The sequence below is a fragment of the Gouania willdenowi genome, chromosome 12 (assembly GCF_900634775.1).
Source record: "Gouania willdenowi chromosome 12, fGouWil2.1, whole genome shotgun sequence".
NCBI lineage: Eukaryota > Metazoa > Chordata > Actinopteri > Blenniiformes > Gobiesocidae > Gouania > Gouania willdenowi.
The window spans coordinates 22,187,560-22,259,648 of record NC_041055.1 but is presented as its reverse complement, the minus strand read 5'-3'; the positions used below and the strand labels follow the sequence as shown (position 1 = coordinate 22,259,648).

At 37.2% G+C, this 72,089-nt stretch overlaps 2 protein-coding genes across 3 annotated transcripts in view; both read right to left on the bottom strand.

The window, feature by feature from the left end:
* Window positions 1-17,719, bottom strand: part of rfx3 (regulatory factor X, 3 (influences HLA class II expression)) — a 32,982-nt gene extending 15,263 nt beyond the window's left edge. The window contains exons 1-9 of the mRNA XM_028462890.1: window positions 17,565-17,719; window positions 7,995-8,089; window positions 7,794-7,882; window positions 6,406-6,664; window positions 1,989-2,063; window positions 1,549-1,730; window positions 426-545; window positions 220-344; window positions 38-153 (exon numbers count right to left, since the gene is read on the bottom strand). Of these exons, the coding sequence (XP_028318691.1) occupies window positions 38-153; window positions 220-344; window positions 426-545; window positions 1,549-1,730; window positions 1,989-2,063; window positions 6,406-6,664; window positions 7,794-7,882; window positions 7,995-8,084 (1,056 nt within the window). The 5' untranslated portion in view covers window positions 8,085-8,089; window positions 17,565-17,719. The remainder of the gene's footprint in view (window positions 1-37; window positions 154-219; window positions 345-425; window positions 546-1,548; window positions 1,731-1,988; window positions 2,064-6,405; window positions 6,665-7,793; window positions 7,883-7,994; window positions 8,090-17,564) is intronic.
* A 5,120-nt stretch (window positions 17,720-22,839) lies between these two features.
* glis3 (GLIS family zinc finger 3) lies at window positions 22,840-40,727 on the bottom strand. 2 transcript variants are annotated; one of them, XM_028463086.1, is made up of 9 exons: window positions 40,618-40,727; window positions 39,169-39,606; window positions 38,245-38,401; window positions 37,015-38,158; window positions 30,059-30,220; window positions 29,785-29,895; window positions 26,814-27,009; window positions 26,657-26,729; window positions 22,840-23,313 (listed from the first exon to the last, which is right to left on the bottom strand). In XM_028463086.1, exons 2-9 carry the CDS (start codon window positions 39,530-39,532, stop codon window positions 23,190-23,192), a joined length of 2,331 nt encoding a protein of 776 aa, XP_028318887.1. In that variant the 5' UTR covers window positions 39,533-39,606; window positions 40,618-40,727; the 3' UTR covers window positions 22,840-23,189. The 2 variants fall into 2 exon arrangements, with proteins under 2 accessions (XP_028318887.1, XP_028318888.1); XM_028463087.1 differs by having other exon boundaries at window positions 26,871-27,009.
* Between the last annotated feature and the right edge of the window lie 31,362 nt (window positions 40,728-72,089).

Genomic DNA, 72,089 nt, shown 5'->3' with positions numbered 1-72,089 from the left:
TCTGATTGGAAAGAGAAAGCAATGATGTTAGTCTGACCTCACAGTGCTCTCTGTACAGGGCCTGCAGAGCTTTGACATCCTCAGGGCTGATGTTCTCTGTATTGCTCTGTCCCAGGTCCAGCTCTACAAAGTCAGGGAGAGCTCGAGATGCATCTGTTGGGGAAAGATTCACGTTATACACAGTTTGAATCCAAACATATCATCTCCATCTCCACTGACCCAGGAACTGCTGGTGGTGCTGACTCTGTGCGATCACTGTCTGTTCTGCTGCACCTGCGAGCTGCTGGCCTCCTCCTGAGTAATTATCCCCAGAGTTGCCATCAAACTTTTGTACTGGTTTAAACCTGAAACCAAAAAACTCACCTTGGCATCTTTTTTTTATTAAGTGTCATTTTTGGGAATGTTTGCAGGACTTTCTGACTGACCTTTGTTTCTGTTGAACAGGTTGCTGCCTGAGAGCCATGTACTGCATGTCTTCTTGAAGTCTATTGAGTGGAGAATCTGGCTTCACACGTATACCATAGTAATGGTATTTAGAGTTTCCTCTGGAAGATAAAAACAAACAGCTGATAGTAAGCAGGTGCAATTAGACAAATGGGTCATTACATGTCATTTTTGTTATCATTTTTTCTGTCTGCACATGCTGTCGAAGGTCAACATTACAAGAAGTGCAATCTTTTATAGATAGCAATGCATGCTTTATTAATACAATAAAATAAATTATTATTTTGTGCACAATTGTGACCATCACCAGCCCTCCCTAAGGAAGGGTATGAAAGGGAGAATATAAAAGGAGAGGGCAGTGTTACATCTAGGTGAGGGGGAAGGAAACAAGAATGAGGGAGTCAGGTTATGGAAGGGGTGGGGGAAGAGTTTACTGTTTTAAAGTGAGAATGATGTTATAGTTGTGCATATTGTGTTGTGTAATACGTTCAGCCAGTCTGGTGACAAGTGTGGAGAAATTGAAGGTAGTGACACAGCACCCAGCTTAAGTATAATGGTGGTGGCCGTGAACAAAAGGAAGGAGTGTATTTGGGATCAACGTGTCTAAGTAGGAGTTTATCCCACAGCCCAAGGCCAGTGCATCCATGACCAATATTTGTGCAAGAACCGCTTCTGCGAACCCAAGCGCCACCCTGGGCCCGAAGATGCAGCCAGGCCAGCAGAAAGAGCGGGGGCCCAAGGATCCCCAGGCCACCCCCCACAATCGAGCAGCCCCCGCAGACGCCCCAGAGATCCCAAGTCGAGAACCAGCCATTGCCCCCCCACACACACAACCCAGAAAGTCCCAAGGAGCCGAGGACCCAGCGCACCCCTAGTAACATAGAAAATTAAAAAAAAACCATTGCATCAGAAACGCATTAATTTTGAAATCTACATTTTCTCTTTTTTTGGGGTGTTTTTTCTAATTCCTACTTTGTGAGATATAGCTTCTCATGACGGAAGTATATGGTAATATTTTGAAGGAAACACAAACACGAATGCAGTGGAAAGTGGCCTGACCAAGAGATAAGGAATAAGGCAGAAAATGACGTTTCTGTGGCTTACCTGGTCCCGAGACGTCTTGTGCGGAGTCCCATGAAGATGGAGCGGATGAGTTTGCCAAAAGAAGCTGCATTGACGGGGTCCAGCTTCTGCTCCTGGCAGTGGCGCAGGTAATGATTGTAGAGGGTGGACCGTGGTAGGCTTACCCCCTCTGCTGTCTCATAATTGTCCAGGAGCCATTGAAGCTATGAGTGAAACACATGCTTTTTAAGTCCATTTATTTCCACAGTACTGAATGCTGAGTCCTTGGACCAGGTCAGCTTCTACACAGCTCTCAAAAGGGCCTCTATAGCAGCCAATACATCACAAGCCAAAGAAGAGTTTAAAAAGCAACATAAACATAGCAAGCACCCTCCCTAACGGAAACATACAGGGATTTTGTGAGAAGCAGAATCAGGAGAGAAGAGGTGAGGCAAGGGCAAGCATTTTTAAAAGCAACTTACATGGCTGTTGAGCAGCGAACTTCTCTGACTGGATAAACCCTCAGATTTTTGGAGCGTCTCAATCGCCATTTCAATCTAATAAACCATGAAGCACAGGACAAAAAAATGTAAGAGGGGTAAAACAAAACCCAAAGCAAAAATAAATAAATAAATAAAGAGTTGATACAAACACACCACTGGCAAATAGCAAAATCAAACAAAGTGTTGAACAAAAACATAGACAGTTCAGGAAGGGATCTTTAAAGCAAGCACCACTAAACCCAAGCAGAGCGACACTATCTGTCAATCCAGGAAATGGTTTGACAAGTGTGAAACACAATCGCCTAAGCACAGTTATTGCTGGCAGACAGACGGCGCTTCAGGACCCTCTCGCACAGATTCACTAATTACAACCAGGATGTATAAAACAGACTGACAGAGAGAAAACACTGAAGCTCTGTGCCAAGATAATCGACAATCTGTGGATTTAAACCTGAATAGTGATATGAAAGTGTGATGTGGTTTGGAGGTATTGGAACTTATCTTGTGTTATGAATGTATGGTAAAAAAACAAAACTAGAGTTATAATTTCAAACTGAACAGATTAAAGCTGCTTGCCACCACTTAGGCTAACAATAACGTGCTTGTTCTTCCTACTTCGTGTTAAACTCTAACCCCTTATCTAATGAGGATGAAAGCCAAACAAAACTGTATTGAGAGCAGAGGTGACAAGTAAAGTACAAATACTTCATTACTGTAGTTTTTTCTAGTATCTGAACTTTACTTAAGTATTTTTTTTTTTTTGCTTTTGCTCTTTACTTTTTTAAACATATATCTGTACTTTCTACTCCTTACATTTTAAAAATGAGCTTGTTACTTTTAAGACCTTCAAAGGTGATGTCACGACATAAAAATACCCAAACCAGCAACTGCAAATGTGGAGGAGAAGCTAGTGCTATTCAATGTGCTAACATGGAGGAGAAGCTAGTGCTAGTCAACATGCTAACATGAGGAGAAGCTCGTGCTAGCAAATGTGCTAACATGAAGGAGAAGCTAGTGCTAGCCAATCTGCTAACATGAGAAACTAGTGCTAGTAAATGTGCTAACATGAGGGGAAGCTAGTGCTAGTCAACATGCTAACATGGAGGAGAAGCTAGTACTAGTCAATGTGCTAACATGGAGGAGAAGCTTGTGCTAGTTAACATGCTAACATGGAGAAGCTAGTGCTAGTGAATGTGCTCACATGGAGGATAGGCTAGTGCTAGTCAACGTGCTCACATGGAAGATAAGCTAGTGCTAGTCAACATGCTAACATGGAAGAAAAGCTAGTGCTCGTCAACGTGTTAACATGGAGGAGAAGCTAGTGCTAGTCAATGTGCTAACATGAAAGAGAAGCTAGTGCTAGTCAACATGCTAACATGGAGGAGAAGCTAGTGCTAGTGCTACATTTTTGTAGTGTCAGCTTTTTCCTGTTAGACAGGTCCCTTAGTTTCATGGTTAACATTTTCAAGTTTTAAAAAATATCCAAATCAAAGCTGATCTGGTTTTAATTGAGCATTTGCATTTTGTTTTGATGAGTGCTAAATTCTCCAGGTGTTCAAAGTTAACAGATTGAACTTGTTTACAGTACCAGTATTCTACAAGTTCTTTAAAAAAAAAAAAAAAAAAAGATATGGAATTTGCTGGTTTATTATTGAAGGGACATTTGTTATTACTTTTTACTTGAGTATATTTAGTATCATGTATTTTTTTTTTAACTTTTACTCAAGCAAGGGAGCAACTTCTACCAGAGTCATTTTTTTATTCAAGCATCTATACTTTTACTTGAGTACTGAAGACAAGTACTTTTACCACCGCTGATTGAGAGTAAAGCAATGGAATACTATGGAATCTCACAATGGAGTTGAAAGGTTAACATTTACTCCAAAAGAAAATAACTTCATAGACAATTGACTTTGTTTTGAAATACCTTTTTTCCCCATTGTTAAAAAAGTTTCCACTGGGTCTCCTAACTCATACAATGTAGACATGTTTTTTACAAACAGAATAATTAATTAAATAGGAACAGGCACATTTTTTGTGTCTAAACCTTCAAGTAAAACACCTTTAGATGCTTGTTTTGTTTATGACATGAAGGGAGAATTTGCCCCAAAAGACATAGGCCGTGTTCGAAATATCATACTAACGTACTATTAATACTAAGTTTGAAGTCAAAATGAGTATGTAGTGCATCCACATTAGATAGTATGGAAAGATTGAGTATGCGAGAAATACCTGGATGTATACTATACTGGCACATTTTTTAAGAATGCACTGTGGGCACCACAGACATACTCAACTGCCCCAAAATGCATTACGAGCGAATCGTAAAATCGTCCTGGGACCAGCTTTGAGCTAAAAATCAAACATCCCCTTTTCAAAACAAACGCATCTTTTCTTTTTTTGTCTTCCATTTGTTTCTTTTTAACGCTTTTGCAAATAGGGCTCTTCTTTGGAAGTTAACCAGAAGTTTTGTCAGTAGCACAATGGCAGGTCTACGAAAATCTCCGAAATGTGGGAGTGAAATGTGTCTACATGAGTTTTATGGATCAAATGATCACATTGGTCACTTTCTCGCTTGAAATGCTTTCTGAACTTTCAAAAGTGAAGAATCATCAGAGATATTTAGGCTCAGTGTGCTTCAGGTTTTTGTAGGTTAGAAATGCATCGTGGGAAACTTGGAAGTATACTTCAGTTGGAACTGTCATTATCCTAATCATACTTATAGTACATAGTAGACATTATATACTCACTGAGTTTGTAGTGTATAGTACGTTAGTGTGTCATTTCAAACACAGCCATACTTTATATCAGTGGTTCCCAAACAGTGGGGCAAGTCCGGTGTCATGTACTGAGTTCACATCGTACTGAGATTGTATACGTGCATGCGCACACATGCGCACTACCAAAAAAATTAATTTTTGCAAAATTAAAAATTGAATTTTTGTTAAAAAAAAAAAAATCATTTTTGCTTATTTTTTTTGGGGTGTTTTTTATGTTATGTTATGGTAGGGTTATAATCTCAGTACGGAGGCAAACTCAGTATGTGACACCGGGTGTATCGTGGGATTTTGTAATAACCATACATTATTATTGCAATATACAATGACACAAAAATCTTTTTTTTTTTTAATTTACTACTTTGTATGCACTCATTTCATAATACATAGGCAAACTCTATACCTAAAAGCTTTTTAAAATATTTCTTTAATAAATATTTCAAGAGTAATTTAGTTGTCTTTGTCACATTTTATTTAGCATTAGTAAATAACTATGCACATTTACAGATATTGTACATGATATGAGTGATAACACGTGTTATAAAGGCTATTTGGCACAATAGGTGTGCCTTCAGATTTTTACTTGTCCTTTGTTGTGCCATGGGCACAAAAAGTGAGGGAACCACTGCTTTATATTTTAGGCCAATATGCTGCTCCACAATAGTGGTAATACAAGGTCAAGCCCAAGCATGTTGAACTCAAGGCCCATGGGGAAAAGCAAGCTCAAGCGTGCATCTAATTTAACCAACGCAAAGACATTTTAAACATACATTTACACCATAATAATAAATTGTCATACTTGTTACTAAATGCTTTGCATCTTAGTTGCTTAGAAATACAATTTTCAAATAGAAGGTTAGATGACTACATAGATCACGGGTGTTAAACTCATTTTAGTTCAGGGGCCAAATACGGAGCAGTTTATCTTAAGTGAGCCACAGATTTTAGGCAGGAAAATTAGTAATTTAAACGTTATTATGCACTTCCACATATAAATAAATTACAAAATATGTATGACACTGATAATATCAAAGCAATATGTGACACATACTGTATTAGTTAGATCCTGCACGATCTTCACTCTAAATTTTTCAGATTTTGTGACAAATTTTTATGTAATTTGGGGAAATTTTGTGGAATACTTTCAAGAAAATTGCAGGATTTTGGAAAAATTGAGAGTTCATCGTGTGATATAAACATGGGGAAAATGTGAGCCCTGCAATTGTTGTGGTTTTATTAAATTTGTGCATTATTTTGGGAGGTATCTAGCCGAAATATCTATGACTGAATTAGTTGGCAATTTACATAATGGTTCATGGTTTCTCTGACTTGCTGTGGGCCAATTTGGATGCTCTAAAGGGCTGGATTGGGCCCCCGGGCACGAATGAAAATTATGATTGTATAAGAATTATTTATTTTTATTATCAGGCCATCTTGTAAATAAATATAACTGTATGTGGCTTCTGGAAAAAAAGGTAAATATTGGCAGAAATACAACACACAGGTCAATAAAGGAGGGAAGGATCTCCAGCTGGTTCCTTTGGATTGTAGACGCATTATACACATTACACATTTGTTTTAATGAATTCAAACAAATTTGATCTTGATAAGGGACTTACAGTGGCTGGGGAGGCTCGTGCAGTCTGGGTGGCAGGATGGGGTCCAGCATTGTCCATGAGGTAGCCCCCAGAGGTGCTGCTGATTACTTGACCGCCCCCCAGGCCCATGTTCATTCCTCCAGTGCTTCCTCCTCCGTTGTTGGTCATGCCATGAGATGTCACTACAGTGGACACTTGTGATGAGCTGCCCTGAGTGTCAAAGTAGCTCCCTCCACTGTTCTGGCTGTACAGCTGTGGCTCTGAATATGAGTAGGTTCTTCTGTTCAAAGAGAAATTAGCAGTTTGTCAACATGGAGATACGTTTCAACTAGTAGCACAAACAGGAGTATGGCTATAATGTATTTACTTTAATAAAGTTATAGAATTTAATTTTTTTCCCCCCGTTGTCGCTAACTCATCCTACACAATTAAGCTATCAAAAAAATTCAGAAAGATCCCAAGATATATGCTTATACTTTTATAATTTGTGACTTTCAGATTTCTTGACTTATTTCATTTTTATTCTTTCCCATTCATTTCTATTAGAAATTACAACCCATTTCAACTTTTTCAATCTTATTGCTAATGTTCAGCTATTGCTAGGTTAATTCTTTGCTAATGCTACATTAGTGCTATTGCTAGGTTAATGCTAGCCTAGCATTAGACTAATACTAATGCTAGGCTAATGCCATTGCTAGGCTAATGCCAGGTTAATGCTAATGCTAGGTTAATGCTATTACTAGCTTAATGCTAAAACTAGGCGAATGCTAACGCAAATGCTACACTAATGCTAACGCAAATGCTACGCTAATGCTAAGCAGCACCTGCATCCTCTCGTATTTTCTTCATGAAATACAAATATTGTAGTTGCTTTTATTTTATTTTATTTTTTGCAGAGTGAAAAAAGTGTTTGTAAAAATATTTAAATTAAATATTAGAAAATAAATAATAGTTCAACTGATTAGTGGCCTATTGTTATCTTTTCATGCTCCTTAACTAGCAGAAGTCAAATGGAGCGTCTGCTTATCTTTGAATATAAAGTCATGTGTTTATCCCAGCAGGACAAACACAGCTGAAGCTTGTAGAGTAGTGTGTATGTGTCATGTGACCCTAATTCTCAGACTCTATGGAGAAGCATCAGCACTTAAAAGACAGGAGGTCTACTTCTGGTCAGGTTCAGGTGACCAAGCACAATCAAACACATGACTGCCCACCTCTCAGGGAAGAAAACACACACACACGCACACGCACACACCCTCCAAACTAATTCACTCCCACCAACATCATGTGCTTGTGACATGAATGATGGCTTCAAGAGCTTCGAGAGGAGAAGGAACAGACTGAGAAGAAGTAAGTGCTAATATTTGTTAAGTGGCATAAGAGGCGAGCTGGGCCGCCGCCTGACTCACATGTTGCCGTTGGTGTAGACGCCACTGTTCTCCTCCACATACTGCACCTGTGCTGGGTAAACGTGCTGAACCTGTTGAACAGTCTGGGCCTGGCAGGATTAATCATAAAGGTTACTAATTAATGATCTCAATCAATACATTTACATGCTGGGGGGGGGGGATTGCAAACATGGAAGATTTGTGAGCTACATTCAAACACACCTGCTGAGTGGAGCCCGTGGGCTGGACAGGCACGGTGGTCTGAAGAGGAACAGTGGAGGTGGAGTCAGCGCCTGCCTCAGGGGTCTGCATGGCGCCTTAATGGGAGAAAGAAATTATTTTTTTAAAACATTATTTGTGAATTTAATGACAGAACATTAAAGAGTAACTAAACCCCCCCAAATTATTTTTTTTTGCTGAAAACAAATGTATTTGGTATAGTGTTCTCACCAGGAATTTTTCACAGCATAGGGGGATTGCGTGGTGCGCGAGCGAGCACCACCAGTGTGGAAAAGTTTTGAAATGTATAACTCTGATGACCAAATTTAGTGAAGTAAAGCTAAAGTTTTTTTTTTAAATCTTTGTTCCAGCCTTACTTTAAAGCCAAAAGTGATTTATTGAATTGGTGAAGGTGATGATGAATGTAGTTAGATATAGGTCCTCCACTAATGAATACTCACACACACTGTATAGACAAGAAATACCATAATTTTATTCAAAAAACTGATTCCAAGACTCACTTTTCAAATTTAAACGAGGTATTATGTGGCACCCACAGTAATATTGGAAATGTTATGGACATACCCTCCCCCTACACACGCTCATTAATTTAATATTTTTCAATAGTTTTATTGAGTCGATTGTTTTTGTTTAGATTATGAAGCATATTATTTTTATTGGATGTGATCATGGGTTGCAAAGCGGAGGATGCACACAATAGAGCTTTAATCGGGTTTAAAAAGAAGACCCGAACCCGTCCGAGCCGAATGAAGCCGATGTCTCTTTAAGCCCGGACACGTTTCAACCCGACAGTTTCCACATCCGTGCGCGCATGTAGAAGGATACGTTGCGAGTTATAAACATGACACGCAGCTTCCTGTGTCGGTACACGCGACATCCGGTTGAAGCACACCGTTTATATTGGATGGTAATTTACGGTTACCAAGCAGAGGAGGTAAAGATGGGAGCATCCAAGCAAATCGCCTGTATTAAATAGACAGTGCAGCTGATGTATGTGTTTCTCTGTTATGCAGATTAAAAAGAGAGTTAAAACAACCTGTGCACGCCTGGAAGTTCCTTTCGTGTCCAAGTGTGCAACAATTATTGCGACAGTACCGATTAGAAAAGGAAAAAAAACAACAGTAAATGCACCGTAGGGTGCGACATTACTCCGTAGGGGATCAAAATTACAATGTCGGGGTACATTGTTCTATGTAAACAGTGAGTCTGACAGAGATTTTTCCCCCATTGGAGCATTGCGGAAATTGTATCAGTCTCCAAGGTAGAAATGCCGAGTTAACTGCTAAAGCTAATGCTGCACATGAGCTAAAAATGCAGGTTTTTCCTGGCTTTTCAACAGTGATCAATCAGCTGAACAGTGCCGTTTCACTTATTGGCCTGTCCCTCTTGTGCACTTCCTTCAAATTTGTAAAATATTAGCTTAATAAAAATAACCATGGACCTGGTTCATGAATGGTAGACATCATAAATGTACCTTTTCAAAGTGAGAACTCATCTCAGTCTTCTTCACACTCAGAAATCCCTCTTTACCATCAATAATAATGATACATTTTATTTATAACCAATTTTCAAAAACTCAAACACCCTTGTTAACAATTGTTAAAACAACAATACAGGTAAATAGAGAAAATACAGGAGTAGAAAGCAGAGGAGGACCGGTTGCTTTAATACTGTTTCTCCCAGCGGAGTCATTGGTTTTACAAAAGTGCTCGGATATGTGCATAATTCTTGGGTAAAGTCCAAATTCCACCCGCTGGAGACCCAGGTAGTCTGTGTTTCTGCCAACTAGGAGTCACCTGTGTGGAAGCGAGAGGACTGCCCTCGCTTCCACACTGCTGCTGAGCTGCTTCCATCGTTTTTTTAAAAGTGCTCAGATCGGCCGTAAGTGACATCAGTGTAAAACCCTGGACACCTCCTGGAGTCTGAATATGTGTAATATTAATAATATGAACACAATTAAAACATTACTGATCTCTGGAATAACATTACAAACGCTGTTAGGTTGGAAATATCAACAGAGCAAACGAGCTTGTGTACGTTTTTATCCCACTGAACCTATGACCCCCCTGAGGTCGCGCATGTGCAGTTACAGAGTGTGAAAAGGCTTATTGAACAGACACAGAGACATACAGTAGGTTACTTCCTCTGGCTACCTGTGTGTGTACTTTAATTGTGACTGTAACTAGAATAAACCTTATTTAAATAGTACTTGGAGCTGTTCAAATAAAAGATCTGGGAAGAAAGTAGACAAAATCTTTACAGTATGAATAATTATTGTTGATTGATTCTTGTCCAACTCTTGACATTTTAATCAAAAATAGAGAAAAACATTACAGAAGTAGTATTGTTGATCAATTCTTGTTTTTCAATTAGGTGTACTTTGCTGTAAAAATACAAGAGTCACTGCCCTCTACAAGTTGAAACCCGGCTATTACTATTTCATTTTGAGAATTGTCATTTGTGATGTTTTGGTGTCTTCTTACTTCACTGTTGGCCCCGCCTCTTTTATGAAAAAAAACTAACACCTGTGGACTCTGCAATCTGTGGCCAGTAGGTTAGATTGAGAGTATTGATTATTGGGTTAGCATAGCATAGATTGTTCTTTGGAGATTTTATAGTATAAACTGGGAGTGTCTTAACTGCTCCTGGAGCCCCGCCCATAATCAAGGCATTTGTTGAATTTCCATCAAACAAAACCTTTGGGTTTAGTTACTCTTCAACAAGAATGCATTCAAACTGGAAAAAAAAGGATTATTAATTAGAACTTTTTTGTTATTATTATCTCAGTGAACTTCAGAAACATCTATTCATTGTCTTGCAAGTCTAACACTGGTAAATTAGTTTTATCGCAATATTCTACCCAGTTAATATCAAAATTAAACGAAGAGATGAAAAATCAAGTTGCTGCTTATGTTCATCAGAAGATTATGATCATTCAGAGGACAAATTGTATTTGCTTCAAAACATCCTATTTATTATTAGTGTTTTTGCACATTTTCTCAGAAAAAAAAAGAAAATGCAGTGTTACACACTGCCATCATAAAATAAAGTGTAACAAGTTTCTTTTCACTGAAACTACTGTGTAGAAGTCTCAAAGTAACCATTACAACATAATGATGTCATTGTCACAACTGTAAGTGAAAAGATTAAGGATAAAGCACCCTGAGTTACTGACAATGCACAAAAATAGGAAAAAATAATTTATCGAATTTTATCAGTTTAAGCACTGATCTGAACAGATTGTATGAAAATAAAATTTCTGTGCATACATAAATATTGCAGGCATTACACACTGCCAAATATCCTCCCTCCAAAAAAAAAAAAAAAAAAAAATCGAACTTTTAAATAAAAAAAAATATATTTAAAATCGGCCCCCAAAAAAATCGCAATATATCGTGAAATCGATTTTTTTCTACACACCTAGCCATAACAGACATATAACAAATCAAAAATAGAAGGGAAATGTAATACTGGTGCATTCATCGACAAAATGCGCTCAGCCCACCTTTGAAATGTCACCGAAGAAGATTGAAACTATGGTAAAAGGACAAACAAAGCCTCATCGCTAAGCCATGTCTGTTTCTTCTAAATCAATGCTCCAGCTGCTGTAAACCTCCTCTACCTAACCACCTGTTTCTGCCTTGTGGTACTCTATGTACTGAGAGCCTCATGCATCACTGACACATGGTCTTGTCTCCATGTCCACAGCCATAAAACTAGTTAATATTTAACAATCTCCAAATAGAAGGTGCTTCTCATTGTTCGCTCTCTTTTTTCCTCATTTACACATTTGACATTACTTGGAATTGAAAGTTGACTTTATTGGATATATTTCTACATGTATTCATTGTGTACCAACTTAAAAACTACACATGTAATCGTCAAAGGGTTGACCCAACAGATCGCTGTAGAACAACAAAAAAAACAAGAAAGCCAATGATGGTGAACTTGTGTTTGTGAGTTAAAAATAGAAAGACTACACTACCAACAGCCATTTCTTCCAGGGAAAGGCCACCTCCTCCCTATCACAGTTTCCATGAACAAGCCTCTCTTGGTTAATTAAGCTGGGTCTCCTAACAGCTTCACATCTCTCTCGGGAGAGCCTTTTTCTTTCTTCCCATTACCTTTCACATGACAGGTTTTTTTTTTTTTTTCATGAGGAAAAGGCTGCCATAAGGTGAATAACCCCAAAACTGTGAAATATTTTTGATTTTTTTTGTAGTTTCTAGAAATGTTGACGGTATTAAAAATCATTTGGGAAATTCAAGAAAAAAAGGAGAAAAAAAAGAAGCATAAATGCAAAATCCAACTTGCGCAATAATCAAACTCGTAACTTATGTGAGAACGCTGTTTAAAAGCTAAAGTACATGGCCCCAACTGGGCCCAACTAATCGAGAGAAAAAAGCACCACAGTGTATGATACACACACACACACACTCTCTCTCTCACACACACACACCCTTGTGGCCCACTTAAATGCTGTGCTCCACTGAACAAGTGCAAGCCCTACAAAGACACGCAGGAACAAAAGCCATCAAGGAGTGCATTTTGCTCCGACTTATTTCCCTTCAATTCCTCATGCTAACGTTACTTTTTAAAAATTGTCACAGGAAAAAAAAAAAAAAAAGGAAAATGTTGCTGACACCAAAGCGTGCATATACAGACAATTTCTGCCTCTAAGAATAACAGTCTTACTCTTAAGTGGATAGATTGAAATTGAAATGTGCACTAGACAAAGCCTCAACATGAAGCTGTATAAATAGGTGCAGAATATTCAAAGAAAGATGTAATTAAAGAGGAGTTTGTTTAGAAGCTCAGTTTTACAATCGAGCCAGAACTAATGATTTAATTTGCAAAATTAATCACGTAAAATACTGTATTGTCAAAAAAAAAAAACCCGAAAAAAACAATTATGTTAATGTTCAGTTGAAATTATATGAAAACAAATGAAAACATTGAAGCCTACAGTTTCTCGCTACTTTATGTTTAAGATTGACCAAAAAGACCTCGACAAACTATCAGCTAAGCCATTAAAATAGCCAACTGATTAACTGAATAATTAAATTAATCAGCCCCCTCTTTAAGTGATTGGAAATGCAACAGGATCCAGGCAGCAGGTGGCATGGTACTATTTCTGCCCTGTTGGACTAAAGGTAAGTGGTAACTTGATCTGATAACTAGTAGCTCCAAATCCCAACATCCCGGTGTATGTGTGTGTTTTGGGTGTGTGTGTGTGTGGGGGGGGGGTACCTCTTTAATTTTGTGTTCATCAAACTATAATTGAATACATTTAAAGTGGAACCTTAGGGAACGTTGACCTGCTAAGTGTCATTTCCTAACAGAAAACAACTAACATTCTTTTTTAATGGTAAATCATAATCTAACAGAAAACCAACAGTTGTTTTTTCCTCAAGAATATTGTTTATGTTGTGACGAATGCTGAATTTATTTTCAGAAAAAGGAGTCTATAAGTGCTGGAAGTGCACCTGTCCTTCTCTTAGCACACACACAGACACAGACGTGCACAAGCACACACCTGCCCTCTTCCCTAATGGGAATCATGAGAGGGTGGAGGTGAACAAGAGACCCCATGGACCAAAGAATAATTGTGATGCAACATCAGAAAGCCTTTCTCAAATCAATGTCAAGAACTACTGATCGGATTGAGAATGAAATCTTTGAATGAGAGTGTCCTCACCGTGAGCTGCTGTGAACAGAATCTAAATGGCAATTAAAAGACATTATTTATTTACTTATGACCTAAAATTGGAGTTATAAACATTGATTTACTGGTTAAAAACAATAAACCATAATATAGAGGTTTGCCACAAATGGAAAAATTCAAACAGCGAAACCAAGGAAAATACAGGTATTATTTATGTGTGCAAATGCAGAGGTGAGTAATGCTTTAATATTAAACTTAATTCGTAAAAAAAAAACAAACAAAAAAAACATAAAGATAAACATAAATGAATTAACTAACTTATTTATTACTAAATCACAGATATCATGTTTGAATTACCGGAACGTCCACACTTTCAGCAAAATCTAAATAGTTGATCCTTACCCACCCCTCCCATTGTCCTACCCTGACTCCCTCTCCCCTGTTCCTTTCCTCCCTCACCTAGGTGCAACACTGCCCTCTCTTTTTATATTCTCCCTTTAATTAAAGTTTTATTACCCTTTGTTAGGGAGGGCTGGTGATATGAAATGCAATGATTGTATTTATTTCATTGCAATAATAAATGCATAGCTGTCGTGAAAAGATTGTAGTGTTAAACTGTGACAGCATGTGCAGACCAGGTGAAAAAAAACAAAAACAAAAAAAAAAAAAAGACTTACCAGAATGCCCAATTTTGCTAAACTTGAATAATAAAATTGCAAGTTGTAATGCATAAATGAATCAATATTCTTTTTTTTTCCTCTCTTGCTAAATTAAAATACAGAACTTCTTCTACATCTCCATGGCAATCTAAAACCTATTACCTATCCATTATAGTTAAATCCACGCCACAAAATCCTCAGTTTCATCTCTGATGGTTAAATATATGAAACAATTAACAATGTTATGTTGCCCCTATGCTTTATGGTCAAAATATAATATAATTTATTCATTTTTTTATCCAAAAAAAAAAATAAAAAAAAAAAAAAAAAAAATACAAGCCTGTAATTTATACATTTTAATTAATAAAGATTTATAGCTTTCAAAACATTAAATGTGTGCTTTAAAAAAACAAAGTACTAACAAAAAGTGTAAGCACATTGGCATGACATGTGCTACATCCTATTCCTTGGAAACATTTTGACGGACAGGACAATTTAGAAATAAAAGAAACACCCAAAATGTATTTATTACAATCACTGTAATAAACAGCGGTCATTTTAACTATCATGACATAAAGTTGCACCACTTTTAGGAAGAGGCAGGCCCAGGAATGAGGTGGATGCTCAAACTAAAATATGATATAAGAAAGAGAAATTTAAAAAGTAAAAAATAAATAAATAAATCTATTGTATACTTGTACTACAGTGAAAATACTTCCAAAATATATAGAATTGTTTGAATGCAGTCAGGTTTCATGTTATAATTAGTGCAATATGAACTGCTTATTAACTATGCCTGTGAGTATTAGGGCTGCACAATTAATCAAATTTTAATCGTGATCACAATTTTGGTTAAAGTAACCAAATTGTCGGCAATATTTACATTTAAAATATGTGTATTTATTCAGTTAGCATTTGGGACATTTTAAATTCTTGGGTTCCATCCATTTTCTGACCTGCTTGTTCCTTTTTTTTCAGGGTCGCGGTGGTTTGCTGGTGCCTATCTCCAGCTCACATTCGGTGTTAGACGGGGGTACACCCTGGACAGGGCGCCAGTCCATCGCAGTGAGTTAATTTTTAACATTTTTTTTAAATTTTAATTCCATTTTAAAGCTTAACATTGCACTGTAAACTGTACACATATAGCTTGTTTAAAAGTAGTGCAATAAAAACACAATTTTTTTCCTCATATGATAAATAATTGTGATTATAATAGTGATTACAATACTGAACAAAATAATTGTGATTAGGGCTGGGCAATATATCGTGATTCCAGATATTTCAAGTTTTCTATTTTGGCGAAACAGAAAATGACAATATTGCCAATATTGAAATATATCTATATATATTTTTTTTAACTTGTTTTTATTTATACAAACAAACGGTACAAATCACATCATACAAGTATTTAATATTATTCATTGAGTGCAGTCAAACAATGTGCTTATTTACAATTTTTCCTTGTTTCTGAGATATACATTTTATAGCTTATTTTGTATAAAAATGCTTGTTACTTCTCAGAACAGCATGAAAAGCACCGTTAGCTGGATCACTGAGTGCATTCTAACCCAGACCTTCCCCTAAACACGCCACACTACAGAACTCACTCACACGTGCTGTCCCTTATAGAAGAAAAATCCAAAGGAGGCACAAATTATGCAGCTGCTAGTTAATAAATGTGCCTGTGTGGCATTTTACATCAGCAAATTTAACCCAGATTGGTCTTTCTCGTCAGACTTTATTGAGTTACAAACATCAAGATAATATTGTATATCACCATTTTAAGAAAAAAATATTGAGATACGAGTTTCGGTCCATATCGCCCAGCCCTAATCGTGATCATCATTTTTGCCATAATCGTGCAGCCCTACCTGTAATATAAAATTAGGCCGTGGCTATTGATACGGAAACATATGAATGAACTGCCAGACTATGCAGACAGTGCACCACGTGACTTACAGTTCTGTCAGTTTTATTTTAGCTTATATTTCTTTTTGGCTACCCCACTAACCGTTATATTTTAACCCTAACCCGGACCCTAACCCAGGAAATACCCTAAAATGTTTATTTTTTTCGTATATGTATTTTTAACCCGAACCCTATTCCTAACCAAACCCTAACCCAGGAAATACCCTAAAATGTTAATTTTTTTTTTGTAAATGTATTTTCAAAAGGTGGAATTTGCCATGTTAAATAAGAAAAAAGTGGGATTCGAAACCACGGCAGCGGAAGGAAATCCGGGGGGCTATAAATACGCAGACACTTCCATAAAATTATTAGGTCACACCTCAAAATATATATGTTACAATAATGTCTTCTCTCTAACATAAAATCACTGTGTTGTCACTCAAGGAGCCAAGTTAAGCCTTTTGTCGGGACAGGTTTGGCCCGCAGGACGTATGTTTGACACCTTTCATAAATAATAGTGTATAAAGCAAACTAAAAAAATAAAATAAAATAAAAATAAAACCAGTAATAGACTTTCGTATTCTGACTGTAGTTTGTAAAACTCCAGACAGTTGATTTCAAAAGGCTGGCACTGCGTTATCAGGCAGCTTATCACAGCCATCTGATGCCACAAAGGGGGCAGATGGAAAGCTAGCGCAGCTATCTTGCTTCATAAGACAAAAGGGAAAGTAATGGCTCAGCTATTGTCAACAGCAGTTAGAGTCTGGAAAGCTACCTCACAACACTTCCTTTTTGCACTTAACGTTAAGGCATTGATATTAAACCCTGTGATTTTTCCCCCCTCAACAACATTTCACGCAAAAACATGGGATACCACCCAACAGGCATTATCAGAAGGCACCGCTGGCGTTAGCAACGTAGCAACAACAGACACCTGCTCCAGCTGACCAGTTAGCATAAAGCGTCCGGGCTCGGACCTGTGCTTCCTTCACAACAGCGCGACTTTCACACGCATAAGTTACATTAGAAATGTAGTTTTCCCCATACAACCTGAAGACGTTAGTGTGAGTTTGACTCTATGTGTGAGTGGAGCAGCTAGCTCCTTCCTGCACCGCTCACAGCAGTGGGTACCCACAGTTAGCAGCCATGCTAACACGTTACAAAGAAACATCATCAGCTAGCAAAACTACCCCAGCCTTTCAGCCAAGCCTTTCAGCCAGCAGCGCGCACAAGCCAAACCCTGCTTATATCCTCAATACAAATGCAACCTGTGCGGAGGGAAAGCGTCTCACAACAAAGGGTAAAGAGCATTTATCAAACCTGCGCTGCGGACTGGTGGATGAAGATGAGGATGGTGGAGGAGGTGGTAATGATGGAGCGAGAGGTTGTTGTTGGTGGGTTACAGTCGCCAGGACTACGGTGACTATGGCGCTGCCTCACCGGGCAACAGTTGCTATAAAACTCACCGGCAGCGCGCAACCTTACCAGGCAGGTGGGAGGAGATTAAAACCCTTGAAACACACACAAATAATGCCTCCAACTTACTGACTTATTATTCATGTGTCATATGTTATTTTATCTATCGGTTATCAACCTGTCCGTGAAATTTGGTGAATTTTGAGTCCTAAAATCTGATTTAAATCCACAAATGCGCGCAAATAATGTAGGCTATATTTGTTTTTGTTTTTTTGCAAAACTATGATGCAATACGTATTCTTCTATTTGAAATGTAAACATGAGACAAAAATAATGTTGTATTACCAGTAGGGATGTCCCGATCCGATGTTGATAACAAATATGTGATTTTATCGGACTGCATTTAAAATCTTTTTTTTTTAATTTATTTCTTCAATATCTTTATTCTTATTCTAAAAGGTTAATTATATGTAATCCATTGGTTTATATTAAATGGGTCTGTTTTTTCTTTTTCTTTTTTTTAATTTCCTTTTTTTAATAATCAAGCCTTTTCTAGCATTCCATATATATAGACGATATTGTACTTTTCTATATCTTGAATATTGATATGTTGCCCAGCGCTAAGTGAAAGTACAAATACACCTTGTCAAAAACTACTCCAATACATGTAAAAGTTATTCAGTCAATATATTACAAGTATTGAAGTAGGGCTGGGCAATATATCGAGATTTATATCATATATTGCCATTTTGAGAAAAAAAATTGAGATATGGGTTTTCGTCCATATTGCCCTGGCCTATAGTTAAGTTATTTGCATTAAAAAAAAAAAAATACTTGAAAGTAATTAAAATATTCAACATAATACTTAGGTTTACATTTAATAGAACCACATCATACCAACCTAATTATCATTATTCACAGAATTAACAAAGAGCTGTTCAATAGGCTCAGCGTAACAAAAAATAAATGTACAAATCAAATATAACTCAGCTACATTCATCAATACAAATGTTTTATTTGCACAAAAAGCACAAATCTAACCAATAATTGTATCATTAACAACAACAACAAATTATGTTAGTAAAATCTCAGCATCAAGGTATATCTAACAAACAATAAATACGTTTGGCCCACCAGACTTTATATTGCTAGCATTAAATTGCTTCGTTTTGGTTTGGTGGGAGTATCTTCGTCCTTCTCAGGGTAAATATCTGTCCAAACGACAACAACAACAACGCTATTAGAAGTGACCTGCCTCTCTCTGATTGGCTGTTGCAAATTGATGAGCCTGACGTATTTTAGCTGTGGTAGAACTGGGGAAAAAAACATAATAATGTAATGTAAACAATATGAATTTTACCTATCCTGTTGAATAATTATATATTACATAATAATTTAATAATATACATAATAATATCTACAATATTTGCATTTCCCAAAGAAAATACAATTGAGGGTGCAGATGCTGGCCCGCATCACACTGCATTAGCTTAGCATTAGCTAGCATTAACGTTATCTGGCATTAGCCTAGCAATAACCTACCATCATCATTAATATTAGCATAGCAATAACATCAACCTAGCACTATCCTAGCATTAATATTGACCTAGGATTAGCTTTAACCTAGCATTATCATTAGCCTAGCAATAACACTAACCTAGCATTACCTTCAACCAAGCATTAGCAATAGCCTAGCATTAGCAATAACCTGGCATTAACATTAACTGCTCTATTTATATTCTAGTTTCCAATGTTGTCAGTGTTTTAAGTTTTTATTCACGTATCCTCTATGACAATTTGCGCACCCCTGGGGGTAACCGTACCCCACTTTGGGAACCTAGGTACTCGTGCATCAGTAGACCAGAGAGACATGTAAACCCATGTAAATTTGCGATGGTAAAACAGGGGACGGGACCCGGATAAGCAAACTGCTTCTCTCGTCTCCTTTTTCGGCATGTACAAAAAAAGAAAAAAAAAAAAAAAAAAAAAAAAGTGAATGTAACCATGTCGGAAATAAACTGAATAAATAAATAAATAAAATAAATAAATGTAGTGGAGTGAAAAGTACAATATTTGTCTTTCAAATGTCGTGTTGTGAAACTAAGAAGTATCCCCCAAAAAATAATACTCAAAAAGTACAGATACTCAAAAATACTACTTATGTATTATTTATCTGTAATTTACTAAGTAATATAAAGTGTTGCTGTTTTGGAAAACATCTTTAAAACTACCTTAAATCTATTCAATTCATTCCAAAAGCGTTTTGTAGTCCTGTATAAAATGTATTTCTATTTTTCTATGTCCAATGAGGCAGATTTTTATGAAATATCATGCCGTGAAAATCCTTATTCTTCATTGACCCAACTACTATGTAATGGACCCAGTATTCTTCCTTTTGATATTCAAACATGAGACAAAATATGATGTATTCTCCTAATTAATGTATTACTCAATGCATTTAACATAAAGTAGAATGTAATAATCTTTCAACCCATGATAACGTTTTGCTCTGTTGTGTCTAATCTGAACTAACACGTGTTGCTTGTGGATCATTTATAGTAGGTGGTGATTTGCTTTTAATGTGAAATGCTTTACAACACAGGCTCATTTTACTTCAAGGGCCACATTAAACCAAAAAAACAGTCAAGCCACAAATAAATTATCTTTTTTTAAATTATTTTTATGCCACATAAAAAGCCAGTTCCCCCTTTCAATAGAAAGAGGAATACCATACATGCATTACATATAGATATTTACATAGATTATCAATTGAAACTTAAATAAAAATCTATATCTAAACATTTTGAACATTCTTTTAAAATCTTTGATTTTAAATACCCTCTTTACTTATTTCTCTATGTTAATAACCGGTACAACCTTTAAGCATAAGATTATTTTAACATTAACTTTACTTGATGTGACAAAGACAAACGTGGCTCTGTTTATATGCTGTTTTGTATGTCACATTGGACATTTGCATACGAGGACTAAATAAATATCAACAAAAGCAAAAACTTTCAATTTGGGAAAAGTGGCCAAACAAAGCCTCCATTGTTCAGAAAGGCTTTTACTTTGTGCACACGTTTACCCAGCCACCTGTGTCCACTGCAATCTTCTGATTATTTGTGCTAAACAGATGCTTTTTGGGAAAGCTGTTATTGTTGTTGCTAAGCAACCACTAATGCCACCTATAGAAAGCGCGATACATCACAAAAAGTATTATTTTCAAGTTCATTTGTTTGTGTTTCCATCCCAAGTGTACAGAAGACACCTATACCAGCTGCACTGTTAGAGGTTTTTTGTATCCAAATGTAGTTGTGTTTGCTTAAAGAAATTTTTAAATAAATAAATATTTTATCTATTTAAAGTGAATTTTTGTTTTTGAGCTTTTCAAATGAGATACATCATCGTATTGAGAGATGGAAACCAAACAACGTGACACATGATTCAATATATATTTCTTTTATTGTGCCCAAAATAAACATTATGAAGCACCATTGGCTGATCATCTTCTATCAAACAAGTTATTAAGATACAAATTTGGCAAACATAAAGCACTTTAAACTTATTTGTTTCTATTTTAACAGCAACAACAACAACAAAATAAAAAGGTTTCATACAAACCAGCACAGCATTGTTCAGGCTAGTCCATCATGGTAACACTGGTTTGTCCGACTAAAACTTTAAGAATTCTGAAGCAGATCTAGATGGTCATGATGATGATTCTTTCAGGTTTTGCAGTTTTTGTGTAATACTCAATCAGTACTAAAATACTAAAATCAGTATTAGACGAGGAAATGTTCCTGTTTTTAGCTGCAAAAATGTCAAAGGCTTTGGTCCTCTCTGTTTTAGCCTCTAAGCCTTTAGCGGTTGACCTTCTTCACCTTTAAGCATTGCATGTATTATTCATGTTACTTTTTTTTTTTTTTTTTTTTTTAATCTTTTTTTTTTTTTAACAGGATTTATAAATTCTGCGATCAGCAGGACATACTTCAGGTCACTCCATTTTCTTCCCCTTTTCCTAAAATGTTGTTACTGAACTTCTGCAGCTCACTTTACCAGGTCTATTTTGTAAAGTCCAGTGAGTCTCCACCATGGGATTTCTCTCTTTATCCATGTGAAGGAACAAAAGCATGGGGTGCTCCTCATATAGTGGGTGGTGAATGTGCATATTTTGTATTTTGCATTGCATTAAAATGCACAATCTGCAGTATTACATTTTTGAAGCAATTAAAACTGAAAACAATTAGCCTTAGTGTTAAATGTGCATTACTTTCATGTTTTAACACCATTTTACTGTAATTGTCCATTAGTCACTTTTTTGTGTGTAGCATGAATGTAAAGGAAATTGTGAAAGAAAAAACATATTGTAAAAAATAATGATACAAAAGTTAAAAAAAAACAAAAAAAACATTGAACATAAAATGACAAATATGGTAAAATAATAATAATAATAATAATAATAATTCTACCTTTTGATCTGTGCACTGGAGCTCTATGTAGCACATTGGTATGAGTTCAAACAACAGGTTGTGCAAATGAACATTAGAGGGAAATGGTAAGGCTGTCTTGTTACTATAGTTACAAAGCCATGGTTCTAAGAAAAACCTCAATAAAAGATCCCTTGCAACGCTTTGAACGCAGTTTTGAGTTGGTTACAAATGCCATTGGAATCCACTGTGTACTTAATACATGTGTGAGAAGCTCTATAAGCTGTTTAACACTGGGAAAGTAAACATTAAAAAAAACACACAGATAATGATGTACATTGATTATTGGGGTGGGAATCGTAGTGCATTTACAAAAAATTGAAGAAGAAAACAATCACTGTCTTTTCTATCTACATGTGATAGATGTAAGTGCTGCTGCTTAGACGTCATTTTCTTAACTTTCATATTTTTTCCCTCCAATTATAAATTGGATTTTAATGAATAAGGGACATCATTTATTGCAAAGTAAACCACAGATGAGGCACCACCGCTCTGTATAAACACAGGAAACTGTGCAGAGGTTTTGCCAGATGGAAAACATCACCTTCATGCAAAAAGTCTTCATGGTTAGCAATCACATCTTCTGCTTGGATGTTGAGTCCACACACACACGCACACGCACACGCACGCACACACACACACACACACACACACACACACACACACACACACACACACACACCACACACACACACAGAGATATACATACATGCTCAGACATTGTCTATCAGAGTGAATTTGCTCTAATCTTGATCCTTTTCCATCTGCCAGGCATCATATGTATATATATATATATATATATACTGCAAGATAAATGTGCATGTGAGAAGATCTGCTCAAGCAGATTGTCAAACCGCCCACTCGTTTGTTAATAAGACTCTTCATATGTGAAACTTGTGCAAATTTCAGTGGAACCGCCCCTTTGGCACATGTGTGTTTACATATGAGGAGTGACAAACAGGGAAAATGCAGTGATTGTGAGGGCTGGGAGTATACCTGGGTTTGTGATATGTCTAATGTGAAGGATGCAGGGGCTGTTTCACATCGTACTTGTTCTGTAAGGCTGTTCCACAGGGAGGGTGGGGGGAGGGGGGGGGTGGAGGGTGGAAGGGCATGGCACAAACTGCTCCCTGAGGAAGAGCTGAGGGGAGGGATCAACCAACCTGAAGAAAATTACACATTCATGTAAATACACAAACAACAAATATTTACCACTCAATGCAATTGCTTGAATACATATATACTTTTAGATATTGAACTTAGATAGCAGCTTTCCATAATTCCATTATTCCTTTCCATATATACGTTTTTTAAAATGTTGTTTTAAATTCAAGAACAAAAAAATAGCCTTTAGATATGTTTGATCCTTTGCTCTTTCCTTTGTGTTTCCTGTAAAGCATCTTTGAGTTTCCTTTAAAAGCGCTATACAAAACTGATTTATTATTATTATTATTATTATTATTATTATTATTATTATTATTATTATTGTATTTTCACATGGTAATAATACTGACTACTATTTTTACTAATATGCTACCCTAGCTAGACTCATTATCTGGCGAGCGGGTTGTTAGTAGAACTAGTACAGTGCCCGTCAGAAGTATGTATTCATATAGTGGGAGGAGCTTAAGTAGAGTTGTCAATTATGGCCAAATGAGTATATTGTTTGATGGTTGGATGTACAAAGAAGTGTACATACTCTGCACTGTTATAAAGGAATGTATTTGCGGGTGCAAAGTAAAATAGCATGTGCAATTTCCCTGGTTTAATTCTACGGGACATTCGCATGATAAATTGAAAAATAAAGTTTGCACCAATGTTCGCTGGACTTAAGCAAATGGATTATAAACACAGTGGGAAAATTAATAATACACAAACATGTCATGTACATTTGTTTATAATGCCGTTTTTGCGGAGAAATGTGAATGTGTCGCTGTTCGCTTAGTGCACAGCCGCTGCCATTGCCCGCCAATAACTTCCCGAAATTATTTGAGTCTATTTGAAACTTCCGCAATAATTCTAAATAAATGAAATATGAACTGAAATAACTTTTAGCAGTACAAAGATGTTTTTAATATTGCGACACAGTGACGTCATATCAATATCCCGAGGGAGTCGTAGTCTAAATTCAAATTAAAATGTACATTTTGCAACACTAAATTACTCCAATATAATGAATGCACACACTTGGGGTATATGGAAGCCGTTGATGAAGTTTCAGGTCGAACAGACGCCGCGTCAGGGAGATATTTGCTCCACACTTACACACACATGCAGAACTTCCTGGCTTTCATAGAGAGATGAATGATGATTGCTGTTGAAATTGTTTTTTTTTAATTTCATGTATGCTTTGGTATTTTGTGTAATTGTATATTTAAATACATTTTATTGCAGGAAGTTACACTCACAACCAGGAAGTAGCAGTCCTTTTAATGAGGTTGACACTTCCTGTTTGGTCCATTTTAAGCAATTAGATTTTTTTCCAGAAAGATTTTTCCACTTCGACCGCTCAAGATATTTAAATAATATTATTTGAAATTACATTAACACCACTTCTTGTCTCATTTTTTTTACATTTTGTATTATTATACCGGCTATTTACTTCTGCTAAGTAATATTTACACCGCCATTTTTCTTATTTGTTTGTTTGTTTGCTTGCATTACATTGAACTACTTTATGGATTTTGACAAAATTTTAACCAAAGACAGACCTTGATCCACAGAAGATTCCATTTTTTTTGGAGGGGATTTCTATCAATATACTGATTCTTGCTCAAATTCAAAAATAATAATAAAAGAATCCCTATCTTTCGTCATTGGCAAAATTTAAAAAAATTACATCTGAAGTTTGTAATTAACCAATCTTCATGGATTTTAGGTTGGTTCCTCAATAACCTAACGGAGTTTCATCCTGATTGAATCTAGAATGGGCATTTCATTGCGATTTTTCATAAAATGGGTGTGTCCACACATTTGGACCTACTGTATCATTATTAATGGGGATAAAACTGTCTCACAAGCTTTTAAATTGTGAATGATGATGGTACCATGATCAGGATCACTGATTCAGATAACTGCCAATATTTTGCAAAAATGATTTTTGGCGCTTTGCGGAATTTCACTCTCTCCGACTGCTCTTTTTTACTGTATTTAAAAAAAATTCACTAGACAGCAAAAGCAACACTCAGGAATGTGCTTACTGGAAGATAATCTCGAAGTGGACTAAAAAAGGCAACGTGACATCAGGGATTTTTACAATTGATTTCACATCTAAAAAGGCAATCACAGCTCTCACTTCCCCCATTGTGCTTTAAATTGTATTTCCTACATTTCGAGATTCACTTATTGAATTCTTTGGCCACTCTTGCTGGTGACTATAGCCACCGTTAATACGAGTGGTTGAGGCCAATGATCCAAAGCAAGGTCTGCTTTCACACGTCAATTGTCTGCTCAGATTCCTGCAGTGCGTTTGGTCTACTGCTGATAGGAGAACATTGAGCGCTGGAGAGGAGCCATCTGACTGCTCAGAGGGAAAGAAAATCCTTTACCGCATGCTATTAAACATAAAGACATATATTAGAGGAAGATGTGAAGTCATTCTTTCAAAAAAGCCTCATTCTTCTCATGAGTGGCATCCTCCACGCAAACATGCCAATGAACAAAAATCGTATTTAATTTCGTCGTTAAAAAAAATGAAGGTTGATCGTAATATTGTTGTTTTATAATTGAAGTTTCGCCAACAAACCTTAAAAGCTGCTGGTTCCATTCCCTCATCAAAGAACAGAATGGGATTTGTCAAGCATTTTATTAAAGGGGTACATGTAGTGAAAACGTATATAAAAAAAAATGTGTTTAATGAGTTGCTAATAAACAAAATACGTACACTTTTGTGATTTGCGATTTGATACTGTCGGGCATCAAGTACGGAGAGTCGCCATTTTGCATGGGATATGGCGTACGTTCACAGTGTTCAGTTGGTCACTTAAAATGTTTCCGTTCAAATTCAATTAATATTCAAGGACTGCTTGAAGCGTAAAATTCCCCAGTTGTAAAACAATGAATATTTTACTACAATAGATGTTAAAACCAGTAGATAACTAGCTAATCCATTGTTTTTCAACCTTGGAGTATCCTTTAAATAAAATGGGGTCCCCTTAAACTGTCTAGTAATGAATGAATGAATTAATTTCATTTTTTACTTATTTTTTCATAGCTATTATTCATTTTCAAATTAAAACACCACACACAACCTCAAACAACTGTATTCTATACTTTCTCAAATACAAATTGAAATAAAATAAAACGCAGTATTATATCTGAACACTTTATGCTCTAATCCTCATGGCTACTCTAGTATAACAAACATGTTCAAAAACTGATTTTAGGGGGAAAAAAGTCTCTCGGCAGTAATTTGTGATATAAAAAATGGGGCCATTGTCGTTTTTTTTTTTTCCAAATAAACAACTACAAAAAAAAGAAACAGTGCAAACAAAAGGTTCCCAGTACCTGTAGTTGTCTTGTAGAGAGAGAAACAGAGTCAGGGGAGCTTTAGTGCAGGATTGGGGTTCCTGTGGAACACCTGACAGATAGGAGACATCAATACTTAATAGACAAACCTACTGTACAGGTTTATAGGCTATATTCATCTTCACAAGATATTTACCCCTTTTTTCAAAAATATCAAACAATCTGCTGCAAAAATCCAATACTCTTGACATACCAGGGTATGACTCATAGGAGGCATGACAGGGATGGTTCACGTTGTTCTCTATGGTCTGAGGAGAAAGGCTGGGCTGTAGAGGGTGGATAGTTAAGCAGTCTGTCAGTGCGTCCTGGTTAAATTCAGCAGCAGATTTCATCTGAGGAAGTAAACATACACAAGTATAAAAAAATAAGCAATTGTGGAAATTATTTTAACATCTGTTACTTCTTCTCCTTACCGTTGTATATGAATATTTATGTCAGCTATGATAGAGAAGGCAATCGACTGCATTTCATTATGGAAAAGCTCATTTTTTTACCTGTTCATTACAGATAAATGACATATTATTACATGTTGCAGAGCTACAGTGCTTTAGTAAAACAATAAAACCAGATTCAAAGTAAACACGCACAACACAAATGGCGTTTTGAACTCACATTTCACAGAACTGGCAAAATAAATCGACAAACTGTACAGTAGTGTTGCCGTGTTTTAAATACGGGCTCGTGATTTTGTATCCATGGCAATTATAAAAAAGTCAATAGATAACACGATATCCCCCTTTGACATTCAACCATTAAAATCTCAGTAACATATATCTGTTGAGTTTTAGATGAAAAAAGTTGAGTATGTGGGAGATGGTAAATTGTCACTTTTTATAGTAACGGTGCACCTTCTTTGTATCTATGGAGACGTAAACCGCTTAGGTAAAGATCACCTCCCCTAAACATGCAATAAAACTGCAACTGATGAAAGCTACTATAAAAAACAACCCAACTGTGGTTCCACCAAGGTTGATCTGTGTGAATGTTTAATTGACTCCCTCCATTCCTGTGTATTTTATCTACATGTACGCCCACGTGTAGCCTAATGAAAGGTAACTATATCCATGCAAACGGGGACTGACAGCACATCCCCCCCCCCCCACCCGTGTGCTCTTTGCTAATTAGAACAAATGAAAACACAGTGAATGAAACTCGTGACATGTTCAGTGTCATTTACTTGCAGTCATTAATTGTGTGGTTCAGTCAACTGTGAAAGCCTTATTTTGACAGCAGATTTATATTCAAAATATTAAAAAACTAAAAAAAAAAACTTGGCTTAAATGTATTAGTCGTAGTTATAATCAAAAAGGTGTTGTTTGTTGAATTTAGGGACAATGTTAATACACTGTGTCTACAAAGAGCCCAGCTGAGCTTTAAAATGTTGAATTCATATCGGCAAGCACAACTTGAAGTGAACTTAAGTTTCCACGGAGTAAAAATAAAATAAAGTTCACAGAGAGAAAAAAAAAGTGGAAAGTTGAGTGTTGCTGTCACTTGCAGCCATGTTTTAATGTTAAAATAAACCAGAGCAAAAGGGGAAACCATGCAAAGGAGGGGTTTTTGAACTAGGTTGCAATTCCACACACACACACACACACACACACACACACACACACACACACACACACACACACACACACACACACACACACACACACACACACACACACACACACACACACACACACACACACACACAAACACAAACACGTAAAGTATGTATGGAATGGACAATATCTGAGGAATAAATCAGTCCCTGCAGTATTTTCACTTAAAAATGTCTTGATTTTGTGCAATTCTTTGAGGAATTATGTTGCATTGTTTGCGGGAAATTGTAGCATTTCGGAAAAATTGAGAGTTCATCCGACAATTTGTGACAGCAGTCATGTGATATAGGCAAAAAGAAATAGCAAGCCCCTGCAAATATTGTGGAAATTGAATGCATGAATTTAGAGGACTTATTTTCTTCCAGGGGGCCAAATTGGATGCTCTAAAGCAGGTGTGGGCAACTGTTCTGACTGCGAGGGGCAAAAAAAAATAAAAGCGACATTATCATCATTCATGTCAGTAATGAGGATAATGATTAGTCTGAGGATGAATACAGGATAAAGCAAAAGGGTTATGTGTGCTTTTGTTGCAATTTTGTATCTCAATGTTTTGTGTTTTATTCTTGTGGTTTTGTGCTTTTTTTGGGGACATTTTGTGTATTGTTCTCTCATTTTGTGCATTTTTGTTGTCATTTGATGTGATCTTAAAGTCATTTTGTGTATTTTCTGTTGTCAATTTGTGATTTTGGAGGCATTTTTGTGTATATTTGTTGTAATTTTTGTGCACATTTGTTGTAATTTTTGTGCACATTTGTTGTACTTTTGGTGTATTTGTTGTAATTTCGTGCTCATTTTGTGTATTTTTCTCTCATTTTGTGCATTTTTGTTGTTGTCTTGTGTATTTTGTTGTTGTTTGATGTGCTTTAAAGTCATTTTATCTATTTTTGTGGTTTTGGAGTCATTTTTATGTATATTTGTTATTATTTTGGAGTCATTTCTGTGTATATTTGTTGTCATTTTGTCAGTTTTTGTTGTGATTTCCTGAATTTCTCTGTAATTTTGATAAATGTTCTTTCATGTGTTTCTATGTTGCTATTTTGGGATTAATTTTGTGTATTTCAGTTGTCTAGTGTATTTTTCTATAATAGTTTTTGTTTTTTAGAGAGGGCTGCTAGTTGCCTATGTCTGCTATTTCTCTCATTTTGTGCATTTTTGTTGTTGTCGAGTGTATTTTTGTTGTCATTTGATGTGATTTTGAAGTCATTTTTTTAATTTTTATTGTCAATTTGTGGTTTTAGAGTCATTTTTGTGTATATTTGTTGCCGTTTTATGCATTTTTGTTATGTTTTCCTAAATTTCTGTCATTTTGACAACTTTTATCTCATGTGTTTCTTTGTTGCTATTTTGTGTTTTGGGAAGTTTCTTTGTGCATTTACTTTGGTTACCGCACAAAACTAGAGCGAGGGCCGCCTGTGTCTGCTCTAAAGTGCCAGATTTAACCGCCAGGCCTCGACTTTGGCTGTAAGGTCAAAATGCTTTACAAAACATAGTAAAACTTGCCTTTTTCCGCATCTGTCGTTCTTTGGTGGAATGACACTTCATGTGTTTCCTCAAGGAGCTGGGATCAGTGTATCGCTTTGCACAGCTGAGGACCTGGCATGCATATGGCTTCTGCACAACCACAGAAAGAAAAAAAACCCATGTAAATGGACACATATGTACAAATACTTGTATATATATATATATATATATATATATATATATATATATATATATATATATATATATATATATATATGCATTTGTGTGTGTGAGTGTTTGAGCAGCCATTTACTGTGTCCAGGTGTGTTCTCTGGTGTTTGGCTCTATCACTGGAGTTGCTGAAAGCCTTTTGGCATCCTGGGTGCTGACACATGTAGGGCTTCTCTCCTGTGTGGCTGCGCAGGTGGATCTTTAAATTCTCCAAACGAGAGAAAGCCTTCTTGCAGCCTTCAAACTGTGATATGTCAAAGTTTATACGTATGTTAAAGATTTGAGCTTTTTTTTTTTTTTGCTGGACTTAATGCAGCATCAAAGAAAAAAACATCACAAGGAGTTTGAAAATTGCACAATTGTATAATTGTGTAAATTCACAGGAATCACTTCAGACAAAAGGCGCCTGCCTCAGTATGTGGGAGCAGAGGAAGAAATATAGAAAAACCTTTTGAATAGAAAGAAATTACTGTCATCAAGTTTGAGCTGGCATACAAGTGAGACCTTAGTGTTTACTGCTGGTTTCATGGCTGACATTTAAGAAAAATCAGCACAACCTTGAGAAAGAGTAGCCTTAGGGTTTTCTATAAGATTTCAATGACTGGAAGCTGCATAATGAACGAGTTTTTATCATTGTGTCCTAAAATATACTGTAGATCTATAAATATTTCAATTATCTATTTTGAATCCTTGACGTTTTACTCCATCACTGTTTTCAGTTAGGTATTTCTGACTCGTGATACACAACACCATCAAAACCAAAATGCGTAAAAACAGGTACATTTTGGATTGCTGTTATAACTTCAACCTTTTCAGATTTGCAGCAGCTCACACATGACACACATAGGCTTACATAAATCAGGCTTGCACAAGGAGAAAATAGAATTTATAAAACCTATGGTCTGTGTCTAATACCAACACTGCTTTTGTAATCTAATGACAGATGTGCTACTTTGAATTGAATTGCTGTGTATTAGTAACCTGAATAAATGTATGAATAAGCTTTACAGGTGATTTAGTAAAAGGTACACCCTTTTTTTTGGACATTTTGGGGGTAGTACATCATCAGCAGGGGGCAGTGTTTACACACATTTGATGCTGTTGTTGGGGTCGTCTGACTTGCAGCACCTGGACCTCTGCTTTGAATATAAATGGAGAACATTGATGGATAATACTCCAATTGTTTTAACCATTAAACTAATATAGGATATTTGACATAAAACACACATTATTATACACAAATGGTTGGAAAATTATTTCACATCTGGGTATTCCAGGAAAGTAGCATAAATGGTAAAGTCCACAGAAAAAAACCCAAAAAAAAAAACCTTGTCTGTACGTTTTGCAGTATCCTGCGACCACAATGACTTCACTACACAAATATGTGAATCATCAAAGCTTTTCTGTTTTTTTTTAGGTCATAACCTCACTCTCCCTCTTCCTGCTCACAGGGGGATTAGGAATGTCCTCAGTAAGCCTCGTAAATGAAACACACAGACCATGTCTGATATTGTTATTCTTCCTCCTTCAATGAATTCCTCACATTCTAATAGCTTTCAGTCACCACCGCCAACACTAAATTAATATATTTCTCTTCACCTAATTAAACCCACGGCCTTTCTTCTCATTACAACAGCATTTTTGCCATCACTAGCCGTTCTCTGTGATCCCAACATCCTTTGTGTCTCTACAACTGAATTACAAGAATATTTTACATTACCATACCAAGCTTAATAATGTTACCATAAGTACAAATTCTAATTTCAACATAAAAATTATCCATTTATCATTGCAAGATGAATAAATCTATAACTATTTCTTAAAACACAAGAAAACCTTAAGTGAAGCTTGAAGCTGCAGTATGTAGAATCCTCTCACCGCTCTGTTTTGAAAGGGAAATGGAAACTTAATCTCCCATCCCGTTATCTTTTGTGAATGCTCTTAGCGTTGATTTGCTGTGTAACTGTTGTGCCTAATGCCGCGATGGAGACTTCTGCTGGAACGGCCTGACTTCCCTAAAGCAGCCAATAGTAACGCCGAAAACAGCTCATGGAGCACACGTGTTTGTAAAAAAATCTCTGATTGGCTTAAGACTAGCCACGTCATGCTCCTGGATGTCTAAACCTCATTTACAGGGCCAGGAGAAGGATATGAGATTCACTGTCCACTCAGAACACTTTGGATTACAATTCAAGGTTTTTACTGACGTCACGTTCTGGGCAGTAACCCGGATGCGCGGCATCTACATGTTGAAGGCACATGGAGGTAAACTCTGAGATGGATAAACCACATAAAAGCTCTTCAAAATGCATTATAGATGCAAAGGCATACGGGGAAAGACTTGGTCCGCAGGAACGGGCACTATATTTGGAAAACATACAGTTTATTGGTGGTGTAGATCCATACGAGTTGGCTCCTTCATCTTGGATCAATGACGATCCGGACAGTCTTCCGTCTATTATGTATCCTGATATCGTCAACTACCTGGTTTTCTCGCCAAGCCCATACGCAGCGGAAGACCTTAAATCTTATAAAAGTTTGGAGGCCTGATAACCAGATGGTGTGTGGACTGTGGATGGGTGAGGGAGATGCAGTATCAAGTCATCGACGACAGATGTGTTGTGAAGGCCAAAGTAAGTAATGCAATAACGGTAAAAGGTCAGACCTTTTAGCTGGAATACAATGAGATATACAGCACATTTTAGCTCTACATTTTAAGAACTGTGTGGCTACTGTAGCAGGCTATTAAATGTGATTATATTAAGTCAATAATGCCACATGCAGTAGCTTGATATGAATTATATTATCATCATCACACTAGAAAATTCGTTAAGAGCCGCTGCTATCAACAATTCACTTACCTGACAAGAAATGGGCCTAACAGTTTGGATGTTTTTCAGATTTTTGCCTCGTAGGTCCTGGTTGAGCTTCGGTAGCCACAAGCGCTTCCTTTACTCAAATAATTTTTGATATTGTTCAACTTTTGGCAGTCCTTAAAACTCCAAATGTTTTTCACGATCTGACCAATTGGTACAGCCAAAAACACGGCAATAATTCACCATTTCCTCTCGAAATTCGGGATTTGCTTGTGTGCGTGTGTTTCGCACCCTCTATATGCTCAAAGATGAATTTGGATTTTTGACCAAATGATGCCAAAAAACCTTATATTCTGCAGCTTCAAGCCAGGGTTTTCCAACCCTACACTGTTCAACATTTACTTTTACAAAAAATTCACAAAGTACCTTATTGTATTAACTGCTACTTAAATGAGTATTTATTTACTGAACATATGACACACATGAAGCTACTATAAAGCTATAGCTAATCTATAGTTATGATTACAGACGAGTGAACCATGACACTGTGACTGACAAAACCTGTTAAGGTATTTTGTTAGTATAATTTGTTGAAGTAGTGAAAAGCTCAGTATCACTGTAGACTAATCCCATTTATAAACCTGACAGACTTGTTGGCTAAAGTTTCAGAAGAAAAACAGCAGAGCACAGTCAGAGATAAATAGTCGCTCCAAACCAACTGTACAGCCAAGTGAGAAACAGCACGAGACCAAGACTCCTGCCAAGACTCCAAAATTATCCACAATTAACTCTATAACTTTCTCTCTTTCTGTCTCCAACGGTTTCGTGAAGCACAGAGGAGAAGAAAGCAGTGTGGCTCCTGAGCATACATGAGTTTTAATAACAGACTTTGACCAACCCTGGCCAGTACTACACATGTGGCTGAACAATGACAGAAGCGGGTTTGTCAGCAGACTCCGACCAGTGCCCAGATTCCTCTTCTCTTAAAGATAATTTACCATGTCTTGTCAATCTGATGCTTTTCTTTGATTTTTGTTCTTTAACATCAAACAATCAATTGTTATACTGATTCCTAGGATTGTTATCAAAACCCTAACATCTTGAGTACCTTGACTCACAATCAATGGTAGTTATTTAACCCGTTACCTAAAGCACAAAGCAGGTTGGATGGTTGGATGGAAGTCATTTCAACAAGAACTACAAGTCAATCAAAGAAGGAAAGACAAATCTCTTAAACAGCGACAGACTTAGATTTCATAAACATGCTTGACAGTGTTAACAAATCAAATGATTTCATGGGTTCTAGTGTTATCTCAACCTACTCAGAGTGGAAGCCAGTGTACATCCTCGACAGGCCACTGGTTCCTTATAAAAGTATTTGGAAATACAGAATGCCACAAGCAATCACAAACTCCTGTAAAGTCAATTTAGAAAAAACAAAAAAGCCTAATGAGTTTTTTTAATTACATCCGGAGAAAAGCATTGGTCTGGGTGGATTACAACAACTACATGTCTATGGGTGAGAAGCAGCATCATTATACTCTTTGACATCCAGTCCAATATATATACAGTATACCAGATTACCTCCACCAACATATTGTACAAAGTAAAACCAATACAAAGTTGGTAAATTGAAGTAAAACTTGTCCGATGTCCTCATATTGGATATGCAGGACCTAAATTGGATGCTACTTACTGAATAGTAACAAGGGAAATTCTAGCTCAATTTTTCATAGTTTTTTGCAATCATGAACAAAGGTAATTACTGTCTCGTCATGGTGGCTTTGCACACAGTATTTCTCTACATTTAGATGTATGTTAAGGTTTTGTTTATTCAGACAAGGTTTTTCAGGATTTTTTTTTTTATCTCCTTACATGTTTCGAGATTTCCTGAAAAACCCTGTTTGAATAAACAAAACCTTCACATATATTTAAAAAAAGAAGACTAAATAAACTTACTGGAATTATCTCTACATTTATGTTTTCAGTGGCTTGTCAAATGTACAAACATATTCAAACCCAGGTTGTCAAAAAAAAAGAATAAAAAAATCTACCTAAGGTTGTGCTTTAACATAGTTTAAAAATGGTATGAGCTCAAAATATCCTGTTGAAAAAATAGATTGAATAAAAGGTCAAGTGGCATAATTTAACAGACTGATTTAATTTGTGTGCGATTTCTGCTACAAGTCTGGGCCTGCCCTTTCTGCTGGTCTTGTAACAAGATCTGCCTCATTGTTCTGCTGCTTGCTGTAGCATTTCATACATCATGCACAAGCTTATTTACCTGCCAGTTGTTTCTGAGTGAGACTTCAGTTTTACATTACAGCTAAACACAATAAACACTCAATAGAAATATTCTTGAAAAGGTGAGAGAAGCGTAAATGTGTCAAATTCGCACTTTGTTTCAGTCCTCTCTTGCGCTGACGAGTTATTTCAGAGAACCATGAACCCATTTAACAAACCAGCCCCATGGCAACAAGCTTCCTTCAACTAATAAGTTAGTATTTTGGAGCAGGAGGTCGACTGAAGGTATGCATGCTGTTAATGTGTGACATGCTAAAAGCAACGACGTGATGCTTGTTTGCCCACTGGTTTGTTAATTACTCACCTAAGTGTCAAGTAAAGGGAGTGAGGACAAGACAGAAGAGGCACGTAGGATGCATTTTTCTGTCTGATGTCAAGGCGGCCAGACATTTTTATTTAGTTGAACTATTTGCTATTGAGTAAAATTAGGTTAATTAACTCTTTGGCCTTCAAAAACATACAATGCTGATGGTGTGTACTGTGCAGGTAGGTGACAGGAAAAAATCCCAGTCATATTTCAAAACAAAGATTAGTTACATATTGGCTAATAGTTAAGGATGCTCTCATACAGGTATAGTCTGTTATTCGAGCTGAATGGTAGGAGAACAGCTGATAATTGTATCATCGTGACTCGGTTCGGTTAAAGTTATACATACTTTTTGATCCGTTCCAAAATGACAGTGAAAACAATGTCATTTACATAGCTGCTTGTTTTAACGCACTAGAATTCAGGTCAGTCAGTTTTCGGTCAGAGGTATAATTTTGATAGCAAATGCTCCAGGTTTGACCAAAAAATGCTCTAGAATCCTTACCTGATTCATTCTAGACGTGTTTGTATCTTCATATCAGCTCAAACGAAGCAGACTTTCCTTGAAAATCAACCCTCGAGAGGTTAAATGCTCCAGAATTCTCCCATGTGAACATTATCGAAGTTGTTTTTTCAGAACAACGACCCAATTGTCCGAATGCTAACTACTAAAGACGACCATATTTTTCGGACTATAAGGCGTATGCAAAAATCCTTTAATTTTCTCAAAAATCGACAGTGTGCCTTATAATCAGGTGCGCCTTATGTTTGAAATTAACTACTGTGCTTCAACGTACTGAACTGAAAAAGTGAGTGTATTGTTCTGTATTTTGTGTTAAACCTGAACAATGTTGAGAGTTATTATAATGAGTTGAATAAAGTTTGACTTATCTGACTATTTTATTTTGCTTAATGCGTCTTAATTTTATTTATTTTTTATTTATTTATTTATTTATTCAGTTTATTTCCGACATGGTTACATTCACTTTTTATTTTTACATTTTTTTTTTGTTTTTTTTTTGTACATGCCGAAAAAGGAGACGAGAGAAGCATAATAATAATAATAATAATAATAATGATAATAACAAACCGGTGTGCCTTATAGTCCGGTGCGCCTTATGTATGAAAATAGACCCAGTCAGACCCATTTATTAATAGTGCGCCTTATAATCCGGTGTGCCTTATAGTCCGAAAAATACGGTACTAGAAGATGTTGTTAATATACCAGATTCAACATCTCGGACCATCTAGTTTTTATAACAGTGTTTAAGTTACGGTGTAGAGGAGCAGAATTAGATTTCTGATCGAAAAGTTGACTATTAACACTAAAGATTTAAAGACATTTGATATTGAGAAGAACTTTTCCTAGAAGACTGAGGCTTTAAGTATTCAATAAGACAGAAAGTCCTCAAATCAAACACTGTCCAGTGCACTGACATTCCAGCTCTGACTGCAGTCAGCTTGCGATTTGATGAACAAAATATTTATCTAAGTCAAGGACTGTTCTCTATTTATGAGTTGTTACATTGAGGGAAAAATAGCATAACATATTAATTTAGAAACTTTGTTTCAGAAAGATGATAGAAGATGAAAAAGAATTTGGAGGTGTACCGAGCACTTGTTGGGCCTTTCTCCAGAATGGACCCTCATGTGGATTAGAAGCTTGTAGCGAGCATTGAAGGGTTTGTGGTTGCGGGGACACCCCATCCAGTAACACGTGTAATCCTCGACTTGCCGTTGATCTACGTGTAGTTTCTCAATGTGCCTTACCAGCTCCTCCCTTTGGTCATACACTGCACTGCAGTCCAACCATCTGCAGCAATGGGAACCATAATCCTCCAGCTCTCCTTCGTCTTCCTCCATCATAGGCTCCTGGGATAAAAAGCTAACCTCATACCCTGGTGGAACCATGGGAGCTTGTGTAGTAGGCTCCTCAGGTGTGGGTTTCATTTTGCAGTGATGTCTGGAGAGGAGGATGTGCTGGTGGGAGTGGTATGGTGGTGGAAGACCATGTGCACTAGTTGCATCTTGGACAGTGATATTGGGAGCTGGTTCGAGCTGTAGAGATGGCATGAAGCTGTTTGTGGTTGGGCCACAGCTTTCTGCAGTCTTTGCTAGCATCCCTTCTTCATCTGGTAGACACTGCTGCTCTACAACCATGTTGGCCATCTGGCTCTCTAGACATCCTCCATCTTCAAGCATCTTGATTGGACCACATTCTGACAGCAGGGCTAGAGCCTGTGAAGAGTCTGGCATATTGTTGTGATGAATTTGAGAGATGTAGCATCCTCTTACACCTACAAAATGACCATAGCTGTCAGACTGAATAGGTGAGAATGTGGGGTGGGAAGCTGGAGAGCTGCGGGAACCATTGATGTAAGCAACAAGAGATGTAGGTGAGGTGCGTATGATGGAATTGAAGTCAATGCCCATTACGTCCGAAAAAGGCGAGATAGAGAGAGCTCTTTTTTTTGCATGAGCTTGCCTTGGACTTCTGGTCTCTCCTGCAAACAGATATGACGGCAGGGAGGCAGAGGTGCTGGTGCCACCTGATAGGGTCGTGGCTGACATTGTAGTGCCAAGAGGAAGGCTGAGCTGCTCAGTGCCCTCGTTGGCCTGGACAGTGTGCTGAGGTGGTCCAAGCGGGGGGAGCACACGGTAACCATATGTCCAATCATGTCTGCCGCTGAACACTGACTGTGTATCAAACAGACTGAGGGTTGTGGATGCCAAGGACTCTCTGGAGAGTAAAGATCTGAAAAAAAGATCATACTGACTTAAGTGTTACTCCTACTATTGATATCATTGATTTAACTAATAACTAAAAATGACACTTCTTACCTTGCATCAGTGTGGGAAATCTGCACACTGTTCATCTGTGACTGTGATGTTGGAAGTGGTCGACCATAAGATTGGCCTTTGACAAAAGTTAATGGATTATTGGTCACAGTTGGGTTACCAGCTGCAGTATGACCAAGGCCAGATGCAAAACAACCGGCTGTAGAGAGACCAAGACCTCACTTTTAAAGAAGCTAAACATGTTACAGCCAAATCTGAACAATGAGACAAACAACTATTTACACACAGAAGAAGAAGAAGAAGAAGAAGAAGAAGAAGAAGAAGAAGAAGAAGAAGAAGAAGAAGAAGAAGAAGAAGAAGAAGAAGAAGAAGAAGAAGAAGAAGAAGAAGAAGAAGAAGAAGAAGAAGAAGAAGAAGAAGAAATAAATAAATTATTGTAAGGAACCATTACCACACAAAGACATTCAGAACCTCAAACAACTTTGGACTGATTAGTTCTTATTGGAATTTTGAGTAAATCTTCCTTGCTCTTTGTACCATGGTTAAATATTAAATAATTCATCCACTTCATCATGGAATACACAGCCCAGTTAATTGCAAAATTATTATTTATTCAGAAAAACTTTGAGATTTGTTTCTGATCATCTTATTCGATAATTAATAATAAAGGTAACCACAGTTGTAGCTCACCTTTTCAATAGCACTTTGACATATAAAATCCAGTCACTATTACATCTTGTAGTTTAGATGACAGTAGTGTTAGAAACCCTTATGGAGGAAATATTTCATATGTGGTAGAGCTGAGAAGATTGTGGGATTTGACTTTCAGGGCAAAGTCACACTTTATGTTAATCATGAGCTTTTCAACTCCTTCCCTTAATAAGAATTCATGCTCAGAAAATTCAGCATTTCATTGTGATAAAAATGGCAAAACAGTTCAGTTGTTATTATGGCTATATGATTTACCTTTGAAGCTGTTGTTGGAAGGACGTAGCCTTGTTTGTGCTGAAGCTACCACCGTGCTGTTCTGAGGGTTATAAGCGTATGTTTGCTGGAGTGGAGACTCATCGGGCGAGGCCAGATGTTTTCCGTTAGTCAACACCTGTCTGCGAAGGCTTAAGGCAGGCAGGACTACGTGGTTGGCATTTGGTTTCCCAGAGGACAGAGAATGGACTGTCTCCTTCCTCCCTGAGGACGGGCTAAGGCTGGTCCATTGGGTAGTAGACAAACTAGGTATCCTTACAGCTCGGGACTGATGTTCTTGGATCATACTCAGTGCTGGAGACACACTGCAGGGTGACACTAGCAGCTGACAACTTTTGCCACTCATAGCAGCTAGAAGCAGTTGTTTAAAGATTTGGATTTAGAAAAGTTTACCATTCACTGAAACTTTACGATTCAACCCTAAGAGGGGAAAATAGAAAGTTTGAATGAAAACACAAAACGGAATATGTAAGCATTTATAATTCAACATGTACATTTATGACAAGAGATTTATATTTACAACTATTAAAAGAAAAAAAAACAAAACAACAACAACAGCTTAGTTTAAATGCATTGGACATAGTTAAAATCAAAAAGGTGCTGCTAAGGAATTTAGGGACAATGTTAGAACACTGTGTCGACAACGAGCCCAGTTTAGCTGTAAAAATTTGAATTCATATCTGCAAGCACAACTTGTAGTGAACGTAAGTTTCCAAAAATAAAAGTAAAGTTCAAAGAGAGAAAAAAAAAGAGTGGAAAGTTGAGTGTTGCTGTCCCTTGCAGCCATGTTTTAATGATAAGATAAGCCAGAGCAAAAGAGGAAACCACGCAAAATCCACACAGAGAAGGAAATTTTGAACTAGGTTGCAGTTAAGTATGTATGGAATAGACAATATCTGAGGAATAAATCAGTCCTTGCAGGATTCCCACTTCAAAATGTCTTGATTTTGTGCAAATCTTTGTGTAATTTAGAGGAATTTTGTGGGATTGTTTGTGGGAAACTGTATGATTTTAGAAAAATTGAGAGTTTATCCGATAATTTGAGACTGCAGTTATGTGAGCTCCTTGCAAATATTGTGGAAATTCATTGAATTTATAAATTTAGAGGACTCATTTTCTTCCAGCAGGCCAAATTGGATGGATGGATAAGCCAGAATCAAAACACAACATAGAATATGTAAGCATTCACAAGTCAACATAGATATTTATAGAATTCAGATTAAATAATCAGTATTTGGACTTTAAAACTCAACACGGTTAGTGTCAGTGATTTTCCACAGATCTATTCCTTATAGTTATATTTTAGGTTCCATTCATCGTGCAGTTTTCCCTGTTATAATAAATACAGCATTAATTTACTAATATTATCATCTAAGTTGAATATAACCTTTACAGTGAAGTTATCGAGTTTTTCTTATCGCGATATCTCACCTGGCAAAGCAAACAATGTCATGTCAGTGTGAAGGCTTCCCTCGTTCTTCACAGCTCTGCTTGTCACCGTGTTTCTCTGGGTTTATGATGTCTTCACTCTACACTCACAGATCTGCTCTCAGTGTTTGGACGTCCCAGTTCACTCCTCCGTTTCTATGCACGGCTTTGCTTTCCCCGGTTACACTTTCTCTCTGCTTTGTGCCAGCGACGTCATGTCAAACCAAGGGCACTTTGAAGTAACTTATTAAAGACAAGGAACGACATGTTTAATATAAGCTACAAGTATCTGTACAAAAACACATGTATAACCTTACTATAATATATTGTTATTATTATTATTATTATTATTATTATTATTATTATTATTATTATTATTATTATTATTATTATTATTATGACACCATTGAGTAATTACCCTGGGGTGTCAAATATTGCACTGAAAATTCCATATTCAAAAAAGAAAGTTGTCAAAGTCCCTTACAATTTGTTTTTTTTATTTCAATTAATAGAATTCAAATATTATATGTTGACTTCGAAAAAAAACTTTCAGACCTCCAATACTTTTTGTCTCATAACCATGACTTTCTATCTTATATTATGACTTTCTTTCTCATAATTATGACTTTTTACCTCATAAATATGACTTTTTACCTCATAATTATGATCTATCTCAAAATTATGACTCTCATAATTATGACTTTCTATTTCATTATTATTAGTATAATTATGAGTTTCTATCTTATAAATATGACTTTCTATCTCCTAATGTTATATCTTATGATTATAACTTTGGAAGCAGTTGACAAAGTTTCAGTTCGAACAGAGAGGGGAGATATTCGCTCCACACACACACACACACACACACACACACACACACACACACACACACACACACACACACACACACACACACACACACACACACACACACACACACACACACACACACACACACACACACACGAGAACTTTCTTGCTTTTATAGAGAGATGGAGAGATTTCTCATACTTCTCCTAATGATGACTTTCTGTCTCATAATTATAACTTTTCTAACTCATAGATATGACTTGCTGTAGTGATTTTTTTTTTTTATATAGTGGTGTAAACGTGCTTCCATGCTTATTTTTGTGGTCACTTACTTTAGGTTGTAAGTGTGCTGCTATCTGCTCTTCCCCTGATTGTTGACATCAGTTCAGAGCTCTTTGTTGAGCTCTTTTCTGCTGTGAGAGTGTTTACTCTCTGCAGGCTGCTCCAGGATGGCATGGAAACAGCAAGTTGACAGAACAAGGGGAGGGAAGGTGACTCACACTAGGACACTAAGTTTAAAGTACTTTTGAATATCACACTTTTCCCTAAGATCAATAATTACTGAGCAATAGGTAGCATAAAAGTATTTGAATTTAGATGTAGATCATAAATATGTGTATTACTGGTTGTTTCTACTTTTTTGGTGTTCCTTCATTGGCCTGCAGGGGGCAATGTTTTTACAATAATGATAGTGTTGCAGTTGTGGAGCCACACACTGAGTTACAGAATACATGTTTTCATTCAGTTATATCTATGTGTCATCTTGCTGTTTTTAAGGGTCCTTGGATGTTGAAATCCTATCTGACTCTGGGCACAAATAAGGGTACACCCTGGACAGGTGTCCGGTCCATTGCTAATTAGACAGAGACACACTCACAAAAACACAGGAATTATTTTAGATTTGTTTAAATAAATTAATATATATATATACTGTACATATATATATATATATATTTTGTTGTTGCAAAATACAAGACAAAAACAGATACAGTAACATTGAGATTATATTTTATAATTTTGCACATTACAATACTCGGTGTGCGTGTGTCCGTGTGTTGTTTGTGTGTGGGAGGAGAAAAAAACAAACAAGTAATTATAGTTGTAAAGGAGAAGATAATGAATAAATAGATACACACATGTAGAAAGAAAGTATGTATACACAAATAAAGAAACAAAGAGAAAATAATATATATATATATATATATATATATTATATTTACATGGGATTTTGCATATTTTTTCAACAAAGACAGCCTGTCCACAATCACCAGTATGACCAGTAAGACCATTGGCACCAAGCAAAAAGACAAAACCAAAGGCCCAACAGAATATAACAAATACACCTACGTACTGAACATTACTCAACCATATTGATTAAGGTTGTGCATGTTGTGTGTCAGCACTTCACATGTATATAATTAAGTGTGGTTTTTCAACCATGTGCTATTGGAGCCAGAGGCAATTTTCAACACTTGTGCACAACAACAAATGTCATCATTATTCTTTTTAAATTAAGTAGCTGCTTCTCATGTTATTAGATTTTACAGCTATTCACCAGCACATATCTCAATTTTTAAATCAGTATTCAACATTCTCCCAATTAACAGTCCACAGCTGTTTCATTCAAACTGAAATAGCAAAGCTTTCCCCACACGTATTGGCCGGGAAGTCTTCAGGGTGAGCAAGCATGAGGTTAATTACAGCTGGCGCAGGACTGTAGTGGGAAAAAGACCTGATGAAGACCACATGAGATCAAAGCGATGACCATTCGTAAGGAGCGCAAATTGTACTTTAAGAAATTCACTAATAGACTCCACACCACTTACAGAATCCATTTCTCCCTGCGGATGACGACCCGAGTTCTCCTTGAAGTAGCAAAGCATTCATTCCAGTGTCAAAATGAGAAATCATTGATGATTTCTCTCTGCGCTATATTACAATAGTCACTTTAGGTAATGCACACTGCGGTGGAAGTGGGTTGTATTAATCTGCTTTTGATTTGCTAATGACAGTTCAAGTCAAATACAAGGTTGGTCATGGCTGAGTCAGCCTTTTTAACCGTTTTAAGTGTGGGGCTGTGAGTGTATGGGGATATCAATTTATTAGTATCATCCCTCATTATAACAGTACTGCTATCCAGCGGGCTCCTCTTACATTTCCTCTCAGGGTATTAATAGATGAGGCTTGGGTTGCACAAAGCAATATTTAAGATTATAGAAGTCCCCACAAACAGACTGAAGCGTAAAGTTAAAAGCCCTGACAGTTAGCTGTGAGTAATGAAGCCCCAACTAGCCCCTACATGAAGTACAGTGAGAATGAAAGGCCTGACCATGCATCCATCCATTTCCTCCTCTGTCACTACCAACATCCAGATGAAGATGAGTGTGAGAGGGATGGCTTTCCGAAACTCCTTTATCTCCATTCATCAATCTAGACCCATGGCTTCTCTAATAATCTTTAAAAAGAACTGATGACTGATGAAGGAGGAAAGAGAGGACAGCAGGGAACATTCTACCCATGTGTTCTTCATCAAAGTCCATCTTTCCCTCTCCCTGTTGTGTGTCAACACCGTGACTCTAATAAAGGATTGCACAGATGTTATAAGAGCTGCTGCAGGGCCAAAGGCGCGATTTTAATTTAAGCACACATTCAGGGTGAAGCTTTCCTTTTTTCATTGTTATTATCGCATCGATGTGGGAATTACATCCAAGATGATGAGGCCTGAGCACTGGAGCGCTATAAGGACTCAGTCTGACACTACCCAAACATCAGAACAGGGTCTCAAGACTTCAGCGTAAACACAATAAGCAGAAAAAGGCTGGACAGCATAGAATTCTGATTAAGCAAGAGGGGAATTTAACTTGAGTAACTGAAATCCAATTAATTCTGTGTTATTCAACCGTAACATGATGTAGCCCAGTGACAGAGATGATTGGTTTCTTTCTTGGTGAATAATATGACTGAACGAAAGGGGCCGCAACTAAAAGCTGGGTTTGGACTAAATGAAGAGGATTCTTGAGCTTTTAGGCTCAAATGTATGGTAAATTTCAGTTCCACAGGATGAAACAAACACTCATCATGCACTAGACCAGTGGTTCTCAACCATTTCAGCCCACAATCCCCAAAACAAAGGTGCCACAGAGACCCCACTGTACCTGAAGGTGGTTGAACACAGACATGAACATTGAAGAACAGTTATGTGAAGACAGGGCCATCTACTGTATATGGGGGAATAAAGGGGAGAACTTCTTTTTGGGGCCCATCCATAAAGTCAGCAAAACTATGATCCATTGTTACATGAATGTGTGATAACTACATTTATTTATTTATCTAAATAATTTCCACGGTTATCCAGGCAGTTTATTATCATTTGCTCCATTAGTATAGTCATCTTAAAGATGTAAATCCCTGTTTTAATCAGGAAAAACTGGGTTAAAAATGACCAAAAATGGTGGTAAAGGTGACAAAATGGGATTTTAAAAACCACAGAAATTGGTTAGAAGTTGCAAATTAGAGTGGCCAAAAACAGACAGAAAAAGTGGTAAAAAGGGTTCAAAGTGTCAATATTGGAAAAATTAGTAGCAGTCAGTTTAAATTGGGAAATAATGGGCATGGTAAATTGTAAATGTGATTGTCAAAAATAAGCATAAAATATGGTGAAAATAGGTTAAAAATGACAATAATGGGTCAACATATGCAACATTAGGTGGGAACAGTGGTGGAGAGGGTTTATAAGTGCTGATAAAGTCTTGAAAGTGGAAAAATGCAGACAAGGAATTGAAATTTGATGGAGAAGTGACAGAAATGGGAGTAATGTGGCAAAAATGTATTAAGAGGAGCAAAACTATGGTAAGAAAAAGTGACGAAAATAGGTTAAGACATGGCAAGTTTGGTGTACGTAGCGTTTTATGAATAAGTTCTGCTGATATATTCATCCCTAATATCTCAACTGCTGCTTCCACAACTGTCTTATTTCAATCACTTTAGTGTTTCTGTTGCAATACCACATTCACTATCTTGCAGGCAATAAAGCTGACCTTATCAACTATCAATGTTGCATTGGTTGAATACATTTTCAAACCCACTTGCTCCTTTTCAGGGTTATGGGGTCTGCTTGTGTCTATTGGGGACTAGGTGGGGGTACACCCTGGACAGTGTGCCAGTCCATCGCGGATAAAAATCTGCGATAGAAACTATAGTGTTATTTTATATTAAATGCACTTTTTCAACTTTTAGTAACATCCAAATATTTGCTATTATTATTATTATTATTATTGATAATAAAAATTTTTTTTTTTTTAAATATTTTAAATGATAAACCTGGTCACAATGCAAACCATACAAATCCAGACTGTCTTTATTAAATTAATGGTACAACATAATGGGATTGAGGTTTTCAAAAGGGAAGCTAAATATTAAAGCCTTGGATGTTGATCCACCATCTGAGTACTGAGGCAAAAATAGTCTGCGATTCCCAAAGTTGCCAAATAGAATCCCAGAGCTCGTAAAGGGCTGAATGTATCATTGCACTGCAGAAGTTAATGCAGTGACACAACAATCCACTTTGTTACACATGCTTTTAGGAGGATGGGAGTTTTTTTTTTTTTTTTTTTTTGCCTCAGGAACCTTCTCGGAATTCCTCTGTATTGTTGGGTTGATGAAGGCTTTGACGCTACTACTAATGTCCAGATATAGAAGGATATGTCATTAGACCCCCATGTACACCCCCTGGTCAGATCTGTCCAACATCTGTCTTCATTAAAATGGTGGCTATTTGAGCAGATGGTCATTAACAGCATCCCCAGTTAGTCTCAACACTAGGAGACTACCTAGAGGACACACAGCGTCTCTTAGGAATCCCAAAAAAATAAAACAAAGCCAACGTGTTGTTCATTAGTCATGATGCCACTCACTGGGATCTAATAATAAATAAAGAGATCAAAATGTCAAATCCTATCAGCACATCTAAGATAGCGACCTCTGAACTTAGAAAAACACTACTGTGAGTTTGCAGTTTACGCTACTTGTAATTAGCACTAGAGCTATTTGTTTTGAACCCACTCTCAGTGACAACTGTGTACAATTGTGTTGTCATTTTAAGGTTTTGATCTCTTCATAGTGACCCAGATCTGTGCACTGCCACGTGGGATTATCCTCAAACAGCTTGCTGTCATTTTTAGCTGCCAGAAGGGCAGTCAATTACGTTTTGCAAGCCAGAGGTTCAAAGGCAAAGGTCATGTGACCTCATGAATTCTGATAGTGTTCTCACAGTGCTCGAGGCGTTTTATCTAATTTGGCCAAATTCTACGCTCACCTGAAAACCAATTAGCTTTGAGATACAAGGGGGTCAAAATTGCTGACTCACAGCATTTTAGATTGATGAATGAAAATTGGCCAGAAAATGTTGACTCTTTACAAATGGAACTAGAACTACAGGGGTTAGTTATAATATATCATAGGTGATGCATTAAACAACAAATATCATCATTGTTAAATGGCTTGGACTGTTTGGAGAATGAGGCGTGGTTACAGCAGCCAAATATGTGTTTGTGTTCTAGTTACAGACAGCGTTTGGTCATTATTATTTATCACCATTCAAGTAGAAAGCATGCAATATTGTTAGATCTCAGAAACCAAGCAGGTCTGGGCTGGGCAGCTGTGGCTACAATAGTAGCTAACCACCACTAAGTGTGGTGTGAAAGAATAATGCCTTCATTCTGTAAAGCGACTTTGAGAGTCCAAAAAAGTGCTATATAAAATTGATGTATTATTATTATTATTATTATTATTATTATTATTATTATTATTATTATTATTATTTCTACAAAAAAGCAAGATGTGGAAAGGACTTTTGCTTGGTTTGGTTTGCATAGAAATAAAACATAAAGCATTATTGTTTCTTATTTGATTGCTTTATGTGACAAATAATCATCTTTACACAAATGCTATGGTGTTGTAATCGCGTAATTGATAATGAATTACAATTATGGCGTAATTATATTTTTAAAAATCTGTTGCTGTCGTAATCGTAATTAAATTGTTATTGAGTCAATTATAATTTAACGCAAAACTGGGGAACCGTGTTACAGTTTACGTACAATTCTACACATACATAGTTAACAATTTTTGAAATTGGTTGCATATCAATCTTTCCCACATTTTACCATTTTAGAAAAAGACTCAGACGCCCACACCGAAAATATTAAAACCTGTATTTTCATTGATTAGGAAGCCTAACAATGTAACCAATAAATAGGAAAGAAATTAGATGATATATATTTGTTTTACAGCTAATTTATGACCCGTTATCACAAGAGATGCTAATAGAAAGCTAACACAAGAGGAAGGTTAACTTATATTAGGTTATTTATTTCAGGCTCAGTAATTGTGATTAATTGTAATTGAACTTAAGTAATTGAGAACGTAAGTGTAAGTGACTTTCTGAGGATAAAAAATAGTTGTCTTGGAAAAAATGCTAGTCAGTGTAATCGTAATTGAATATGGGTAATTGAAAACGTAATTGTAAATGAAAAATATAATATACCCCGACCCTGGTGTTGGTAGAGTAGATGTGATTGATCTGTAACTGAATGTACAGCCTTGTTTCCCTTGAAGGTCTCTCTAGAAAGAAACATACAGTATCCAACCCAGTACCTAAAGCCTCATGTCTTCTTTATCAGTTTATCATCATCATCCTCGGTAAAAAAAAATACTCCCACACAGATCCAAAGTGAAGGCAGATCATATAGAATTAATGTCCCCGCTGTCAGTGGTCATTTGTAACGTTGTATTTTCTGGTTATACCGTGAGTAATGCCAGCGTTATGTACATTTCATCTGATAAAAGACATAACAAAAGTAGCTCTGATATGAGTTGCCATGTAATGGAAATACAGCAGTGATCACTCCTGTGTGGAGAACACGCTTTCAGACGGGGTCGACTGTTATTTATCTTCATCTTTTTCAATATCAGGCAGCAGATGCAGGAGCCACGGCCTCCCACTGATCCACGTCATTAGTGAATGATGGACATCGGGGCGATAGTGACTTTGACCAACAGAACGTGCCCCCTCTGGGACCTTTGGAATGAAAAAGTGTAAACCCGAACAAACTGTTGGGATTTACATACTGTTATGTGACTGGACTCCTGCAATACATCACGTCACAGACATGAAGCGCACAATCTATAGAATATCTACAGCCCCAAGGGGTCGAATGTCACACAGCAGGGGATTCGCAGCACATCATTTTTTCCCCTGTGATAATCCTCTGCTGTCGCCCTAACAAGGAGAATAAGTTTTGACAGGCCTACTGAATCTTTGCTTTCAGAGAACTTAGAGGACACAAAAAAGTGACATGGGGTCAGACTTTTCATCCATCCGTCAACTTGAACATTTCTGTACGTAGGCACCCACTATAGTGCAAAGAAAAGGTAGGAATATGCATCACTTTGGTGTAGTTCCAGGACGTGCGCTGTAACTCAAAAGTAGCACCTCATTAGCCTGTTCGCTAATGGGTTTTTGTTGCGCGGGGCTGACGGGGCGTGTTCGTGCAAAAAGCTCAAGAGACTTCAAAAATTCAAAAAAACGCTTTTGGGCGGGATGGTTTTCCTATCCTCTGACAGTTGAGGTCATTCTATTAGGTGGATTGATTTACATATAAATTGAACATGTGGTATTACCCACCTCCTTAAACTCATCTGTTTCACCACCGTCTCCTATTATCTGTCTTGCATACTTCAACAAGCATTTAATCTCATACTTCATATTGTCTTATGTTTCATTATGTTTCGAGTGTTATTTATTAAAATTCATTTAGGCTAATAACGCCCACGTGCACTGCCCCCTTTTTCTCGCCGTGCACCTAATCTAATGTGTGTCCTGAGGTAAAACGTGGAGAATTCAGTGGAATATGAAAAGCAATCATATTTTCTGTATCAGTAAGCAGGTCTGTGATAGCTGGGGGTCATTCTGTCTCCTCTGTTGCTTGGGGAGGCATTTTGTAAGATCCCCTAAGGCTCACCTAGTTAATTAAGTTTTTTTTTTTTTTTTTTCCTGCCTTAAGAACAATGTAACAGCTCCACAAAGCCATTACTCCACCACCGATGAAAGTTTGTTCCAGCGATATGAAATTTGACTGCTATGAAGAGCAACGCCAGAATTAGAGCTTGCGTGTGGGTGTGTGTAAGCGTCTTTAATCACCGTCAAGACATGAATGAGGCTCCAACACTGGCTTCATGAGGCCATAGGAAGAGTGTGATATAAATTGCTGTTAATTGATGATTGAATGGGGTTTTTTTTGCTGCTACGGTGCTAACAAAACAAACATTTCTGCATTTGCTGAACTGGCGGGGTGATGGTCAGAGTAGCTGCAGGCTTCTGAGGAGCGCAGGATAGGATCGTGGGTGTGTATAAGTCATAAGTGCAAAATTTAATGGGATTGACAAAGTGACTGAAATGGATTTTACTGTGCGTGCCCTTAAACCTCAGTCTTTTGCAGAGCAACTGTAAACCAGACAACTTGATCTTCCAATCTTTAAGAATTTGCAAAAAAGTTACCATGTCAATAATAGACTGAAACAATAAAAAAAAAAACCTCTAAAACTCTAGAATTTTATTTCAACATTGTTTATATACTAATCCGGTGATTTTTAAATTCGGGGGGTCGCCTGAAGTGTCTAGTAATTGATAAAATAATAATAACAATGATGATAATGCTTTCAATTTTATATAGCGCTTTATCATAGACACTCAAAGCGCTTTACAGAATTAAGACATTATTCTTTCACTCCACACTTATTGGTGGCAAGCTAATTATTTTTTTCAAATTAAAACAATGCAATCTGAAACAACTGTATTCTTAAATATGTATCTAGTTAAAATAAAATGCAGTTTAAAGAAATGAAAGAGAAAAATGAAGAAAAATAAAATACATAAAATAGAGTATAAGAATATCTGAACTGGTGCATTTTGTCACTTTGTGCACTAATCCTAAATAATACTCTGTGTTTGTTATACACACGAAAAACTAATTGTGGAAAAAAAAGGGTCGCCAGAAATGAGTGGATCACGATTCAAAAAAGGTTGGAAACCACTGTATTTTTCCCTTTCCTATTGCAAGCAGACCATGATTTTATACTAGTAAACCATATAGCAGAGATGTTCAACATCTGTCACGGCAGGGGCCACAAAAATGTGACTGTCTGATCTAAACTTATTAACATTCATGTCAGCATTTGGAATTATGACCAACTTGAGCATTGACACAGAAAAAAAAAACCAAAAACATGTTTTTGTTGTAGTTTTGTGTATTTTACAGTTATTTTTGTGTGTTTTTGTATGTTCTTTGATTCTGTGTATTTGTTGTGTTGTGTGTTATGAGCCATGTTGTTGGTTTTGGTGTTCATTTTAAGTGTTTTTGGAGTACTGCTGTTGTGTTTTTGCGCCGTCATTCTGTGTCATTTTGCTGTCATTTCTTTGACTCCTTTGATGTATTTTTCTGTCATTTTGTATTGGTTTGGAGTCATTTTGTGTTTTCATGGCTCTTTTGTATGTTTGTAGGTCATTCGTGTGTTTATTTTGGACGGCTTGCTAGTTGCCCAGTCCATCAACATGACCCACACTAGTACTTCTACTCCCAGTTCCTTTCTTGTGACAGAGCTGTTCTCCAGGGAGCGCCCTGCCACCCTGTGGAGGATTACTTATTTCATCCTCTTATATCTGAGATCATGCTCTTTCAGTCATGAGCCAAAGTTCATGACCACAGGTGAGGTGGATTGAACGATAAATTGAGAGCTTCGCTTTTTGACTGACAGCTCCTTCTTCACCACAATGAAATAACTGCATTACTGCAGTCTGGTAATCTCATGTTCTTTTATTCCCTCACTCGTGTGAATACTTTTACACTTATTAATGCACTGTGTGGCACATATAATTGCTTTGTGCTTTTATTAAACTATACGTATAACATAATAAGTTCACTGGGAACATTATTACTGATAAATCCTACTCAAGTAGAAGTACTGTTACTCAAGTACAAGTAAGTCATACATAAAATACTCAAGTACAAGTAAAAAGTAGCTCAATTAAATAGAACTCAAAGTAAAATGTATTTATTTTTGGTAATAAATCTTGCCACGGTTCCCTTGCATACAGTAACATCTCATGTATAAACTAAATCTTGCATAATTGGAACATAATTTCTTTAAAGTATAAAAATAAAGGGCATCTGTATAAAATAAAAGGTTTGTCAAAATGTACAATTCTTAGTTAAATAGAACCAATTCATTCAAATGAAAAATATATATATTTTTTATTAGGGTCAAAGTTTAGCTACATTTATGAACTCAAAAATAACCGGCATTCAATGCTGTTTTGGCGAGGTGCGTTACGTTTAATCTGATTGGTCGGCTATAATGTGATGCATTTGGTTGTTGTCTGGTCATTTCATTTTTTGTAGTTTCACAATGTTTGTTGATTGTTTTAAAACAAAATATATATAATTTACTCAGTAACAGTTGGGTGTAAAAATGCAACAAATTACTTAGGTTTTTTTTAATTTTTTTAAATGTACTTTAGTACAACTAAAATTAATGATTTAGAAACATACTCGAAAAAGTACAAATACCCATGAAAGCAACTCAATTACAGTAACGTGAGCCTCTGCTGACAACCCACAAAGAATACAACAACAAACAAAAGAAAACACTATTAAAGAAAGAGAAAGTTTTCACATTTTCACAGTTTCTCATACTCTTGAAGCAATTTTTTTTTTATATGATTAAATTTGGGTGATTCATAAACAATGAAGAAAATGTGATTCAGAATGTGTCAGAATGCTTTTTGTGACTGTCCAGGATTCCTGCGAGCATGTGCATTCCACTTCAGCCTTTTTGTGAGTGAGAAAAACCGCAGCAGTTTCAGTTTTACTCATAAAAACACAATTAAGCAACAACGTTGTTCACAGTCTGAATTAGAACAGAGCAGTCACCTTATCCTCATTTACACTCAAACTACACCAGCATTAATTCTGACATTTTTCACACGGGGTGTTGTTATTTTTTAAATAATTTGAAACATAATAAGAAATTTCAAACCCAGTACACTCAAAAGTGCATATTTATGTTTGGGGATGCCTGAAAAGTTACTGAAGAAGCATATTCCATCTGACAATAAAATGCAGACGCTTGTCTGGAACACAAAGAACATGTCATTACCCTTTTAAATGTTGCCATATAAATAGCTATTCACTGACCATGTCCACAAAAGGCCCAGTTTTGACCATCCAGAGGTAAAGAATGCAAAGCAATTTCACAAGGAAACTCATTCACATTGTAAATAAAGGAGGTAAAGAGATGTTTAGTTTATTTGACAGTGAAAAGTTGAGAACTTCTGGCTTAAAAGCCAGAACTTGGAGCAACTTTGTGTTCTTGCAATTTAGCTTTGCGTTTAAAAAAGTTTCTTAAATGAGTGCGAGCGCCACCCTTAATGAACCATAGGTAAAGACTTGATAGTTTGATGTAATTCTGTGAAATGGCCATTTGTATTAATGCTATGATACGTGCTCATAATGTGCTAATTTACCTTCTATTTATAACCCAATTTAAAATTGTTTAAGCCAGCACATGTACAGGCCCGTCTAAAGTGACCAGTGACCATCTGGATGATCCGGAGAAGTCATGTGGTCATTTGAGACCAAAAGAAAGCTTTTTGGTTTGAACCCACTCGCCGTGTTTGGAGGAAGAAGAACGATGAGTACAACCCCAAGAAAACCATCCCCACCATAAAGCATGGGGGTGGAAACATCATACTTTGGGGTGCTTATCTGCAACCTCCTTCCCTCAGTAAGAACATTGAAGATGCAACGTATTATTGTATGCAATAAAATGGAAATTTTAATTTATTTTAATGCTGCATTTCACTTGAACTAGATTTATATTTGAGAAAGTTAAAGTATAGAGTACATGCAGTGTTTTAATTTGGAAAAAAAAAGAATAATAATCATTTAATTATCTTTGAGCTTTCTGCCTCTTCCTGCCCTGTTTGTCTATTTCTGTGACATTATGTTTTTTGTTTTTGTTTTTTTTTTGAATTGTGCAAAATAGATTCATAAAAATAAATACATCAACACAATTTTAAAAAAAATATTATTTTAAACAAGTATTTTATATATTTTTTTTTTATTGTTACTAGACATTTCAGGTGACCCCAAGGTTGAAAAAACCCTACTTTATCACTATTTTAAAATATGTGCACATTTTAGATAATTTTTATGAGAAAGAATAGTCACAATGCTTTACCTTTTTTCAATAAAGCTTATATTGTTGTTGACCAATTTTGGTAAAATGTAGTTGGGATGGGGGAGGGGATGAAAGGTTTTCAATCTTCAAAGGGGGTGCAACAGAAAAACTTTGAGAACCACTGCCTTAACGCATAAAAGAGAAAGTGAGGTTGTTGTTTTTTGTTTTTTTTTTGTCTTAAAAACCCAATTGACAAACATCAAGAATAGTGTGACGTGTTCTGTGTCAAAAGGGTTGAACCCCTTCTCACTTTAATTCATCTATTTATTTATTTTTATTTCATTCCACTTTAACGGATGATCCATCCCAAGAGCTCTTTTTAGTAGAACAGTAACAAGTTGTTCACACAAGTTTGTACCTCACTTAACCTCAAAGCCAATTAGCAGGCAGGGACACAAATAGGACTTTAGAAACAGTTATAGTGTTACAGAAGTGGCAGGTAGATCTGTTGATCAGCTCCACAGATGAAAGTAATAGATTCGTTTAGCGTTAATCAATGTCGCTCACAGGCTCATTGAGCATTGCACTCAGCTTCCTGCTTTTGTGTTGGGGAGCCTTTTAATCTAATTGGACATTAAACTCCTGTCATTATTCCTCATGCCCAGAGACTTATTTATGGCTTTCCTTCTTGCTTGTCTTTTACCTTTTCATTACAGCATGCCATTCTACATCAGCAAACTCATTAAAGGGAATGAATCAAAGGAGAAAGCTGATGTGTGGCTAAAATGTGTAATCTAATAAATGTGTGGCAGTGCCGCAGTGCTCAGCACATCATTCATGTTGTTTACAGCTCCATAATGTGTTAGCAGGTGAGGGCACTTTAATAATAAAGGTTTTCCACAAAGGCAAACATCGGTAGTGCATTTTAATGCAAGGCCCCGTTGAGAATGACAGGATTATCAAGGATGAATGCAATCAAAGCACTAAGGCGGAGGCAAATACCGCCCAAATGTTGAAGTTTCTGAGGGACAAAGAGTGCAAATGTCAAAGTGGAAGGGAAGGCACTGATGGGTTTTTAATTGTTCAGAGAATGGCCAAATTTAGCCCTGCTCTCTCCCCTTTGTCTCTTCACCATAATTCATCCATATGTTTTAGATCAGTGGTCACCAACATGGTGCCCGCAGACACCAAGTAGCCTGTATGGACCACATGACAAGAGGTGCCCCACTCAGGCCTGATAACCATCTTTAAATGTTTATTTTTCACTGAAACATTGGGACAAATCTTAGTGTTGCAGATATCATTTTATTAAAGAAGCTAGAGATTAAAAAATACAGAGTGGATTTTTGTAAAATATAAAAAAAAAAAAAAAGTTAAATTGTACAAATGTCAATGTTAAAAAAGTAGTTTGTGTGTATGTTTTAATGAAAAGTAATGAAATCATTTTTTTTTTTATTGGATGTTGAAACTACCTTTTTGAGTTATGGCTAGGAGTTGGAGGTCAGCATTATCTCGTCTCCTTTAGTAAAGGATCCATCAGGGTTTCCTAGGGCTAAAGGAGGCACATGGCTGCGTCCGAATAGTCCCTCCTATCTCCTTTTCTATCTACTGTTCCTCGTTAAGTAACGGCCATGATAAAGAGCGTCCCAGTTCTCTTTAAGCTCAGAAAAAGAAGCTCAATGCTTCCTTTAGCCTTGCGGCAACAACATTTAAAGGGACACACACACCTGAGCGCTCACAGGAACTCAAGATCATGTGATGCAATAATATGTTTTGAACAACTTTAAATAACTTAAAACCTATATCTTATTATGTGTAAGCCATATTATCAGATTATAACAGACAAAACAGAGCACTCTGTCGTCAGAGGCCGTCAGATTGTTAAGTCACCTAGTGGAAGTGCGTCTGATTGTCAAAACAAACGTGATGGCCATTTCCTAACTCCTCTCCTTACACCTTTCCTAAACCCTGTGATGTCATCCACGGGGTTATGGAAAAGTGGATAGGAAAGAAGATAGGAGGGACTATTCGGACGCAGCTATGGTCATTTCTAAGTCCTCCCACCAGTCCTACTCACTGGTAGCATGTGTTGGCCCCTCCCACACCTTGTGATGGGAGCCAATCACAGACTCAGACAGAACGATGAAAGGGAAAAAACAGGTGATGTAGTTTAAGTAATCAGAGACACCTGAAATAGAGAACAAACAATGAGACAACATAAACAAGCATGTTTGTTTAAAAAGATGAAGTAACTCACTGGTATTATTTTGTTTGGGTGAAATGCAAATGCATTAATACAATGCAAAAAGTTCACCTTTTTAACCATCATTTTTTCTACTTTTTTTTTTTTTTTTTAACCTTTTGGAGCCATTAAATCATTTTTCAAAATAAATTCCTAATATCTCCACGCTGTCTAGGTGCATTATGTGTAGTTTTTGATTTTTGTTTGAATAAATGCATTTTTTTTCATCCATTTGAAATCTGCCTTTAAACACTAACAGCAGCTGTCTTGCACACAGTGAATGGCTTCGTCAAAGTGAAGCTACAGGTGACATTTCCATGTGCTGATTAGCTCAGTGACATAGAGGATGGTCCATCATGAAATAGTTGTGGATAATCTATGTGTTTGATTTATTAAATTAGATTATGCTTCATTTTATCCCACAGTGGCAGAAATGAACATGTTACAGCAGCCAAAGACACAAAGAGCAAGCAGGAAAATTAAATACACAATGCAAAAAGGAAAATTAAGGGAAAAATGAAAATGAAAAACAAAATTTATAGACAAATCATTGAGCGAGAAGAGAAAACCTCAGAGTTTTCTCTTACTAAGTAACTCAGTGACATAGAGCATCATTCTTTTGGCAGAAATTGTGAGTTCAAACCTCAATTGAAGTAAAACTCACATTAGAATACCACCTTTTTTTATTCTGCCACCACCTTGGGGGGGGTCACCTTCTGATCAAGAGGTTGTGGGTTTGGTCCCAAGGCTATACCTGTTTGTGTCCTTGGGCTAGACACTGGACTCTAAGTTGCTCCAAACGGTCGACGTACCTTGCATGGGAGCTTTGAAATGATTTTGTATGGAAATTTTTATTTTTTTCTTGGTGTTTTTACATTTTTCATTCTGGTTTCTGATAGATGGTTTTCTTTTTCCTACATCCGACCTCTCTAAGCTAGAGAGTGTATTCCAAAAATCTCACTCCTGAGCATGTTTTGCGTCTTCTCGGTCAATGTTTGGATTTGGCATTCATGACGTCACTTTTGATTGGGTTCTCTACTCTTATCAACTTCCTACACCCCACCACCTGGGGGGTCACCTTCTGATCAAGAGGTTGTGGGTTTGGTCCCAAGGCTATACCTGTTTGTGTCCTTGGGCAAGACACTGAACTTTAAGTTGCTCCAAATGGTCGACTAGCACCTTGCATGGGAGCTCTGTCTCATTGATGTGTGAATGAACCGACATTGTAAAGTGTTTTCAAACTACTTTGTATGGAAAGTTTTTTTCTCTCGCTGTTTTTACATTTTTTGTTCCGGTTTATGAAAGAATAAGTTTTTCCATCTTTTTCCTACATCTGACAACTTTAAGCGAGAGAGTGTAATCCGAAAAGCTCACTCCTGAGCATGTTTTGTGTCTTCTAAGTCAGTGATTCCCAAACTGTTTTGGCTCAAGTACCCCCTTTCTCATACTTTTTAATCCAAGTATCCCCTTTTTTCAACCAGAAGTTTTGCACAATTCTGTGAAAAAACAACTACAGAGCATAATGATGGAATGAATGAGTGATAACACACATTTTAAAGAATCTAACTTTATAAATAAGTGGAATGAAACATTATTTATTGCTTGCTGAATAGATTTATTTCTATAGATTTGATCATTTACAGTCATATCCCTCCTCGTGTGGGACCAAATAGGAGCTGTGTCTAGGTAATGTAGTAGTGGTAGGGGAGTGCATAGTGTGTTTTTGTTGTCGTTTTTGTTTGGTATCATTTACATGATTCTCTGCGTGTGCATTTTCAGTGTCGTTTGGTTGTTTCTTGTGTCATTTTTCTCTGTTATTTTTCACTATTTTGTAGCTATTTTGTATGTTTTTCTCTCATTTAGTGTCTTTGTTGTCGTTTTATGTGTTGCTAGTAATAGCAAGTATTTTTATCTCTTTGTGCGTGTGTTTTTTGGTGTCATTTTGTGTATTTAGTTGTTGTTTGTCTGTACTTTTTATCCTTCAGTATGTTTTTGTCTTATTTTTGTGTGTTTATGTTGATGTTTTGTGAGTTGCTGGTAATATTTAGCATGATTGTCATTTTTGAAAAAAAATGAACATTATAAAACTCCACATTTTTAAGGCTTTTTTTGGTTAATTTTCCTCAGTCTCCCTCTCAAGTACCCCCTGTAGTGCCATCGCAGACAAACTGTTCTAGGTCAATGTTTGGAGTTGGCATTCATGACGTCACTCTTTATTGGGTTCTCTACTCTTATCAGCTTCAGTTCCTGACAAGCAGATGTTTTGATGACAACAAATGTCTTCTTGCACAGAAACAAATGAAGTTAGTAAGTAGCTGACGAACATATGGAGGTGAGGTATTCCCTGAGGACACGGTGCAGAGTAAGTCAACAGTGAAGGAGATTGTGGATATAGATAATTTTCCTTTTTTTTAAAAAAAAGAAAAAAGGAAAGAAGACAAGCCAATGAAGCGACAGTCTGTGAAAGACTTTTGCTGGATGGAGGGAACAAGGTTGCCTTGTCATTGCCTTGTCTTTCTTCGTGCAGAATCATCGAGCACCTCTTCATGGGTGTTTAAGCATACACTTAAAATGGAAATGAACTTGACATGTTAAGGGATGTAATCATTCTGTTTCTAAATTCAACTCCTCAGTTCGTCTCTAAATGTCTCCACGTAGCTCTCTCCCCCTCGGTCTTGCCACTTTGACTCCTCCTCACCTTTTGTGTTTGTCTTCTGTTCACTTTTATTCTCCATCACATTCCACCCACTCGTTCCGGGTTTGAATAATTTGTATTTTTCTTCGCATCCTTGCACTTTATGGGTTGTTGGTGTGATCTGTGTTTATTTCTGAACTGTGAAATTGTCAAAGAACGTGTGCGGGGGCACATTTTATGGTTGGAAGAATTGGCGTTATTTATTAAGAAGCTTCTTGTTTTACCAAATGTTGTTTTAACCGTTCTTCTTTATTAGAAAGCATTGTTATGGGTTATTAGTTCGACCCTGAGTTTGTTGTTAAGAGTAAAGTCTTTCTGCAGTTTCAGTTTGTCAAAAAAAACCATTTCACTTGCTATTAACTCTTATGCAACACAATGAATTGTTTTATCGCAACAATTTGAGAGTTGTTGTCAAAAGTGGGTAACGATTTCCTGCCCTCGAAGTGAAATAGCCCCTAATATGTTTTTAGGGTTATTACTATCTAATTAAAACAGCTGTTTAACTGTCTTTGACTGATAAACCACCCAAAGAGCAGGAAATGACCCAATCTGGCAACCTTGGGTATGTGACAGCTTGGAGAGAGTGATCTTTTCAAATGACTTTTTGATGTTGATTTCTTTGGCCTTAAGCATGTTCTTTGTAGTTGTACAACATTCTGTTCTCAGTTTTCTTTCTCTTTATTACACTCAGAATAACATATAAGGCATGGTCATCACCTCGGCTTTTTCTCCAGGCAAATAAATGTTTTTGCAATCAAATGTGAGTCTCCAAAACAGATTTGAACCCTGGCTTTACGTCGCGAGGTCATTCTGCTACTGTGCTTCTAAAAGCTTTTCATGGGTCTTTCTCTTTTTAGAACTTGTTATATAAAGTCGTCTTGCCAGTAACTTAAGTTTTGGATCTACTGCCGAAAAAGTAGAACCGACTTTGTCAGAAAGTGGCTTTCTTATCTTATACTTTTGTTTTCCATATTACGGTTATTATTATTGTTGTTTTGTTTTTGTTGTGCATTACCAGCTATTGTGTTTTGTCATGTAATAACACTTTAAATTCTGCAATCATTTATCAGGAGGAGGAAAGTCATTTCGTTTCGAATGCATTCAAAAATCGATGCCTCCACTATACAAGTAAACCAAATTAAAGCAATTGTAGACAATGTAATTCAAAAGATTGTTATCAATCTCATGCTAAATAACGCCATTATCATTATTTCTCCCATTAATTGATAAATTAAACTGCATGGCTCACTGCCTGCTTGTGTGTCTTTCTCTGCAAATGGAGCGGCTTCCCAAAGTCCCTCTGTGAGCCCGCTGCATGGTCAATCGTACACTCATTGCACGGGAAATTAGTTCCATTATTAAACATGACGCACTTCAGAAATTTCAATTACAGCTGGCAGCATGAGGAGGGGAAAGAAAGTAATGCACGCCTACTCTAATGCATGAATATTGTATTAGGCCAGGAGAGTAATAGCAGCTGATAGCTACAGAAGTCAAGTGTCTTGAGGTCAATTTATATACATGACTTCTGGCCAGATGGCCAGCACAGACAACAGGTTCATTAATAGAGGCTACTTATCCAGCCATCAAGAATTAAAATGTATGAGAGCAGTCAATAGTGTGACAACTGAGAGCTCCAAAACAAAGTAGCCACTCTCCTTAATGGCTTTGAGAGCTTTTTATTGTTAAATGTTATAAAATGGGGTCAGTGGTGTTGCAAAATAACTAACACTACTCACCTATTTGCTTGTCAAAATAACAATATCCGATACAAATCTGTGTATAATGCATGTAATAAAGTACATTCAATTTCTATCAAAAACAACAAAGAATGTAATAAATGTGCAAGCTCCTTTAGATGTCCCCATAGAGGACAAACGCTTACCACTGTTAATTTCCTCACCTGCTGTTTTCTCATGTTTTGCAGACTTGAGCACTCTTTCCAGTTGGGTAAAGTGTCCCTTGTTGCCATCGAGCCATGAGTCGCTGTGGAAAAAAAGGTCAAAGCAATTTATACGTGACACGTAGAGTTTGATCGCTTTGTCATCGCCTCGGGGGCCGAACCTGCTGCACATGTATGCGCACGCACGTCCACACACACACATACGCGCACGTGCACACGCGTATACACACAGCCATGTACGCTAACACTAAGAGGTAGGCAGGCAGATGTGGACACACTGACAATCCAACTTCCATTTGCATGAAAATATAGGAAAACGATTTTGGTTCAGCCTGGCTGCATGCCTTTGGTGTGCCTTTGCGATGTATTTTAAACTGAACAAACACATCATGATGCAGAGGTTAAATAAAGGACTTATTGCAAATTCAGTCATAGCTAATCTCAAGTTTCACAACAGTTAAAAACCTGGTCTCTGTAGGCACCCTGAACCATCAAAATGATTATGAATTTTTAAAAAAACAAAAAACAAAAGCCTTTAGAGTGCGCAAACCTCCGCCAAGCGCCAAATATCCTCTTTGTTAGATATTGGCAGTTATCTGGATCAGTGATATTGATCATGGTAGTATTATTATTCACACTTTAAAGACATGGAATACATTTTTATCCCAATTTGTCATGATATAGAAGGTCCAAATGTATGAGCAACCCCCATTTTTTCTGAAAATCATGATGTTATGCAAAATTTAGATCCGATCCAGTTGAAACTGGGTGGGGTAATTGAAAAACCAACCTAAAATTATTCAGTCAGTTTTCATAAAGATCTGCCAATTACAAACCGAGATATATATTTTTGAAATTTCACCAATGATGACAGTGATTTTAAGACTTTTCAAACTGATCCAGAATCAGCACATTGATCCGGATCCTTTCAAAATTCAGTAGAATCTTTCATTGCATAAGGTCTTTCCTTGGAAAAAAAACTTTTGATGTTATCCTGCCGACAGACAAACAAACATATAAATGAGAACTGGTGAAAATATTACAAAGGAGGTAATGTTTTCACCGGCGTTTGCAGGGATCTTGAGCTGGAGTGATGGCAGATGTTAAATCTGATGTAAACAGCTTCTGTTTCACAAACATCTGGTATTATTTCCTGGTTGACATTTAGAAATATAATTTGCTTTCTTATTACAAAAGATAAAACTAATCCCTTCATCTGTCTGGTGAATAAAAAGCCAAAGAAATCACAGAAATGCTTTTCTTAGCTCTTTTGCTTTGGTAATTTAACTTAGCAGAAGAGATTAAAATTAGGCCTATTAAGCCTGGCTCTGTATTTGCATTACTAGTCCTTTTAAGTTTACTTATCATCTTGTTTTCACCTAAATCATGAATTGAAGTTATTCCTCTTTTTTTAGGCTATGTGCACCGTCATCACACAGAAGGATAAAGTGTGCCTGGCTAGCAATGCATATCTATCTTCTTTATGGTTTACACTTCTTGCCATCCTCTTTACATTATATATACCTACATATGGTAAATGGTAAATGGACTTGATTTTATATAGCGCTTTATCACCACACTGAAGCAGTCTCAAAGCGCTTTACATATCAGCTCATCCACCCAATCACTCTCACATTCACACACCAGTGGGACAGGACTGCCATGCAAGGCGCTAGTCGACCACTGGGAGCAACTTAGGGTTCAGTGTCTTGCCCAAAGACACTTCAACACATAGTCAGGTACTGGGATCGAACCTCCAACCTCTCGATCAGAAGACGACCCACTACCACCTGAGCCACGGTCGCATATACAATCGCATATACAATCTAGAATTACATTTATGAAATAAATTAATGCTAATTGTATCCAAACAATGTCACGGTATTAGCTCCTATGCATCACAACTCTTGAGGTTTTTTGAAGGAGAAAAAAACCATTTAGAGCTGGCATGCCATTTACTTACTGATTTGAGAATTTAGTTTCTTTCGAAGCTTTATTTATGTCTTTAGCCATATTCTCAATGTTGAGTCCAGCAATTCTGTGTACAGAAATGTCAAGAGATTGGAAAGCTGAAGAAAAACGATGCCCTGAGGTAGGCGGTGGTGGCATGTCTGCTCTGAGTGTACCGTAACAGATGAAATTGTCCAGATGTGTCATTATTTATAGTACACATCTGCTTGGGTTACAAGCGACATGTAATAAATGGGGGGAGCAGAAAGACTGGGAGGCAGGAGCTGCCTTTGTGAATACTCATCATGCCAATTCCTATGGGATTTATGGGGAGCCTTGCCAAAGCAGGGGACACATGACCTTCACACATACTTATCAGAGGAAGATATCAGTGGACAGGGATTTCCGTATCACAAACTTCTTTGCCCGCGGACCCCCGACCAGACAGTGTGTGTGTGTGTGTGTGGGGGGGGGGGGTAGAGTAAAACTGACATTAAGCAAGCCATCAGAGAAGCACTGCTGGCAGTTTTTCACTTGTACGTATGTCCTTGTTGGACTGTAAGCGTCTCTATAGCCATCGCCATTGGGGTGTCACACTACTTTTTAAAGCCACCAACAGCAAGTAACTTGGTTATTCAATGTAAAATGGTTTGAAATGTATTCGACACAAAGGTTTTCCTACCACCAAAATAAATTCCAAAAGACTGTGTGTTTCCTGGTGGTTCCCAAGACACTGGTGTATTTTTCCATCTTAGACCATAATGAAATATAATATAATATAATACCACAATGTACTTTGTAGTAGCTCAAATATTACTGGACTAGATTCATATTTTTCCCCTCAAAGTTATGATGACCTTTTGTGTGCAGACAGCCAGCCAAAGTCTAGGTTGTGTGTCCAGCAGTTATTCTCCAGCCCTGCTGGTTTTTGGATGTTAAACACATGCTGGTTCTAGTTTCCTCTTGATTCCAGATGTTGCATGTCACAAAATCTCTCACTGTCTACTAGCTTGCTAGTGTTGGAATATTCACATTGCTGAGTATGCGATCATTCCGTCACAGAACAAACACTTGTTTGAGCCAAACGGATGATATCTAAAAGATGTCTGCTGAGATCATCCAATCAAATCAAATAGTGAACATCCAGAAAGGTGAGGTACATTTTCAAATAGAAACATTTGTTTATCTTTTCTCATCCAGCTTGGAAAGTTCAGATGATTTCATTTGATATTATCTATTTTCTACATACATAAATAGTAAAGGTAAAGTGAAAAGTAATTCTTGCCTAATACGCTAAAAAATTTTTTTCTTGTAATGTATTTTATCATTAAAGGCACATTTCCAACACTAAGGGACACCCAATGACAAAACAGTCTTATGTTACTTGACAGTGGTCTTTATTAAATCAAATACAAATACAAAAGTTCACTCTGATCTGATGCATAATAGTCCAAACTAAATGTCTGGTTCATCTCTTTTTAGATAAAGTTTGCCCACACATGTATGTGCTTCCAAACCTTCTGAGAGTTTGAACACTAGAGGCAAAGTTTTAGCATGAATGTCCCAATACGTGTAAAGAACTCACAACACAAAACAATAAGTGCTATCAGAAGTTACTATACATTCATTAAAGACATGTCATATCAGCTCCACATACAATACAAACAGATTTGCCAGTTTGCTAATCAACAGATTTTTTGTCTCCTATACAATCTCAAAAATCTGTTTTTAGAGTCCACCTTGCGTTTTGGCCGCTGAGGGGTTTCGTTAGCTTGAGGTTCAACCCAGACACAGACCTACCCTAGACCAATGTATTTAAACCACTGCAACACGCCTACTTTCGCACGCTTCGTCCGCAAACGCCTCGCAATCCACCTCCACCCCAGCTCTTCTTCTGTCTGATTAGACAGTGTCTTCTGTTGCCATATAACTTCTGTGCTGCTGTTCCAGGTGGTCCTGCTGACCGCTCTCTCTGGTTATGCCACGCCATGTAGCTCATGGAAGAGTGAGGGGGAGCTCCCTTTGCTTTGGGCTTTCCACGCAGTTGTGTGGAATGGCAGAGAGGTCCCAGAACAGAGCTTTACCGTCTAAGATTTGTAGCCCACCCAAATTACCTGTGGGCCAATTACAAAAACACTGATACGTGCGTAGACAGTTAAATTTATACTTGCTTTCTCAAAGAAAGTAAAACATTTGAAAGAAATACCTTTTGCTTTTTCTCTATTTCTTCCTTCTTTACCGCTAGCAGCTTAGCTAGCTGTTAGCTGGTGCTGTTCACTCTTCTGCTAAATCATGCTCACCTCTTATTGTTGTTTATGAGTCCTATCCAGTGCATAGAACAGGTAGGTATTTCCATTTGTTACAATGTTTGACGGTGAAACAAAATAAACAGATATAATCATTTTTCACATTATTATTGACAGAGCACAACAATATAACAATCTGTTCCAAATTTAAACAAAAAAAAGTTGTGAGTTTGAGTTATTGGTGATGTTTGCAGTATTAAACAGACATCTGGCTTTATACTGCAAAACAAAATTAATAACATAGTGGATAAAATGAAATCTGCTCCATATTTCGTCTTATTAACAGTTCTGTGCAACGTTTCACAATATCGTGACACAACCTAACAGGTATTTTCCATTCAGGTAATACTTCAGACAACTCCAATATATTCCAGTCTTTATAACCAGTGTTAAAGGGTGTTGGATGTCCTCTCGTCTCATTCGTCAGCCCTTTTTTCCAGGGACGCCTGACACTCAAGACCACAGATCATGAACCTAATTAAAGCAAGCAATTTGTGTTAAATTTATTGCACCAAAGTGGTGTTGCCATTGGTTCGAAGCTCATCTGTTCTCACCTTTATCACACTTAGCTGTTGGGTCCAGTCCCTGAGAGGTCAGTGGGCATTTTTGAAACAGTTTAATGGATTTATTTCCTGTATGGCAAAGAAACTGGTCAGTGATTGCTTGCACCTCTGTCCAATGAGTGTAAAATAAACTGCTGCTTTACCAGGAGCTCTCCTACAGGATACTCCAATGACAGTTTTATGAAGGAACAAGATAAACTGAGTTCAAGTGGAAAAATTTAGTTTGCGCATTTAATAAAAGTAATTATAAAATGACATTTCATGTAACTGAAAGAACCTCTTGACCTTGATTTTGATGAATTACAAAGTTATTTATAATTACCTTCAGATTTAATGAACACCATAAAGAATGAATTGTTTTTAAATGTTTTGCAGGTAAGTTTTGCAAGTTGAAGGAGCTGTTTTCTTAAAGAAATGCATCAACACCGAATGTAAGAGTTTTAACAAGGGTATCCTGTGGAGCGAAAACTACGTTTCCAATGTTGAAGATTAGAAAAATATTGATCCTATTTTTAATTACTTGCAATACTGATTGCATTACATAAATGTCATTTTTTTGTTCATGAAACATTAAATGTAAAAGGCTGCTATACTTGGCCAGAATTTGGTTTTCTAACAGGTTGGTTGTTTGTAATTTTTCTCCTGGCGTTACGGGCTTCCTGCTTTGCTCTGACTCTCCCATTCAGGTGTAGCAGTTTAGAGTTGATTGGGAGCTGATAAAGAGGGAGGAATGGCTGGGCTCTGGTTTGATCACTTCCTGCACCAGTAGCAGTAGCCAGTCACAGCTCGGCTGCTGCAATATGACCATTTGCAAGTTTTCTTCTTGTTTTTTGTTTTTCATTTACTTGCTTGGTTAAACTGGTGGTCCAATTTGTGTTTGGGTTTGTGGGAAGAACCCAGTTCAACCATGGCACTGTATTTAAACCACTGCAACACGCCTACTTTCGCTCGCTTCGTCCGCAAACACCTCGCAATCCACCTCCAACCCAGCTGTTCTTCTGTCTGATTAAACAGTGTCTTCTGTTGCCATCTAATGTCTGTGCTATTTCCATTCTTTTGTATTAAGCCCCAGACGCAATGACATGATTAAAAAAATAAGCATTAGTCGTGGCCAAGGATTAGCTATGACATGTGCACAAAACTAGGAGTGTGATGATATCTCGATACGGCGATGTATTGCAATATTTTTTTTGCACGATCGATTATCGATATGCTCGCGCTTTTCTGCTTTTTCACTAAAATGTGCAGGTAAATTTCACAGAAATGTTGTCACTGTTTGTTGAAAGAACCAATATATTGTTCAGTGGAATATTGCACTAAAATGATGTCACTGGTAAAATACCCTATTTTTTGTTTCATTTACATTGGTATGTTGAGACTTACTTACAGAAATGTTGCACTGAAATAGTGTCACTGTTCATAGGACACTTTTTCAATTTATTGTCTTTCAGAGATATAAAATTAAAAAAAAATGTTTTCACTTAATCTTTTTTTTTTATGTCATAGATTATCGTAAATTGATATCTGACCAATACATCGATAATCGCAGTATCGTCATATCGTGAGATAATCGTTATCCTGAGCTTTGTATCGCGCATCGTATCATGAGGTACCTAGAGATTCCCACCCCTACACGAAACACTACTTTGTGGCCATTAATATTTAATTTGAGGCCACAAAATAAGTTTGACGTGCACAAGAAATACTACCTAACAATATTAATGTAATTCTCAGTGGTTAGTGCGGCTAGTAGCTGCAGCAGGACCATTGTGCCCAATGCCCTCGTCAATGCTGTGTCGCTTCTATTAATATTGTGCAAGTTGTAAAAGTGTTAATATGCGAGTGTGTCTTTGTGCAGCTCTGTGTGTACGAACGTGTCACATGCATAACACTGGACCTTTTGGTGCAAATTATCACAGCGGCTGCTGCTAAACAGGAAGTAAGATATTCTAGCGCGCTGTCAACCTTATGTGTTATTGTATTTTACAGTTTACAATCTGTATAATTTGATGAAACAAAACAATAAACATGTGTACAATCCGTCTTGAACTGCTTTAAGGGGGTATTGATCCTGCGCCAATGAGAAAAAAAATGATAGTCTACTGCATTAACCACTCGACTAATGGAGCAGTTTTTGTAACACAATTATTTACCATACTATTTTGTGCATATGTTGTACCCATTTTGTGGCCACAAATTAATTATTTTCTCACCATATCATATCTAGAGGCCATGTCCTCCGCCTACCTCCTGGCCATCCGACGGAAGTCATTCTCCAGTTGGAGATGGCCATGAGGCAAGCCCCGCACACGATGGCTCTACATCATCGTAGGCGACCTCAGACAACACGGAGTTGCCGTGGAGAATGCAGATCTGTTGGCACGGGACCGCCAGCTTTGGAAGAAACTGGTTCACCTGGTTGGCTCAACGCAAGGGGACGGGAGTTAGTTAGTTCACATCCAGAGCCCCGTATTTTTTTTTTTTTTTTTTTTTGCTGGCTCACCAATTTTGTTGTACGCTTGTTTTGAGGATTCTGTTGATTTGTCTTCTTTAAAGATTACCATAAAAACTCTTTGCCTCAGTGATTACGTTGGGCTCCTGTAATACCTGTTTAAAGAAAAGTATAAAAGTTTATTACACCTTAGTCTATGTGCTCTGATTGTCTTGTTGTCTATAAAGGAACTGAGAGATGCTAATTAGGCTACATTCACACTGCAGGCAAATGCGACCAAATCCGGTCTTTTTGCCCATATGCGACCTGTATCCGATCTGTTAAGATCCGATTCGTATCCTATTTTTTGCAATACGACTGCAGTCTGGATGGCCAAGGCTCTTTCTATCCGACTCTTACGTCATCCCCATGCGAAAGTGTCATAATTCTGAGCCACATAGAAAAACCACCGTGGCAGAGGATGCAGCAGAGTGGATAATGGAAGGATTTCAGCCCACTTAAAGTTTTGTAGCACTGACTGCTATTGGAAAGAAAAACTTTCTGCGCGACACACACTCCTACACTGGACGCCTGCATATTCCGTAAAAAACGTACGTGCCTGTGGGGTCGTGTGTCACCTTAGACCTCTTCTGCGCATTTAGGGTCGCATTTCATTCATACTCCAAACTGGTTGAAGATGCATTTAATATGTAATACAAAGAATCACACAAAAAACATCTGAATTGTGCATTAAGACATGCAGTCTGAATATAGAGTTATAGCTGTCTTGTAGTCTGAAAGCTGAACGTTTGCTAGTCTGTGATATGTAACCATAGAACTCTCTCCAGGTTAGTTCTAGTTAGGCTGTCCTAAGCAGGCCAGATACCAGTGTACATTAATAGTACACACCAAGGCCTCTGTCAGAGGAGGCTTTGCTATGTTTTGACTACAGCTATCAGCCACATGCAAAACACTGAGAGCACTGAGCAGTGGCAGATTCACTGAGGCACACACACTGAAAGATGATTAACCTCCGAATCCCAGACTGGTCTGTTCCCCCAAACCCTTTGACATAATAAACCATGTGTCTGTGTCTGACCAGCAACCCTAAAGCTGGACTCCATCTCATTTATCAAAACCACCACAATAGTCTATGTTTTTTGGGGGGAGGGTGATAATCATGTATTTTCTTGCCATCTAAATATATGTGTAGATAAGAAGTTAAGTGGACGAAACTTGAAAAACCTTTTTTACACCTTTTGTTGATTGGAAGAGAACAGTTTCTGTGGAAGTGCTGTGTAAGAATCTGATGAATACAGCTGTTATTTAACAAACACTAAAAGAGTCTGTGGCCCAGGAGGAGGAGAATATAGCATTGTTCCATTTCAAGGCTGTCAGCCTGACTGATGACTCCTATGCCTCACATCATTCCTCTCTTTCTTTTCATCGTATTTATGATTCGGAAAAGAGGAATTACAAGTCTGAAGGTCTACAGAGACTCTGACATTTATTTTAAATCTTAATCCCCCTGTCAGCTGTAGCAGTATTTTGATATTCCTCTTTAAGATATATGCTCTCAAACGACCCAAAAACATATGGAATACATACCCAAGTGAGCAATTCTTGGACCACTTCTGATTGTAATTCAAAATACACTGCATTGTAAATTTGCTCCCTACTTTCCATCCAACTCATCAAGCTTTTTGAGCAAATAATGTAAAAGAGCTGAAATCAGAAAATAAGAGGAAACTTGATCAATCTGCAAGAGTTAACACCTTCTTGTATTTGATTTAAATACTACTACGGTACTTCGTTATCTCAGTGTGGTCATGTGGGTAATTAAATGTTCTGCTGTGCTGGGTATTCATATGCATTTTGAAGCTTATTGATCTAAAGACTAGATGGATTTTGCTAAAAGAAGAAAACAGAGTTTTGCAGTTTGTCAAGAGGCTGATGGGTCAAAGTGGATCAGTCAAGGTGTTCATGATGACTGAAGTCTACCAAATAAACACTAAATGGGTAAACAAGAATCAGGGCTGGGCACAGAGCCATTTCTAGCTTTGTGAGGGACCCCAGTTTGCTTGCGTATTCCATTCCATGGTCAACAAATGATGGACAAAATCATCCCCATAATACCTGTCGGCTGACATCACACACTGCGTGACATTGAACTAGGGATAAAGACAAATACATTTCATTCACCTTAGATTAGGACAAGGACTCTGCTCTGAGGCCCCCAAGTGGATCATTGGGCCCTTTCCAAGTGCTCATATAACCAGAAACGCCTCTGGCTTGGTAGTTGGTAGTTGTTGTGTAGATGCTTTAATGATCAATTAATGCAACATCTGAAACAACACATTCTATTGCAAGGGGTTCACTGTACATATCATATGGTGATGTTTCCATATCTCCTGCCATAGGTGGAAATGTGACTTTGATGGTTATGGAATCAGGGATTGGTGGGTTGTTTTGCCTTTGATTTCAGTCCTAGCAGGGTTCTGCTAGGACTTCTATTTGCCTAGTTGGCTTTGGTAATTTAGTAGTGTGTGTGTAGGTTTTATCTCTTTCTGTTTTATTACTGTTTACCTTCCCTCACTACATAAAAGAGTGTTTGGACACACAGTATAATATGCATAACTGCTGGATCATTGTCTTTTGTCACGTCTGCTTTATCGAGTCATTATGTTAAGTTTTCGGTCTTCTTGAATTTTAGTTTTGTTGGTTCTGGACTTTTTAACTTGACAAATACTGGTGCCTCCTCCTCTTTCTGCTGTTGGGTCCTCCCCAACACATCACTACGGTAACGGGACAGGCGGCATCTCCTGATTTCGGAGACTGTTTTTAGCTACGTAATCCCCCTCACAGCTCAGCAAAGATGATTAATAAATGATTAGAGAAACACACCAATTACAGCTATTAATGTTGCATAATTTTGATTTGGAATGATTGATTTTTTTTTTTTTTTTTTCTTTTTTTGTTTTGTTGTTAATTTATATACCACGGTAAAGTCTAACGTATAAAATCTGACTTTATATCATCAATCAAAATACCTAATTCAACATTAATGGCGTAACGGCCCATCAGTTTCCCAGTCTCGTTAATTCTCCCCACAGCAGCTTTTCTCCTCTAATGACACCCTTACCTGGAGAAAGTCATTAGGGAGCCGTTAAATTGCTCTATAACACCATTTTGTATAATCATTATCACATTTTGTATAATGGTTATCTAAAACAAGATGAAAACTGAATCTAGTTGAAACATATTGGGTGAGTACTGGTCCTTCTTAGTTTTTGGTTGGTTTTCTTCTAACATGAAAGCTGACTTTGCAACCATTGAAATGCATTCAGCGAGAAAATTAGAGCAATCTCCAGAGTCACAAGGGATGCATGTTCTATACAGAGCTGTCAAAGAAATGATCACACATGAGCATAAGCATTAACTTTTTATTGCCAAAATAAATTGAACATGTTAAATCATTTTTACACACACACACACACACAAAAAAAGAAAAAAGAAAGAAAAATAGCACACATCTGTGTGGATTCGAACCTGGGTGTTCAGGTGCAATCATCCATGCGCAGCCACACACACACACACACACACACACACACACACACACACTGAGTTCCCACAGAAACTGAAGCGTAGCATTAAAGGAGCGACCCATCTGGTAGTTTGTGCAAATGTAGCACTCAGCGGACCCTGATTTCATTATCTCAGCGTGTTCTCCGTGACCTGGAGAAAAGTGACATCTGATTTACCTCAAGATCAATTTGTATGTAAATCAGTAAGAAACTGGAGGGCAATAGAGGGGTTGGCGTAACAAAAGCTGTTTTCATGTCTATGAGCAGGTTTGTTAGTTTGGTAGATGTGGTGCCCCACAGGGACACTAATAGTGCTGATTTAGGTGAGGGGACCCCTTGCTCTCTGAGTCTCAGTCAGCAGAGGCCTGCAGGAACCATGCTGGCACTACACATCCAAGACCACCATGTTTGTGTGAAATTAATTCAACTGGCCATTTAATGTTTGCATATTAGACCATTTATAGACTGCATTGCAAGCTTAAAAGTGTTTACGTTTGCTGGCATTTAGCATTTCAGTGCTAGAGAAGTTCCTGTGGGGCCTTTCATAAAATAATCATATATATATATAGGGTCATATGTTAATCCCACTAGCATCCTTACCAAATGACTCTTTGCATTGTGTAACCAAAACCAGATTTAGTTGATACTGGATCCACTGTGCGACTGTAAACCATTACAGCCATATGGGAGGAATACCTTTAATGTTCAGATGATGAAAGCTCTGCCTCATAGACATTCTGATCAATTTCCTCCT

What these genes read in the sequence shown, in the direction of transcription:
- glis3 (XM_028463086.1), bottom strand. Translation starts at nt 39,532, where the DNA reads ATGAGTGGCAAAAGTTGTCAGCTGCTAGTGTCACCCTGCAGTGTGTCT. An exon ending in ATTTCCCACACTGATGCAAG is followed by an intron (nt 38,159 to 38,244) that starts GTAAGAAGTGTC and finishes TCTTTTTTTCAG; the next exon opens with ATCTTTACTCTCCAGAGAGT. An exon ending in AGAGAACACACCTGGACACA is followed by an intron (nt 29,896 to 30,058) that starts GTAAATGGCTGC and finishes GTGGTTGTGCAG; the next exon opens with AAGCCATATGCATGCCAGGT.